Consider the following 58,467-nt stretch of genomic DNA (forward strand, 5'->3'; position numbering starts at 1 on the left):
GAGACACAGACAGAATATGGCAAATACATAGGCGAATGCCAGCAGCAAACCACTGAACTACGAATGGGACACCCATTGAAGGAATCAGAGAAATGACTGAAAGAGCTTGAAGGGGCTTGAGACCCCATATGAACAACAATGCCAACCAACCAGAGCTTCCAGGAACTAAGCTGCTACCCAAAGACTATACATGGACTGACCCTGGGCTCCAACTGCATAGGTAGCAATGAATAGCCTAGTAAGAGCACCAGTGGAAGGGGAAGCCCTGGGTCCTGCCAAGACTGAACCCCCAGTGAACAGGATTTGGGGGAAGGGTGGTAAGGGGAGAAGGATAGGGAGGGGAACACCCATATAGAAGGGGGTGGGGAGGGGTTAGGGTGATGTTTACTTGGAAACCGGGAAAGGTAATAACAATTGAAATGTAAATATGAAATAACCAATTTAATAAAGATGGAGAAAAGGAAAAAAAAGGAACACACACACACACACACACACACACACACACACACACACACGACACACAAAAGCACTATCACCATAAACAAAAAGATGAAAATTATAGAAATTTAAAATCTGTGGTCACTGTTGAAATTGAAAGGTAGCACTGATACCTTTCAATTACAATGCAATGGCCTCAATTCTACTATTCGATGACACAGATTATTGGGTTGCATGTCAAATAAGGAACCATCCTCTTTTGCCTACAACACACACAGTTCAATATCAAGAAGAAAAATTACCTCAGAGCAAAGGGTTCAAAAATACATTCCATGCAAATGGTGTATGCATCTAATGTTATCTAAAAAAATAGACTTACAAAAAAATTAGTCAAAATACGTGGGCCAGGACACTTCACATTTATGAGATGAAAAATTCACCACACCAAAAAAGCTGAAATTTCAGGTTTTACCATCTTCCCAATTAAATACAGGAACATCCACTTTTGTAATAGAAACACTACTTCAGCTAAAATATCATAGAGAAATTCACACAATGATAGTGGGATACTTCCATACCCCACTCTACTAATGAATAGCTCATGCAGACAAATTAAGCTGAGAAATGCTGTTGCTGATTAACATAAAAAAAACAAATGATCCCAACAGATATTTATAGAATATTACATTCAAACACAAAAGTGTGATCACTGTGTTAGGGGTTGAAAAAACATTTGACAAAATTCAATATCCCTTTATGTTAAAAGTATTGGAGAGATCAAAAATTCAAGTTCCATACCTAAACATAATTAAAGCAATATACAAAGTCATTAGATGAAATGTCCCACATTGTGTAGAGGGAATTTTAGTGTCTAACATCAACTAAGAGTACACATGGAGGGAACCATGGTTCCAGCCACATATGTAGCAAAGGATGGCCTTCTCAGGCATCAATGGGAGGAGAGGCCCTTGGCCCTGTGAAGGCTCACTGTCCCCAATGTAGGGGAAAACCAAGGTGGAGAGATGGGAGTAAGTGAGTGAGTGAGTGGGTGGGGGAACCCTTTAATAGAGGCAGGGGGATGGAGGAAGGGATAGGGACACTGCAGAGGGGAAATCAGGAAAGGGGATAACATTTGAAATGTTAAGTAAAAATTATCCAATAAAAAATAAAATAAAACATCAAGAATGACAAAAAGACATTGAATCCAATGTAGAATTAGGGTTGCTATCCTACAGTCAAAAACTCTTAACCAGAATTGTTTCTCTCTAAAAGAAATGCAGGGACACATATGGAGAAGAGCCTGTGGAAAAGGTGATTCAGTGACCAACTCAAATTTGCATCTATTTCAAGAGGTGGCTCCAAGGCCTGACAATATTATTGATGCTATGGTGTGTTTATAGACAGGAGCCTAGAATGGCTGTCCTATGAGAGGCCCAACTAATAAGATAGCAACAAAAGATGGTTGGGAGATTTTGGAGGAAGAATGTGGTAATGAAAAATGATGCTATTGTATAATGATCTCAAAAATAAAAGAAGCAAAAAAATCATTAGTAATGTACAAGAAAGAAGTGATAACATGAAAAATACCACCAAAATTATAGAAATGTTGAAAATGTGACTTTCAGTATTCTAATTCAATATGTGAATATTCATAGTGCCTATTATCTTCCAGTTTATTAATTACTGTAAGATACTACCCAAGATTCACAATGTAGTATTCATTGAGAAATGTCATGATAGTCTTTCATATATCTATTATAGAAAACCAATTTTCATTATATTTTATTAATAGACATGCCAAATGTTCCACTTTCCATTTACCCTTCCCAGAGATCTTTACCTCAACCCAATTTCTTTCACCTCAAAGAGGGTGCTCCCCAACTCCATGCATCTCTCTCTCTGGGGCATAAAGGCTCTACAGGAATTGGCACATTTTCTTCCACTAAATCCAGATAAATATCCATCTCCTATATATGTATTTGGGTCCTTGGACCAGCCAACGTATGCTCTTTGCTTCATGGTTTAGATTCAGGGAACTTCCTAGGGATTAGATTAGTTGACATTGTTGGTCTTCCTATGGGGTTGCCATAGCCTTCATATCCTTCAAACATTCCCCTTACTCTTTCATGTGGGGCCTGACCTCAGTCCTGTTGTAGATGGGATGTAAATATCTGCATGAGTTTCAGTCGACAGTAGTAGAACCTCTCAGAGGACAGCCATGCTAAGCTCCTGTCTGCATGCACAACATAGTATCAGTAGTAGTGTCAGCGACTGGTGCCTACTGATGGGATGGATCTCATGTTGGGACAGTTACTACTGGCCCTTTCATTCAGTATATACTCCACTTTTTTCATGTATTATATTTAAATAGGAACATTTCAGGGCCACAAAATTTTAAAGTTAGATTGTTGTCCCCATTTCTTCAGTGGGGACCTTGTCTAACTACTGGGGCAATCTTTTCTGTTTCTATCAACTCACATTGGATAGGTTCATCTGCAAGGAATCCTGGGATCCTCTTTCATCCCAGGTCTCTGAGGCTTTCTACAGTCTGCCTCACAAACACCTGCAGCCAAATGTTTCCATTCATTCTCTTGGTCATCTGGCTTCTCTTATGTCTCCTCCATACCTGATCCTGTTCCTTTTCCCCTTCCTCTCCCGTCTTCTAACCATATTGTTCCCCTTTTCTGTCCCCTGTGATTATGCTGTTCCCACTTCTAAGTCAGATTAAATCATCTTCACTTGGGACTTCCTTCTTGTATAACACTTTAGGGTGTGTGGGGTTTATTATGGGTATTCTGTATTCTGTTGTATAAGCAAAACACATTTTCTGTATTCATTCTTCAGATGAGAAGCATTTGTGTTGTTTCCAGCTTCCGGTTATTAGAAATAAGGCTGCTATGAACAAAGTAGAGCATGTGTTCTTGTGATATGGTACATGTCCAATATTTTTTGGGTTTATGTCCAGAAATGTTATAGCTGAGTCTTCAGGTAGATCTATTTCCAATTTTCAGAGGAAACTTCAAATTGATTTCTACAATGGTTGTACCAGTTAGCAATCCCACATGGAATGCAGGATGATTCAACTTTTTCTACATTCTCTGTAGCATTGGCTGTTGCCTATGTTTCTGGTATTAGCCATTATGATTTGTGCAAGGTGGAATCTCAGTGTCACTTGAGTTTGAATTTCTCTGATGATTAAGCATGTTGTATATTTATTTAAGTTCATCATATGTCTTACCAAAAGCAGTCTACTGACAGATTCATTGCAATCCTAATCACAACTTCAACTCGATTCTTTACAGAGATGGGAAGAGCAATCTTAACTTTTTATGGAACAAGAAGGAGGTGAAGGAGGAGGAGGAAGAGGAGGAGGACAAGGAGGATGAGGAGAACAAGTAGGACGAGGAGGAAGAGGAGGACAAGGAGGATGAGGAGGACGAGGAGGATGAGGAGGAGAAGAAAAACAGTAACAATAACAACAACAACAACAACAACAAAATGGAATATTAAATACAATTCTCAAATAAAAGAACTTCTGGAGAAATCACTGTCTATGACCACAAGCTGTATTAATGAACAATAGTGATGTGGAGAAAGAGGAACACTCCTCCACTGTTGGTGGGATTGAAAACTGATACATCATCTCTGGAAATCAATCTGGAGGTTCCTCAGAAAATTGGATATTCCACTCACTGAGGACCCAGCTATACCTCTCCTTGGCATATAACCAAAAGATGCTCCAACATACAACAAAGACATATGCTCTATTATGTTCATAGTTGCCTTCTTTATAATAGCCAGATATTGGAAGAATCCAGATGTCCTTCAATAGAGGAATGGATTCAGAAAATGGGGTACATCTACACAGTGGAGTATTACTCACATATCAAAAACAATGACTTCATGAAATTCACAGGTAAATGGAATGAACTAGAAAATACCATCCTGAGTGAGGTAACCCAATTAAAGAAAAAATACACATGGTATGCACTCACTGAGAAGTGGAATTTGCCCGAAAGCTTGAATTACACACGATGCAATCCAAAGACCAAATGAAGCTCAAGAACAAATATGATCAAAATGTGGATGGTTTACTCCTTCTTAAAATGGAGAAAAATAATATCTATAGAAGGGGATATGGAGGCAAAGGTTAGAACAGAGACTGAAGGAACAGCCATCAGAGCCTGCCCCATATGTGGCCCACATATATACAACCACGAAAAACTAGATAAGATTGATGAAGCTAATATGTGCATGCTGGCAGGAACCAGATATAGATCTATCCTGAGAGACACAGTCAGAGCATGTCTAATACAGAGGCTAATGCTAGCAGAAAACGACTAAACTGAGAATAGTACCCCTATTAAAAAATTAGAGAAAAGTTGAAAGAGCTGAAGGGGTTTGCAACCCCAGAAGATCAACAATCCCAACCAATCAGAGCTTCCAGGGATTAAACCACTACCCAAAGACTACACATGGAGTGATCCATGGCTCTAACTGCAAATGTAGAAGAGGATGGTCTTGTCGGGCACCAGTGGAAGGAAAGTCCCTTGGTTCTGCCAAGATTGGACGCCCAGTACAAGGGAATGTTGGGGGGGGGTGGTTATCGATACACCCTTATAGAAGAAGGAGAGGCAGAGGAGAGTGGGATTATGGACATGAGACTGGAAAAGGGAATAACATTTAAAACGTAAATAAAGAAATATGTTCAATTTAATAAAAAGAAAAAGAAGAAATAAAATCCAAACTTAAAAAAAAAACAAAAACAAAAACAAACAAACAAAAACCTGCTAGGTATTGATTAGTACAGAGAGAGAAAAATCAATCAATGGAATTGATTTAAATTCCAAGAAATAAGCTCACACACCTTTAGACCCTTGATCTTTGACAAAGAACCAAAAGTCATACAATGGAAAAAAGAAACTATCTTCAGTAAATTCTTGGTTTAGCTGATTGTCTGCATGCAATAGAATGCAATTTGATCTGTAATTATCACCTTGTTCGAAGCGCATGTTCACCTTGATCAAGGACCTCTACATAAAACCAGATACATAGTTTCTGGGGAATATTTCTTGAACATATCACCAATGGCTCAGGCTGTAAGATTAACAATTGACAAATGGAAATGAAAAACTTCTGGAAGTTAAAGAACACTCTCAATATGATAAAATGGCAATGCATGCATTGGGAAAATAATGTCAGTAACTCTACATCTGATACAATGCTAATATTCAAAATATACAAACTGCTCAAGAAATTAGCCTCCAGAAAATCAAATTACCCAATTAAAAAATGGGTTATAGACAGAAACAGAGAATTCTCATCTGAGGCTTCTCAAATTCCCAAAAAACACTTAAATCAATGTGTGAAACATTCTATAGATATGTTTTAGTTCCATTTGACTCAATATTTGTTAGTTTTTTTATTACTCTATTTTTCTGGATTACTTTTCATTGGTTAGTGTGGGGTATTAAAGTCTCCCACTATCAATGCCAGCTTTTCAGTGTGCAATTTAAACTTTAGCATGTTTCTTTTACAAATGTGGGAGCCACTGCATTTTAGCGAAAGACATTCAGAATGAATGCCCTACAGTGGGGGGAGGAAACTTGTAGCATCCACCTCCAGTAGAAACACAGGGCATCAAGAGGAGGGATGTGGTTGCTATCCCACAGTCAAAAACACTGACTCAGAATTGTTCCTGTCTGAAAGAACTACAGAGACAATAATGGAGAAAAGCCTTAGAAATAGGAGGTCAAGAAAAAGGCCCAAATTGGGATCCAGTTCAAGGGGAAGCTCCAAGGCCTGGCACTATTATGTATACTATGGTGTGCTCATACAAAGGGGCCTGTCATGACTGCTTTTGAAAGACCCAACAAGTAAGGGAAAGACCAGATGCATATATTTACTCACAAACAATCTCGAGAAGCTGGTGACTCTTGTGATTGAATTAGGGAAGAGCTGAAACAAGTAAAGGAGGAGAGTAATCCTATTAGAAGTCCAGCAATGCCAACTAAACTGGACTCTCCAAGATCTCTCAGACATGGAGTCACCAACCTGGCTGTGTATACCCACTGATATGATGTCTCCAACACATATAAAGCAGAGGGCTGCTGGGTGTGGGCTCAGTCAGAGAAGAGACTTGAGTCTCCAGGGAGTAGAGAGGTCTGGTGGGGTGGAGCTTTGAGGGATTGGGTCATCGTTATAGAGATTAGGGAGTTTCTATGGGATATGAAACAGTCAGAGGGTAGACTGGGAGGATGATTAAGTTAGAAGTGTAAAAAATTACAAAATAGAAAAAAAAAGACTTTGATATGTTAAAGGTATTATAGAGAAAGAAGCCTGATATAGCTGTCTTCTGAGGAACTGTGCCTGAGAATGACAAATACAGAGGCAAATGCTCGCAGCTAACCATTGAACTGAGAACAGAGTCCTCATTAGAGGGCTTAGAGAAAGAATTGAAGAAGCTAAACGGGTTTGCAACACCATAAGAACAACAATACCACTCAACCAGAGCTCCTAGGGACTAAACCTCCATTGAAAGTATATATATGGACAGACACATGACTCCAGCTGCATATGTACCATAGGATGGCCTTGTTATGCACCAATAGGAGAAGCCTTTGGTCCCACCAAGGCTGGACTCCCACAGTGTAGGAGAATGTCAGGGCAGGGCGGTGGGAAGTGGTGGGTGGTTGGATGTGGGAATACCTCATAGGAGAAGAGGGGAGTGACATAGGGTTTATGGATGAGAAGCCGGAACAGGGAATAAAATCTGAAATATAAAGAAAGCATCCAATAAAAAAAGTATTAGAGAGAACAGTGAAATAATCTACATGTCTAAGCATAATAAGTGCAACACACTAGCCAATATCCAGTATCAAATTATGTCGCTTCTGTCTCCGACACACAGAAAGGTGTGATACCACAGCGTTCTTCTCAAAGCAGTTTATTCAGGAATCTTACAGCATGCAAGCAGGACTCTTTCTTTTCTTTTCTCCTCTCTCCCTTTCATCCCCCGAGCACACTCCCTTATATCCTCCCTCAACTCTGCCTCCTCAGTCCAGACTGCATAATCTCAGTTCATAGGTCCATGTCACAAGGCCTGATCTTGCATCATGGTGTGCCTGAGCAGCTCTCACAATGGACGTGGCTAGTTTCAGGTGTGTGAGGAAGTCAGGTGCTAGTCATGAGACTTAGCTGCAGTCCCGGGTACCATCTTGGGACTGCTGCCATACCCGCTGCCCACATCTCCCCCTTCTTTATGTTTTTGGCAGAGAGAATGCCTGTCTTAGGTTGCCCCCTGCAGCAGTGCTCCTTACCCGTCATCTGGAGACAAACAGCTTAGGTTTGATCCCTGTCTTAGGTTGGTGACATGCCCAGGGAATCTTACCTGCCATTGACTACTTCTCTAGCAAGCCAAGCCACACTTGAGGAGACTGTCCCATCTCCACCGCTGCAAAAGCCTGTATCATTAAGGCTTGAGTTCTGTGCTGATGAAACTGTATACAGCACATGCACCAAAAGGCCAGGATGCTAGTAAGAATCAGGCATAGGGCAAGTCCAGCAAGTCCAGCCCATTCTTTCAGCCATGAGGCAACGGTGGCAATCTAATCAGCCAGTCCTCTAGCTAAGGACATGCTCTGTGTCAGCTTGAATCATCCTTTGTGGTGTGTTGCTATGTTTCTGGTCCACTGTCTTGTCGCCTGTGAATCTGGAAGCTTTAGCTGTTAGAAACCAGAGGCTGGTTAGCTTTGAGGCTACGGAGGGCTCTTCATGCTGTAGTAGACTTTGTGGTCCGGTAGCTCTGGCCGACACCTTTAAACTTCCCCTTTCCTACCACTTCTATGGTGACTGTCCACTCGAGTGGAGTTGATATGGATGATGGATTGTCTCAATTCCTGAACTAGTCTCAATTCATGAACTAGTCCATCAAAGTGTTGAGACCAAATTCCTGTAAGATACTGAGATATATTACGGGATATCTGAGCAGCACTAATGACATTCACAAATGGTATGGAGGTGACACACAGTCCTGAATATTTCCACTCACAACCCAATTGCATTGACCGCAATCTGTACTACGGAGGTAAGGGATATGGCCGCAGCAATGGCTGCGGTGACAGAAACTGCTATAACGGTAACAATGGCTGCAGCAATGCAAAAAACTCTCCAGATTCCCAGGTGTAAGCTAAGTCCCTCTGCCCCACTCGGAGCGTACGGAGGCTGATGAGGCAGCCCCAGAGCCAACGGTTTTACCTTTAGTTTCACTTTCTCTAAGCTGTCAGCAATGTTTTCCAGATCATCTTCTCACATTTTCCCCCTCGCTAGAATTTCCTTCGGTCTCTAATTTTTGAGAACGTTCCTCCCTAACCTGATTTAGCTCATCATTTCCCTTTGGAGCTCCGTGCCACACCTTTCCTCATCCCCTATGTAATTTTTCTCTAATTTCCACACTGGCAGCACTCCTTTTGGTAAAACCCCCTGCTCCTTGGCAAATCTCAAATCCTTCCCTAATTTTTTCCAACTGGGCATCATAAGATGTCCTGTCACCAGAAACCATGGAGCTACCTGGTCCACTGCTTTTAAAAAATTCTCTACTATTTCTTTCTTTAGCCCAATTCCTTTCACTTTTAACAAATTCTTGAGGGCTTGGCGAACTGTCTGAGCTGATGTTGAGTTCCCCATTGTGCTTGGTGTGACTTGTTCCAAAACCGGGAAACTTATAGTCTCAATTCGAGAGGTTTTTGACTTGTCCCAAAACCGGGAACCTTATAGTCTAAATCCAAGAGCTTTTCTCATCCCACTTGCCTGGGAACTTACCAGCTAGCTGCCCTGACCGCGATGAATTCTGAACAAAGGAGAAGGTTCCTCGTACAGGCCACCACTTGTCGCTTCTGTCTCCGACCCACAGAAAGGAGCGACACCACAGTGTTCTTCTCAAAGCTGTTTATTCAGGAACCTTACAGCATGCAAGCAGGAATCTTTTTTTTCTTTTCTTCTCTCTCCCTCTCAGCCCCTTATATCCTTCCTCAACTCTGCCTCCTCAGTCCAGATTGCGTAATCTCAGTTCATAGGTCCACATCACATAGCCTGATCTTGCGTCATGGTGTGCCTGAGCAGCTCTCACAATGGACGTGGCTAGTTTCAGGTGTGTGAGGAAATGAGATGCTAGTCATGAGACTTAGCTGCAGTTCCGGGCACCATCTTGGGACTGCCACCACACCTGCTCCCCACAAAATTAAATGGAGAGAAATTTATAGCAATTTTACTAAAATGAGAGACAATATATAGCCGACCACTGTCTTCCTATCTATGCAATACAGTGCATAACTTTCTAAGCAGTGAAAAAGGACAACTAAAAGAGATTAAGTACATACAAAATGGAAAGGAAGAAGTGAAAGAATCTCCATTTGTGGGTGCTATGATATTATACATTAATTACCTCAAAGGTTCTACCGTAGAACTCTTATAACTGATGAACATCTTCATCAAAGTGGCTAGATATAAAATTAACAAAAAATATGGCCCTCCATTAAACAAATGATAAATGGGCTCAGAAAGAAATTACAGAAAGAATGCCCTTAACAATAGCCACAAATAATCTAAAATATCTTGCTGTAACTCTAAAAAAGCAAGAGAAAACTATGTGTGACAAGAAATTAAAGTTGCCACAGAAACTTAAGAAGATATGAGAAGATGGAAAGATTGCCCATGCTCATAGATAGGTAAGATTACCATAGTGAAGAATGGCCATCATACCGAAAGCATTCTACATACATAGTGCACTCACTCCACATCAAAATTTGAACAATTTTTAAATTGACATTGAAAGAAGATTTCTCATATGGCACAACAGAAGACCCCTGAATAGTTAAAACGGTCCTGAACAATAAATGATTTCAGAGAGGAATCACCATCCCTGACCTCAAGCAGTCATACAGAGCAGTAGTGTTAAAAACTGCACATTATTGGCAGAAACAGATATATTGATAAATGCAATTGAATGGAACCCCCCAAATAACACATAAACTATGTACACTTGATTTTTGATAAATAAGACACATAATGGAAAAAGAAAGCATTGTCAATAAATGTTGCTGATTTAACTGGGTGTCTACATGTAGAAGAATGAAAATAGATCTATTACTTATCAAGTTGCATAAAACTCAAGTCTAAGTAGATCAAGGACCTCAACATAAAACTGGACACACTAAATGTCATACAAAAGACACTGGGAAATAGCCTGGAATTGTACAGGAGGCAATTGCCTGAATATTACACAAATGGCTCAGTCTCCAAAATCAACTGATAAATGTGACCTCATGAAACTCAAAAGTTTCTGTAGGCCATTTGACATTACCAGTAGAACAAAGTGGCAGCCTGTAGATTTGGAAAGGATCTTCAAAAACCTTATACCTGACAAGAAGCTACTATTGAAAGTGTATAAAGAAATCACAATATAAATAAATAAATAAATAAATAAATAAGCCAAAGAGATAAACAGAAGAATAAAAAGAGAAGTGTCCAATGGCCAAGAATCACTTAAAGAAATGTTCTAATTCCTTTTTTTTTTCTTTTTCTTTTTTTTTTTTTTGGGCTTATAACCAAAATATGCACCACCATCTCACAAATACACTTGCTCAAATATTTTCATTTTAGATTCATTCATAATACCAGAAACCTGGAAACAACCTAGATGGTCCTCAACTGAAGAATGTGAAAAGAAATATTGTATATCTATAAAATATAATAATATTCAGTCATTAAATCAAGACATGATGAATTTTGGATGGATGGCAGATGGATGGAACTTGAGAATCATCCTGAGTAAGGCAGCTCAGTAATAAAAGGACATGCTTGGTATGTACTAACATATATGTGGATATTAGTCATAAAACACAGGATGACCTTGCTGCAGCTCGAGAAACCCAAAGAGGACAAGTAAAATGAAGTCACAAATTAGGATGCTTCAATATAACCTAGAAGAAAAAAATAAATAGTCGTAACAGGAAATTGAATAGAAGAAACTGGGTGGGAGAAGTGATATGAAGGTTATTTGAAGGAGCTCATGATCAGGTGTGGGGAGAAAATGAAGACATGGCCAGGTGGCCATGAGAATGAATGGTACTATGAAACTGACAGGGGTGAGGAAGTAAAAGAAATCTTCAGGATGTCACAGACCTTGGATAAGAGAGGTCCCCAAGAATCAATGGGTATGATTATGATTCACAGCTTCCTGAATATGCCATTTACAAGCCACCTTCAGTAGATGGCCAGGAGCTTCAGTGGAACCAAAGAGTAAACAAATTACCCATAAATCATTCAACCCAAAATATATCCTGTTGGAAAAAATGCAGGAATATAGGGATGTTCTGAGGAAATGGGCAACCAAATACTGGCCCAACTTGCGATCCATACCATGAGCAAGCACCAATCTCTGGCACTGTTCAAAATACACTGCTATTATAACAGACAGGAGTCTAGCATGGCTGCTCTTCTGTAGGCTGCACACAAGCTGCTGACATATCGCCCTGTACAAAGTTTAAGTCCAAGTGGGTCAAGGACCTCCACCTCAAACTAGATACATTTAAACTAATAGAAGAAAAAGTGGGGAAAAATCTCAAACACATAGACACTGGGGAAAATTTCCTCAACAAAACACCAATGACTTATGCTCTAAGATCAAGAATTGACAAATGGGACCTCATAAAAACTTTAAAGCATCTGTAAGGCAAAAGACACTGTCATTGGGACAAAATGGCAACCAACAGATTGGGAAAAGATCTTTACCAATCCTACATTGGATAGAGGGCTAATATCCAAAATATACAAAGTATGCAAGAAGGTAGACTCCAGAGAGCCAAATAAACTTATTTAAAATAGGGTACAGAGATAAACAAAACATTCTCAGCTGGGGAATGATGAATGGCCATAAAGCACTTAAAGAAATGTTCAACATCTTTAGTCATCAGGGAAATGCAAATCCAAACAACTATGATATTCCACCTTACAAAAATCAGAATGGCTAAGATAAAAAACTCAGGTGGCAGCAGTTGGTGGTGAGGATGTGGAGAATGAGGAGCACTCCTCCATTGTTGGTGGGACTGCAAACTGGTACAACAACTCTGGAAATCACTCTGGAGGTTCCTCAGAAAGTTAGACATTACATTACCTGAGGATTCAGCTATACATCTCCTGGGCATATACCCAAATGATGCTCCAACATACAACAAAGCCACATGCTCTACCATGTTCTTAGCAGCCCTACTTATTATAATGAAAAGCTGGAGTAAACACAGATGTCCTTCAACAGAGGAATGGATTAAAAAATGTGGTATATCTACACAATGGATTACAGCTCAGCTATCATTGTCAATGACTTCATGAAATTCATAGGCCAATGGAATGAAGTAAAAAATATCATCCTTAGTGAGGTAACCCAATCACAGAAAAACACACTTGGTATGCACTCATCGATATGTGGATATTAGCCCCAAAGCTCATAATACCTAAGATGCAATCCACAGACCACAGAAAGCTCAAGAAGAAGGATGACCAAAATGTGGATGCTCCCACTCCTGCTTAAAAGGTAAAAAATCCATAGGAGAGGATGTGTAAGCAAAGTTTAGGGCAGTGACTGAGGGAATGGCCATTTAGAACCTATTCCACATGTGGCCCATATGTATATAGCCACCAAAATTAGATAAGATTGATGTAGCTAAAAAATGCATGCTGAATGGCACCAGATATAGATCTCTCCTGAGATACACCTCTAGAGCATGTCCAATATAGAGGTCAATGCTAGCAGCTAACCACTGAACTGAGAACAAGAACCCTTGAAGGGAATTAGAGGAAGAATCGAAAGAGTTTAAGGAGCTTGCAACCCCATAAGAACAACAATACCAACCAACCAGAGCTTCCAGGGACTAAACCACTACCAAAAGAGTGTACGTGGACTGACCCAGGGTGCCAACTGCATATGTACCAGAGAATCATCTTGTTGGGACACCAGTGGAAGAGGAAGTCCTTGGTCTTGCCAAGGTTGGATTCCCAGGGAAGGGACCAGTGGGGGGCATTAAAGGGGACTGGAGGGGGCTTGTGGACAGGAAACTGGGAAAGGGAATAATATTTAAAATGTAAATACAGCAATATATGTAATAAAAAAGAATTCCCCAAGAATTAATGGTGAGATTTTGATTCACAGCTTTCTGAATATGGACCATTTCCAAGCAACCTTCAGTAGCCGGCCAGGAAATTCAGTGGAACCAAATGGTCATCAAATCACCCAGAAATCATTCAACCCAAAATTGATCCTGTCTGAAAAATTTCAGGGATTGAGGATGGTCTGAGAGGATGGGCAACCAAAAACTGGCCCAACTTGAGATCCATAACATGGTCATACACCACTCTCTGGCACTATTCATGATACACTGTTATTCTGGCAGACAGGAGTCTAGACTGGCTGCCTTTCTATAGGCTTTACACAAGCAGTTGACATAGATAGATGCAGAAACCCACAGCCAAACAGTGAATGGAGCTTGTTGACTCTTAATGAAGAATAGGAGGAATGACTGCAGGTCCTGTATGGAATAGGGGAAAATTATTTATTGTACAAATGACATGTTGCTAAAAACAGAGTGATATAAGTTTGTGAAAACATTGCAAAGCCAAACAAATATAATCATATTTCCAAATATCTTGTGACTCTATGGGTACTTAGATAATAAGAAATAATAAAGGAGATAAATAAATCCACAAATTAGGCTATGTGGTGAAAAAGGACAATTTGTGAGGCCATATAACTTTATAGAATAAACCTGTTAGTGCTAGGAGTTTCTTGTCTTCCTTTAACCTCTTTACAAGGGGAGACCCTGAAACAGTAAAAGCTATTACTCCTTTTCCTTTTATGCCAGAACTAGGTGTTAAAACCATTGTCAGGAGCCATTATAGGACAAGCTAATAACAAACAGATGATGTTCCTGAAATGGTCTGCCTCAGTGTTTAATAATGCAAGACAGACTTGCTCTCTTTGGCAAGGCCCAGACAAAAATCAATTTAAGAAATACTCCTGCCATTAATATCTTTATTCTTATTATTGTTAAGCATGTATGACAATCGCTAGGTATTCTCTCACCCTTTATTTCAGCTTTCTTCAAATCTATGAAGATATATTTTCTTGCATTACTGCTATATAGACAAATAGATGTCATGGCATTTCTTTATGATGATACGTTAAGATTTCCTAAAAATACCTCTTTGATTATTAAGTTCCTTTATAGTAGGACTGCTATTAGTTTCCCTTCTGATAATCAGTCTTATTTTTAACATGGGATGGAACAGATCTTTTCCTAATAACAAGGCAGAGTTAGTTTTATAAAAAGGAGCAAAGCTTTCTTATTAAAAATCTGTGTTTAATTCATTTAGCATTAAATATGTAGAAGATTTTTCTTTCTCTACGGAATTAAGTTTGGAGTTCATTTTTATTTCAGAAACAGTGAGTTCTTTCTTCAATCTTGCTTGATCATTTGCTCCAAATGCACGTATATGTATGGGTGTTAGTGTATTTATGTAATTGTAACAATGTATGAAGAGTGACCCAACTACTGTGACCAGAAATGTACAAATATGCCTGCATGAATGTTATATGAATTTATGTGAATTTATGCATATTGGCTTATGTAAAAGGTTTTCCTCCGGCCTGGGCTATTCTGTTATCTGGGTTCAACAAAAGTTTATTGCTTCAAACTTTCTCCTAGTCTGAGTGAGATTTATGCATCCTCCTTTGAACGTATCTAGTTATTCTTATCATACCAAGTCGTGAGATACCACCCCACATAGAATATTATTTAATTATGTTTTATAGATTTCTTTGCAGTACTAGGTCAAGCCATAGGTTTTGTTATGAAATGCTATCTATATATAGAATCCACATGGTAATATTTTTTCATGAAATTTAAAAATAATACCCAATTTTTAATTGGAAAATAGGAATCAAATGAAATAATTTGCATAGCAAAGTAAAATTTTTCAAATATCAGAAGATTTAATGTTGAAAGCTTTATTACAAAGTTTGATCCAGTATATTAATGTCCAGTTCATATATTAGATCTTTATGGTACAGCTTGTTTTATACCTATTTTAGAAACTCAAAGGTAGAAACTCAAAAGGTGATATAGTACATAGAAAGCAGTATGGTATTCATGTGTCTATATTTTGTGTACTAAAGAGTTACATTCACTTGGTATTTGTAGCTTTAGCACACATTTTCCTAAAATTATGAAAAGAATTTATTTGTGGTTTCAACAGAATAATGTAGCACTTTGGGACAAATATGCAAAGAAGCAACCCTGCACTGGAGGTCAAAATACAGAAGACTTCCACTGCAACCATAGCCTTGCCTTTGGTACTGTGATAGACAGGGAGGAAGGTGATCCAGACACTGCAGAATACCAACATGCTGAATGTCAGGAGCTTGGCTTCATTGAATGTGTCAGGCAGATTCCTGGCTAAGAAAGCTACAGTGAAACTTGATAAAGCAAGTGAGCCCATGTATCCCAGGACACAGTAGAAGGCAATCACTGAACCTTTGTTGCAAACAATGATTATGTGTCCATGTACCATGTGTACATCAGCATCAACAAATGGAGGAGATGTTCCCAGCCAGATTCCACAGAGAATCATTTGGATCATGGTGCACAAAGGAATGATGTAATTAGGTGCCCCTGAAAGCAGCAGCCACCTAAGTCTCCTTCCTGGAAGAGTGATTCTAAATGCCAGAACTACAGTAATTGTCTTGGCCAAGACAGTAGAAGCAGCCACAGTGAAAACGATGGCAAATGTGGTCTGCTGCAGGATGCAACTGGCCATACTGGGATGACCAATGTAGAGCAAGGAACAGATAAAACAAAATATGAGGGAGATGAGTAGGACATAGCTGAGAGTTTCATTATTGGCCTTGACTATGGGATTGTCTCTGTGTTTCAAGAAGACACCGAGTACAATAGCTGTAAGAGCAGAGAACCATAGAGCCAAACCAGCCAGAGTCATTCCCAAGGGGTCTTCATAATCCAAAAAGGTCACAACTTTTTTGAGACAGTGAGTTTTATCTGTGTTGGCATACTCATCCTCTGGACACTTCACACATTCATCCATGTCTAGTATAGTAAGGGTAGTATCAGATTTAATTTTTCTATAATAATCACCAGATCCACTTAACTTATACTTTAGAAAATCATAACTCAATTAGCATTACATGTCGTGTTAGGTGCAAACATAAGTATGGAAACTTTATAAAATAGGACCCTAATTATCAATTTAATCTCAAACTATTTTCTAAATATTTGTTCTTAACAATACAAACATAATCTTTAACATTTATTATGACTACCTATATTTGAAAGTAACATTGTTAGAGAAAATCATAGTCAATAAAAATTTAAAGTTCTGGGGTTCAGTCCAATGGATATATCCACAAAGTTAATCCCTCATTTAAGGCTAAAAATTGCAAAAGAAATGGTTTGAAAAGTGTACAAGCTCGTGAGCCAGAGAGTTTTATATGAGTGTGTAATTTTTAGAAAGATCATAAATAGTACCCAAAAACCTTTCACCTTAGTGGTTTCTAAGCCTGATCTGCTAGAAAACAAAACCGAAAACATGACACGTTGGGAAAGGGAAGGCACATCATGTAATGTTCTATCTTAGAAAACTACAGAAAATGAGAGAATATGAAGAGTGCGTAAAATTGTATTCCCCTGAGAAAAAAATATCAATTATTGTGTGTGTTTGTGCATGTGTGTATGTCTGTTTGTGTATGTATGTGTAAGAGCACTTAATAAAAATGCCATAAATTTGAAAAAGATTTATGAGGAGTCTTTTGGATTTTTTTAGGAAAGACAGGGATAGAAACAATATAATCATACTATAGTCTTCAATATAAGCATATCATAACAAAGGACTGTTAATGTCAAGGGAAGAAGAGACAACATGAAAAATCATCACCTAAATTCTCTGTTTCTCAGAATATTACATTCTGTTTTATTTTTCAATGTGTAAATTGTAGTAGGGTACAGTATCTGCCAATTTTACTTACTTATGTAAGATTTTTCTATGCAGTACTCCTATTTCTATAGTATTAACTAAGAAATTCCATGCAGTAAATAATGGTAAATGCCTCAAAAATAAACTTGTCAGAATGTGGTAGGTGGAGGTTTTTGAGATTCCATCAACTTTTATACATATAGATTACACAATAGTTTATCCAGTTTTTAAAATCAAATTAAGCTAATAGATCAAAATGAATAGTGTTGCACTTTCAAAGTACTGAGTCTCTGCATTGAAAGATGTACATTTGTGTTCAATATGTGTTTCTGTTTTGATTTTTCTAAGCAGTAGTATCTGAATTATATAGTTACATATACTTGACCCACAAAATTTCATCAGAGAACTCTTACAGTTGATGAACAACTTCAGCAAAGAGGCAGGATAAAAAATTATCACAAACAAATCAGAAGCCTTCTTTATACAAACATCAGCCTGAGAAAGAAATTATGAAACCTTATCATTTATGATAAGCAAAAATAATACAAAATATCTTGGTATAACTCTTTCCCAGCAAGTAAAACATCGCTACAATGAAAACTTCTGAACTCTGAGAAAAACAAAGGAAGACCTCTGAAGATGAAAAGATCACCTATACTCATGCAATAGTAGGATTAACATAGAAAAAAATGGTCATCTTATCAAAAGCAATCTATAGATTAAAAGCAATCGCCATCAAAACTCCAACACAATTTTTCACAGGCATGGAAAGAGAAAATTTCAACTTCACATGGAAAAACAAAAACCCAGGGCAGCCAAAATGATTCTTAGCAATCAATGAGCATCTAGTGGAAATCAACTTTCTTGACCTCAGACTGTACTACAGAGCAAATGGTGGCAAAAACTACATGGGATTGAAACAGAAACAGGCAGGTTGATCAATGGAATGCATTCAAAGTATCAGAAGTAAACCCATACACCTACAGATATTTGATATTTAACCAAGGAGCAAAAAAGAGAGTGGAAATAATAAAGCATCTATAATAAATGATGCTGGTCTAACTGGTGGTCTCTACAAAGAAGAATGAAAATAGAAACTTATCACTTTGCAGATAGCTCAAGTCTAAGTGGATCAAGGACCTCAGCCTAACACCAGATATACTAAATTTAATAGAAAAATTTGCAAAATATCCTTGAACTCATTGGCACAGGGGGAAATCTTGATGAGTACAGCAATGATTCAGGTTCAAAGATCAAGAATTTACAAATAGGACCTCATGAAACTGAAAAGCTTTTGTAACACAAAAGATACTGTCAATAGGAGGAATTGACAACCTACTGATTGTAAAAAAAAAAAAAGAGAGAGAAAAGAAACAACAACAACATAAAAACCAACTTCACTTACCCTATTGCTAATTGAGGGCTAATATACAAAAGACACAGAGAACTCATAAAGCTAACCTCCAAAGAATTAATATCCCAATTTTAAAAAAATGGGGTAGAGAGCTGAATAAAAGATTTTACAACAGAGGAATCTTGAATGCCCTAGAAGCACTTAAAGAAATGCTCAAAGTTCTTAGTCATCAGGGAAATGCAAATCAAAATGACCCTGAGACTCTACCACACACCAATCAGAATGAGTAAGATCAAAAACTCAAATGATCTTAGAGCATAAGCCATTGGTGTTATGTTCAGGAAATTTTCTCCAGTGCCCATGTGTTCGAGATGCTTCCCTAGTTTTTCTTCGATTACTTTGAGTGTATCTGGTGTTATGCTGAGGTCCTTGATCCACCTGGACTTAAGCTTTGTACAGGGTGATAAGCATGGATTGATCTGCATTCTTCTACATGTTGACCTCCAATTGAACCAGCACCATTTGCTGAAAATGCTATCTTTTTTCCATTGGATGGTTTTGGCTCCTTTGTCAAAAATCAAGTGACCATAGGTGTGTGGGTTCATTTCTGTGTCTTCAATACTATTCCACTTGTCTATCTGTCTGTCTCTGTACCAATACCATGCTGTTTTTATCACTATTGCTCTGTAATACTGCTTGAGTTCAGGGATAGTGATTCCCCCTGATGTCCTTTTATTGTTGAGGATAGTTTTAGCTATCCTGGGTTTTTTTGTTATTCCACATGAATTTGCAAATTGTTCTGTCTAACTAACTGAAGAATTGGATTGGTATTTTGATGGGGATTGCATTGAATCTGTAGATCACTTTTGGCAAAATGGCCATTTATTAATCCTGCCAATCCATGAGCATGGGAGATCTTCCCATCTTCTGAGGTCTTCTTCAATTTCTTTCTTCAGAGGTTTGAAGTTCTTACCATACAGATCTTTTATTTGCTTGGTTAAAGTCACACTGAGGTATTTTATATTATTTAGGACTATTATGAAGGGTGTTATTTTCCTAATTTCTTTCTCGGCTTGTTTCTCTTTTATGCAGAGGAAGGCTACTGATTTATTTGAGTTTATTTTATACCCAGCCACTTCCTGAACAAAACACCAATGGCTTATGCTCTAAGAAAAAGAATCAACAAATGGGATCTCATAAAACTGCAAAGCTTCTGTAAGGCATAGGACATTGTGGTTAGGACAAAACGACAACCAACAGATTGGGAAAAGATCTTTACCTATCCTACAACAGATAGAGGGTTTATATCCAAAATATACGAAGAAGTCAAGAACTTAGAGTGCAGGGAGGCAAATAACCCTATTAAAAATGGGGTTCAGAGCTAAACAAAGAATTCACAGAGGAGGAATCCTGAATGGCTGAGAAAAACCTGAAGAAATGTTCAACATCTTTAGTCATAAGGGAAATGCAAATCAAAACAACCCTGAGATTTCACCTCACACCATTGAGAATGGCTAAGATCAAAAACTCAAGTGACAGCAAATGCTGGCGAGGACGTTGAGAAAGAGGGACACTTCTCCATTGTTGGTGGGATTGCAGACTGGTACAACCATTCTGGAAATCAGTCTGGAGTTTCCTCAGAAAATTGGACATTGAACTACCTGAGGACCCAGCTATACCTCTCTTGGGCACATACCCAAAGATGCCCCAACATAAAACAAAGAGAGTTACTCCACTATGTTCATAACAGCCTTATTTATAATAGCCAGAAGCTGGAAAGAATTCAGATGCCCTTCAACAGAGGAATGGATATAGAAAATGTGGTACATCTACAAAATTGAATATTACTCAGCTATCAAAAACAATGACTTTATGAAATTCATAGGCAAATGGGTGGAACTGGAAAATGTCATCCTGAGTGAGGTAACTAAATCACAGAAAAACACACATGGTATGTACTCATTGATAAGTGGATATTAGTCTAAATGCTTGAATTACCCTAGATGCACAGAACACATGAAACTCAAGAAGGATGACCAAAATGTGAATGCTTCACTCCTTCTTTAAAAGGGGAACAAGAATACCCTTGACAGGGAATAGGGAGGCAAAGTTTAGAACAGAGGCAGAAGGAATACTTATTCAGAGCCTGCCCCACATGTGGCCCATACTTATACAGCCACCCAACTTGATAAGATGGATGAAGCAAAGAAGTGCAGGCTGACAGGAACCAGATGTAGATTTCTCTGAGAGACACAGCCAGAATACCGCAAATACATAGGCGAATGCCAGCAGCAAACCACTGAACTGAGAACGGGACCCCCATTGAAGGAATCAGAGAAAGGACTGAAAGAGCTTGAAGGGGCTCAATACCCCATATGAACAACAATGCCAACCAACCAGAGCTTCCAGGGACTAAGCCACTACCCAAAGACTATACATGGACTGACCCTGGGCTACAACCTCATAGGTAGCAATGAATAGCATTGTAAGAGCACCAGTTGAAGGGGAAGCCCTTGGTCCTGCCAAGACTGAATACCTAGTGAACGTGATTGTTGGTGGGAGGGTGGTAATGGGCGTAGGATGGGAGGGGAAGCCTATATAGAAAGGGAGGGGGAGGGGTTAGGGTGATGTTGGTCCAGAAACCAGGAAGGGGATCGAAATGCAAATAAGAAATACTCAAATTAATAAAGATAAAAAAAACTTAAATTATGTGGAGAAAAAGTAACACTCTTCTATTTCCGATGGGATTGCAAACTCCATACCCCTTCTGGAAATCAGTCTGGTGGTTCCTCAGAAAATTGGAAAAAATTCTACCTGAAAACCCAACTAAATCACTCTTGGGCATAGACCCAAAATATGCCAAACCCATACTATAGAGACATGTGCTCCATGATATTCATAGCAGACTCATTTCTAAAAGGCAGTAGGAGCAAATAACCTAGATTTTCCTCAATCTTGATTACATATAGAATGGATATAGAAAATGTGGCTCATTGGCACAACAGAATACTAATTAACAATTAATAATGAGGACATCATGAATGTTGCAGGCAAATGGATGGAATTACAAAATATCATCATAAGTGAGGTAACTCAGACCCAAAAGGACATCCATGCTACTTATACACTGTTAAGTAGATATTAGCCAAAGTGTGCAGACTACTTAGGAAACAATCACCAAACCTTAAGAAGTACAACAAGGAGAAAGGACCAAGTGAGGATATTTCAATTACATTTATAAGGAGGAAGGAAATAATCACAGGAGCCAGAGAGATGGTCGCAGGTTGGAAGAGGAAGAGGAATGAGAAGAGGAAAAGAATCAGATATGGAGAGCAGGACATTAGCCCTCAGGGCCAATAGAATGAGCAGAAATAAACATTTTGGGATGGGTGGGAAGTGGAAAACCTCCCTGAAAGTAAAAGAGATCCCAAAGGGTAGGTACTCACAGGACAAATTTGTGGTCACCTTAGAAAAAAGGCCAACATTTGGGAGAGGGAACTCCATTTCTAGTAGGCAGACAAAGCCTCAAGTGGAGAGATAGGGTTACTAACACACAGTCCAAATTTCTGGCTTACACATTTGTTTCTGTCTAAAAGAACTGCAAGGACAAAAATGGAGAAGATCCTTAAGGAAAAACAGTTTAATGACTGGCCCAACTTGGTATCCATCTCTTGGGCCAGGGGGGCACCAAGGCCTGACACTATTACTGATGCTATGGTGTTCTTTATTGGACTGCCTTCTATGACTCCTGTGTTTGTATTAGGGGATGGATAGAACTGAAAGGGAAAGTGATTCCATAGGAAGAGCAGCAAGCTAAACTAATCCAGATTCCAGGGAGTTGCCAGAGACTGAGTTACCAGGCAGCAGTGTATACAGTCTCGTCTGATGCCCTGGTTGGTGGAGTATCATTTAGGAGGCAAGAGGGAGGAGGAATGGGATGGGGGATTGTGGCAGAGGGACTAGGGGTGGACAACAATAAGAAGAAGGTAAAGAAATATTATAAAAATGTTATATTTTCATATTCAAGAGTGATAACTCTTGGTCTCCCACAGGCCCACCTGCCCGATGTCCAGGTATGGGCTTTGAAGACAATCAATTACCCCTACACATTACTGAGGGTTTCCCCCAGTTTTACAACAAAATTACAAGGCAGCTTCTGCTGTAAAAAGTATTTATATCCCAGCCAAGTGTTTCTACCTCACCTTTTATTATTGAGTTCCCAGATAAAAAACACACACTGCATATATATATATATATCTTAATCAAAACAAGACCTGGGCAGCTGTCTACTCTCCATGGTGTTAGATTCTATTTTCCTATCTAAAACACTGAATTATTACCTATCACTAACTTTTTTTTCATCCAGGCTGCTCAATAGACATTGAAGGATTTCAAAGAATCATTACATCTTACATCAAAAGCTTGTACTAGACAACATTGGAAAACCCATATGAAATTGATTATTTTCTATATAGATGCCTGTTCCTAAAGTTAAATGAAGATCAGTAAACTATTTAAATAGTCCTATAATCTTTAAAGATATACAAGGGGACATTAAATGTTTCCCACCAAGTAAAGCACAGGTACAGATGATTTTAGCACAGAATTCCACCATTCTTTCAGTTTAAAATAAATATCAATACCCATCAATGTCTTTCACAAAAACTGAACCAAAAGAAACAGTACCAATTTATTTTTATGTGGTCATAAAAATCTGGATAACTAAATGACATGAAAACTCAACAAAGAGAATTTCAGTCCAATTTCCTTTAAGATCTTTGATGCCAAAATTCTCAATTAACAAATTCTTGTGAGTTTTGATTTATAGGAGTCCAAATAACACATTGAAAGATCATACACCATGATCAAGTGGGCTTCTTCTCAGAGATTGAAAAATACATCAACATAATCAACCATATAAAAATGAAAAAAATACAGGATTACCTCATTAGATACTGAAAAATTTTTGAGCAAAATTCAAGATCTTTTCATGTTACAATTTTTGGAGAGAAGAAGAACAAGGTGTGCACACAAACATATTAAAACCAAGATTCAGCAATCCAAAGACATCACCATATTAAGGGGATAGAAATGTAAAGTGATTCCACTAATGTCCCTTGTGTTGACACAAGGGATCTCAATCTCTACCTGTCACTTTAACTTAGTACTTTAATTAATAGCTTGAGCAATATGACAACCAGAGGAGATAAAGATGATATGAATTGGAATTGAATAATTTAAAGTATGGCTGTTAACAAATGATATGATAGTATACATAAGTGACTCCAAAAGTTCTACCAGAGAAGTGCTGCAGCTGATGAACACCTTTCACATAGTGGCTGGATACATAATTATCACAAAAAGATGGTAGTCTTAATTTACATAAACCATAAATATGGTGAGAAACCAATTATGGAAATAATACCTTTTATTATACACATACAAAATATAAATTAAAACACTAACCAAGCAAGAGAAAGACTTGTATGAGAAGAATTTAAAGTTTCCGTAGAAAAGGATGAAAATGGGAGAAAGAACTGAATACCCAGCAGTGTGGGAAAACCTGAGACTGCAGGGCAGGAAAGACTGCTATGTCTTCCCACCTATGCTAACATCCCTGGCTCAAGAGGAAACTGCATAGTGTCTCTGGACACAGGAATAGAGGAGCAGTCAGCTGCAGGAGCCCCATGGTCCAGACCCAGCTATACCACTCCTGGGTATATTCCCAAAAGATGCTCCAACATACAACAAAGACACATGCTCCACTATGTTCATAACATCCTTATTTATAATAGCCTGAAGCTGGAAGGAACCCAGTTGCCCTTAAACAGAGGAATACTGAAAATTTGGTACATCTACACGATAGATTACCACTCAGCTATCAAAAACAATGACTTCATGAAATTCATAGTTAAATGAAATGAACTAGAAAATATCATCCTGAGTGAGGTAACCCAATCACAGATAAACACACTTGGTACGCACTCATTGATAAGTGGATATTAGCCCAAATGCTCGAATTACTCAAGATGCAATGCATAGACCACATGAAGAAGGGTGACCAAAATGCGGATGCTTCACTCCTTCATTAAAAGGGTAACTAAAATATCCACAGGAGGGGATAGAGAGTCAAAGTTTAGAGCAGAGACTGAAGGAACGGCCATTTAGAGTCTGCCCTACATGTGGCCCATATACATACAGCTACCAAATCTAGATAAGATGAATGAAGCTAAGAAGTGCATGCTGGCAGGAACCTGACATAGATCTCTCCTGAGAGACACAGAACATGTCAAATACAGAGGTGAAAACAGGTCTGAACTGAGAACAGGAACCCCACTGGAGGAATTAGAGAATGACTGAAACAGCTAAACAGGCTTGCAACCCCATAAGAATGACAAAGCCAACCAAAGAGCTTCCAGGGACTAAACCACTACCCAAAGACTATACATGGATTGATCCTGGGTTCCAACTGCATAGGTAGCAGTGAGAAGTCTTTTGGGGGCACCAGTGGAAGGGGAAGCCCTGGGCTCTGCCAAGGTTTGACCCCAAAAGTAGGAGACTGTTGCAGGCATACATGAGAAGAGGAACACCCTTATAGAAGGAAGGCAGGAAGGATTAGGGGGCTGGTGTACAGGAAACCAGGGAAAGGGAATAACATTTGAAATGTAAATAAGAAAAATCCAATTTAGTAAAAATGGAAAAAAAGAAAAAAATGAATAATTGATGTTGAAATTTCTTTTTTTTTTTTCAGAGCTGGGGACCGAACCCAGGGCCTTGCGCTTGCTAGGCAAGCGCTCTACCACTGAGCCAAATCCCCTACCCCTTGAAAGTTCAGTATATCATTTTCAAGAAATAGTTCAAAGTATACTGTAAATCTTATTGTATTATAAATATTTGTTCTTTTCTAAAAGTAATGTAGTAATCAGAAATCAAAACATAAAAATAGAAAATTATTGGTGCTATCAAATTAATTCCTCTCAATTTGGTGATACACTTCAATTTTCATGCCAATTTTATATGTAAGGTATCAGGTCATAAAAGTATTCTCAAAGTTGAAAAAAATGGATGAAAATCTCCAAGGATGTGAAGATCTCTCAAGCTCATTGATTGGTAGGATTAATGGTAAAATAGTCCATGTTGAGAAAAGCGACCTATAGAGTCAATGCAATTATGATATTCCCATGAAAATTCTAACAGAATTCTTTATAGAGACCTTAGGAAACAATTCTAATCTTCACACAGAAAAGAAGTGGAAAAGGAGGAATAGGAGGAGGAAATAAACAAACAGGATAGTTTAAACAAAATCCTGAACATGAAAGAAATTCTGGATGAATCAGCATCCCTCAAGCTGTTTTACAGAGTAATAGTTTCAAAAGTGCATGCTATTGGATTAAAAGAATGACAGTTTATTCAAAGGGAAGAATCAAAGTCCAAGAAGTAAATCTAAAGCTCTATGTACATTTGAGTTTTGACAAAGAATCCAAAACCATACAATGGAAAGATGAAAGCATCTTTAAGAAGTGGGATTGGTATAATTAGATCCATATTTGTCACCCTGAACAAAACTCTAGTTCAAAAGGATGAAAGAGTTCAACATAAAACTGTATACACTAAGTATAATGGAAGAGAAGGTGGGGAACAGAATTGAACTTTTTGGAACAGGAAAAAAGTTTTTCTGAATAGAATATTTGTGACCCAGGTTGAAAGATCAACAATTGGTAAATAGGAAGTCCTGAAACTGAAAGACTTTTGTAAGGCAGAGGACACAGTCATAAGACAACCTGCAGATTGTAAAAGTGTCTTCCCCAACCCTACATATGGCAGAGGGTTAATATCTACAGTATACAAAGAACTCAGGAAGTTAAGCATCAACAAACCAAAGAATCCATTTAGAAAATGGGGTACAGAGCTAAGCAGAGGATTTAGAAACTGAGCCATCAACCAAAGAGCATACATCAAGTATGTAGTAGACATGCAGCTCAATCTTGATAAATTGCCTTTTCTGGTCTTAGTGGGCAAGGAGGAGCCTAGCCCTGCAGAAAGCTGTTGTGTCAGGATAGAGTGATAACCCCAGGGACCCTACCTCTCAATAATAAAGCAGATGGAGGTAGTGTAGGGTTTTATTTACACGTTGAATGGGAAGGGTACAGCATTAAAATTAATTAATTAACTCATTAATTAATTAAAATAAGGATCAAGTCAAATCCACTATTTCCCTATGTATTAATTACAGTACATTACATTTTGACTAGAGCAATAGGACTCTGAATTTTATCAAGCAATACAATATAGAGAAAATGAAGTCAAAGCATCACTTAGAGATGATATGATTTAAAGACATATAACCCTAAATATTCCACTAGAGGACCCCTGCAGCTTACAAAATTTATCAGAACATGGCTGGGTATAAGATTAACACAAACACACAGATACAATGACAAACACACACATTAATACACACACACACACACACACACACACACACAATCAGTAGGTTCCATATATACAATGACAAATTGACTGAATAAGAAAGTAAAGAAACAAGACCCTTCCTAATAAACTCAAAAAATGCAGAATATCTTATGGAAACTATGACTAAACAGATGAAAGTTGTGTAAGAAAAACATAAACCTCAAATCTTTGAAGAAAGTAACTTAAGTAGTACCATAATATAAAAAGACCTCCCATTGTCTTGGATCAGTTGAATAACAGTAAAATAACCATCCTTCCAACTTAAACATATAGATTCAATCAATCCCATCAAAATGCCAACATCCATTTTCACAGATCTTGAAAGAATATTTCCTAATTTCATGTGATACCTAAGATATCTTGAAAAATAAGAAAACTGCTGGATGAATCACCATTTCTGATTTAGCCATTATGGAAATGCAATTCAAATCTATTTTGAGATTCCATTCTAACTTGTAAAAATGGCTAAGTTCAATAACACAGGTGATAGCTCATGTAAGTAAGCATGTGGGGCAAGGGGAACCTGTCTACATTGCTTATAGGAATACAAACTTACAAAATAACTGTGAAATAACTATGGAAGTTTCTTAGAAAACTGAGAATTGATTTATTACCAAACCTGGCTACACCATTCTTGTATATATTCTTTAACACTCTCAGAAGCACAATTGACCAACTGTGTTTTTATGTCTATAGTCAAAATAGCAAAAACTACAAGCAAATAGATGTACTATTACTGAAGACTGCATAATGAAAATAGGATGCATTTGTACGATATAGTAATACCCATCTGTTAAAAACAAAAGGACAACATGAAATGTATATAACTAGCAAAAGTTATCCTGAGTCAGAAACCCACACCTGGAAAACATACATAGTCTTATTCATTTAAATATTGCTGTTTAGTAAATGATGAATACAATGCACAGAACATGAGAGACAAGATAATGAAGCGGCCGAAGGACAGAGGAGTATGAAACTTATTGGCATGAGAAATTAGATTGGGTTTTGTTGTTGTTGTTGTTGTTGTTGTTGTTGTTGTTGTTGTTGCTGTTGTTGTTGTTGTTGTTGAGAGCAGAATAAGACAAGAGAGAAAGTGTTCTGTTGTGGGTTATGAACATAGAGAGAAAAGTGAACAGCTGGAATAAAGATGGTTCAACATGTGTAAATATAGTATAGTAGAAACATTTTGGAATACATGAGGATGGCCCTGATGAAGACTTCTATTAATACAGAGCACAAAGGCTAAACTTCTGATCTTTGGCAACTAGCAAAGTGGTGTGTTTGGGTAACCTTTGTTGAGTTGTTGATTGAGTAGGTGACAAGAAAAGCTGTGAACCACCCATGTTGTTGCTAGGACAGAAGGTAACCATCAGAAACCTGATATCATGACTACATTGGTGAGGACAACTTCAACTCTGTTTATTGAACATGGAAAGGGTCTGTTGGTATGGGCTAGAAGCCTTATTCTATGGGCTATGCAAAGATAAAAACAGATATTAAAATATTCACTAAACCTTTCACGTTGAGTCTCTCCAGGTTGTAAGATATGCTGAGACAATTGTAACACATAACTTGTGGAAATGACCACAAATGACCTATTTAACTTGATACTCATTACACAAGAAGAAATCCATGTCCATCCAAACTTAGATTGTCATAACCTGTACAATGGAATAGTGGATACAGCAGGGAACTAGCCAATTTCAAATAGTACTATTCTTTTAAAAAAGTAAGGTATGATTCCTAATTAATATTATGCTACATTAGTGATAAAGACGAAGATATATAAATATATGGATAGGTGTGTGTGTGTGTGTGTGTGTGTGTGTGTGTGTGTGTGTGTGTGTGTGTGTACACTATTACATTTTATATCAGTGCCCTATTCTGGCATGAGTGAGAAGCTTTCTTATGCAGTGAATAGGAGCAGGTATATAGATCCAGAGCCAGGCATGCAGAGAAAGACTAAATTAGACATCTTCATCATGTCCCTCCTTAAGAATAGTGTAGGAAAAAGTCAGAAATACAGAGGGAATGCAGAACACCCCCACAATTTCATATTCTACCATTTCATCTAGGCAGGACTCTCACAGGAAAGACACAAAATTAAAGCATCTAGGAGGAAGCCTGAGTAGGTCTGCACCAGGTTCTCTCTATATATGGTCTATCTGTTTGCTTGAGTTTCTGTCGGACTCTTAACAGTGGGAGCAGGTATATCTCTGAGTGTTTACTGGCCCTTAAAACTCATTGTCTCCTATTCGATTTCCTTGTCCATCATTGATGATGACCCTTGTCTTGTTTTATCTTATCTTCTTTTATACTGTTTGACTATCTCCTTTTGGAGGCCCACACTTTCCTGAACATTAAAATAGAAGGGGAATGGTTCTGAGACAGAGGGATGTATGGGAAGCCAAGAAATGTAGAGGGATTGGAAACATGTCTGGAGTACTGGATGAGAGAAGACTCTCTGTACAATAAAAAAGATAAAAACATATAGGACATGGCAAATTTTATAAAATTTATTTAATGTCCTGTGTTCAACCAATATAAAATTCAATAAATTTGACTCTTTGTTTGATTTTAATACATGTGCTATAATATCATTTGAATCAATACATTTTTATTAATTTCTCTTCTGTATCTTACCCTATGTCTTTTCACTTCTTACTGTAGTCTCTGGGTTTTTTAGTTAATTTTTTTAAAATGTCACTGTAAATTTTCAAATAAATACTTTATCTTCATAATTGTCAAATGAAAATCATATGGAACTATTTACATATTGGCCTGACTCTTTAAAATTTAATTATTTGCTTGGCTATTTCTATCCCCTGCAACAGCAGTTAATTCACCTTCCTAATACACTACTATTTTGAAAAATCATTTTCATCATTGATGCCAATACCTATTTAATTGTGATATCTCTGTTCATACTAGATATGAAATTTTTTAAAACAATCATTCATAGTGCCATATGTTGGACTCCAAATTTGTCTGTGTACCAGATAACAATTGAAAATAAAAACTGTCAATGATACTACTGATCTACCATAACACAATTCAAAAACTTATACCTAAAGCATGATATAATATCAATTCACATGTAGTGATTGGTTTAAACCTCAGTAGATACTGAAAAAACAAAACATAAAAAGTATCTCTATCTTTAATAAATTGAAAGAATACAACTAACAGAAAAGCATAAAATTTAGTACTCTAAAGAAATATTGTTTCATTGCTTCCAGAATTATGAAGCAAAAATATAGTCCTAGAGAGAGTGTATATTATTTTTCATCACAGTGTTACTGTTAAAAACTGTATTTATCTTCTCCTTTCCACAATGGATTTATGAAAACTATGTGCATATGAGAGATAGAAGCAATTTTATTACTTTGAGAAAACATACCTGTCATGTTGGAAATTTCATTTTCTGGGCAGGGGTAACAATCAAAGCAGCAGACAGCCTTTCCCTCCTGAAAGTATTTTCTGAGTCCTGGTCTGCAAGGCACACTACATATGGAAGCTAGAGTCTGAAGAAAATTGAATACATTATAGAAATAAACAGTTTAACATATGTGTCAAATGCTGTAGCAATTCACAAGAGAAAGCCTGCTAAAAATACCTCCTTTTACACACAAGTATCATGTTATTAAGTAAAATTACATTGTTTTGTTTTTTACTGATAAAACTTTTATGAGCATATGATGATTTTTATATTATGAAACACTTGCGTAAGAGCATGACCAAATTACCTGCTTGATATCTGTTGCCCACTCTATCATGTCATCAGACATAAACAGTTGTTGACCATTAGGAAAATGACCAGAAAATCTTCCTATTTTCATTTTAAGTCCTTCTTGTTTACGAAAATCTGTGATATAGAAAATGTCATACTCTGTTTCCAGTTTTTTATTCTGGTTCATGTTCACAAGGTCTCCAGCAGGATTTACAAACTGTATAGTCTTCAGAAAAGAGAATATCTGAAACATATTTGTCAATATAGATTCAAATATGCATACAGAATTATAAGGTTTTTAATTTCATTCATATCCATTATCCACACCCCAAATCAACCTTTATCAGAAGAATTTAGTACTAAAGAAGTAAAATATCTTCCATATTCATTAAAAGTTTCACTATGCTTTAAAAATACCATTTTTAATTGTATATGATGGTCACATGCACACATAAATTTTATGTTTGGAGAGAAGTAATAAATTGTCCATTTCTATTCTGGCAATAATATTATTTGATCATAAGATAGGAAAACTAAATACACAAAGGTTCGAAATATAAAAATGTATTTGAAATTATTTGAGATATATTTATTACATTAATTAGAATATATTTTATCAAATAAACGTCAAGTAATTATCTTAAATTCATTTACTAATTTCACGAGAAAGAAATTTCAAATGATAAGTTATGAAACATAATGATTGAAATGTCAGATGAAATTTTTATGACTAAGATTGTAAAATGCAGACTTGGGTGCCATTGTTGGCTATCACATAAATTATGAGACTAAAATGATATGCCTATTACGTAGTGGATGAGTCCAGAAATATGTGTAATTAGGATAAAGGTTATTTACATACTTTGATTTTACTTTATAATTCTATTAATGAATGCTATCTCTATGATACATATGCCATGCAGTTTAAGAATTTTTACCTTCCAGGAGTTAAATTCCACTACCTTTCCATTATTGTTTGAGTATGTTTCTACATGTTGAAGAAGCATATCATGAAGTGAGTGGGCCACAGCATACACAGCATTGTATAAGTTGTAACATGTATCACTCATGGACATTCCAAGTGGTGGCACAAAAATCCATTTAGATAGAATTTTGCTTGGACAATTCTTCAGTGTTGTACAATTAAGTGGTGGCAAAGAACATTTAAAGAAAGTCCACCACAGTTTAGCAAAAGAAATATCATTACTATAGTTAGAAGGGTTCACTGTCTGAATAAATTTTTTAAAACCAGACATCTCAGAGTGCTGATGTGAAAAAATAATACTCCCATGCAAGGAGTGAAGCATGAAGTCTCCTATCGTTGTGATCGTATCAAATTGTGACACACTGACCCAGAGTCTCTGAACGTTTTTAGATTTCCATAGCATGAAATTATATTGTATAAGCGATTCTTTATCCCCATAGACGATCACAACTTTTGCTGATGACATTATGATTTGGTGATAATATTTATGAATCATTTTAACATATGAAAACCAATCATATGTTATAATAGTGACAAATGCTACACAGACAGTGCTTTTTTCCACTCTTGTTCTCAATTCAGAAAGGAATTGAATTCCTTGGTCATCATCTGTAACGATCACTCCTACCCAGTTCCATCTGAAATGAACTGCAAGGGACACCATGGCTAGTGGTAGAGATGTGTCCTTGGGTGACATCTGGTAGCGATGAGCAAACTGTTCCTGGTCAGCTTGGAAATGAAAATAGCCACAATAAAGCTGAAAGAAATTGACCATAAGTATTACTATGAAGAAAATGGAATGCATAGAGCTCAATCTAAGACCTTAATGTGTTAGGGTACATGCTAGAAGTGTGAGAAAGTGTGAATTCTTCCTCTTTTTATTAAAATCATATCCAACTTCTTGTGTAATACCTATTCAAATACAGGTAAACTGAGTCTTCTGGTAAAAACATTTCACATTATGTTGTATCTGCTGCTCACTTGTCATAAAATTGCTGTGTTTGCCAAATAAAGTGTCTAACCTTTATGCTTAATGGATCAGAATAGATAGAAAAATTCCCTGCCCTTTTCTTCAGCCTCTGTACTCAGAATCTCAGAATATAGTAAGATAATACCTCATTAAAAGTAACACTATGGGACTTACCTCTGGAGTTCTGGAGAAGAACAGGAATGGTCCAAGTATATAAGATGTTATCGATGGAGGTCCCGTAAGTACAATTAAATATCTTCTCTGATGTTCACAGTAGTAATTAGGAATAATTTCCTTTTTTTTCAAGGACCAAACTCTTTTCACATTATCCACAATTAGGTTACATTCAATCTTAACTAGTAGGGAAATGTTGGGTAAAATATGAATGTTCCTATTGATTTCTTCAATGGTAAAATAAACTGAGGAAATCAAATGGATGGTCTTACGTGTCACCCTAAAAACAGAGCACACCAATCATAGGGGATATGGGTTCTAATTATGATAATCATAAATTAAAGTAAATGTGGGTTAAGCATAGATTTTTGTATTTTTATGACCCATTTTTATATTGCTGCAGATTTTTATTGTAATGTACTAGGATGTGAGACCTGAAAAATAATTTAATAATCTCAGTTTTTTTTTAATTTTATGATTTGAACCTCATTACTTCAGTTTTGAATTCTTTTGTCCAATATATGAAAATATATTAAGCATTTACAGAGTTTTCTGTTTTCTTCTTCTTTTAACCTCTTCTTCAACTCTGTTCTGAAATGACAGTTTTTTTATCTTTTCATTTTTTAATAAAGTTTTTAAAATATGAATTTTATATTTACAGAATTCATTAATTTTTGAAATTGTCTAAAGTTCCATTTTATTTTCTTGTATTCTTTGAATACCTATGTGTGATGGTTAAGAATAGGTGTTATCCATTTACGGCCTGTAAGTACAATTAAATATATTTTCTGTTTCTTACTGTAGTAATTAGAAATAATTTCTTTTCCTTTTTTTCCAAGAACCAAACTCTTTCTACATTATTCTCATTTAGGGTACCTTCAATCTTAACTAGTAGGGAAGTGTTGAGTAACATATGAATGTCCCTATTGATTTCTTCAATGGCAAAACAAACTGAGGAAATCAAGTGGATGGTCCTACATTTCACTCTGAAAACAGAGCAGAAAATCATGTAGGGTGTGTTTTAATTATGGTAATCCTAGATAAAATTCAATGTGGGTTAAGGAAAGATTTCATAGATTTATTTGTGACACATTAATATGTTGTCACAGTTCCTTATTGTGAGACCTGCAAAATAGTTTAACAATCTTAAAGTTTTTTTTAATTTGATGAATTTAACTTTATTACATCTGTTTTGAGTCTTCCATCTAAAATATACAAGCAGTCCTTCTGCACCGAGAGCTAATGTTGTCCCACCAATCATTGGACTGAAAATTTGCCCACAGAGAGATGGTCCCCAGGAGTGCTCTCACTCCTTAGCCCACAGGTTGGACCCTATTTTCTCTCCACTGACTATCCAAAGAGACACACACCAGTAGCACATGGGGCATGGGAACGTCAGGACTGCCTGGGATAGGACCCATTTAGTCTCCTCTGCGCCCAGAGATAAAGCTGTCTCACAGCTCTTAAAACCCATAACCAACACGCAGAGTTGGTCTGCCAGGAGTGCTCTCACTCTTAGTATATTGGAGTCCACTATCTCGCCACTGTACCCAAAGAGAAACCCTACTGAAAAATGATGGGCACAGGAACCACAGAGCAGCATGGGATAGGAGATTTCCATCTCTGCCTAGAGTCCAAGGTATTTCACAGCCCTAGAAACCCAAAACATTCCTTCAGAGAGCTTTTGTCCCAGGAAATTCACACTCCTTAGACACAGGCTCACAGGCACATAGGCCAACAGGAGGAGCAAGCTCAAGTTAGACAAACCAAGAGGTAACATAAGTGATAATCAGATGACAAGAGGCAAGCTCAGGGACCTAACCAACAGAAACCGAGATGACTTGGCATCATCAGTACCCAGTTCTCCCAACACTGAAAATACTGGATATTACAACACACTTGAACAGCAGGATTTGCATTTAAAATCACATTTCACAATGATGAAAGAGGGTATTAAGAAGTACATAAATAAATCCCTTAAAGAAATATAGGAGAACACAGTTAAACAAGTAGAAGCCCTTAAAGAGGAAAAAAAAAAAACCCTTAAAGAGTTACAGGAAAACACAAACAAAATGGAGACAGAACTAAACAAAACCATACCTGATGTAAAAGGAGAAACAGAAACAATAAAGAAATCACAAAGGGAGACAACCTTGGAATAAGAAAAACATGGAAAGAGATCAAGCATCATAGATGCAAACATCACAAACAGAATACAAGAGATTAAAGAGAGACTTTTGGGGTAGAAGATACCATTAAGACAATAGTAAAGAAAATGCAAAAAGCAAAAATGCTCCTTACCCAAAAGTTCCAGGAAATCCAGGACACAATGAGAACCAAACAAAACAGTATGTGTAGAAGAGAATGAAGATTCTCAACTTAAAGGGGCAGTGAATATCTTGACCCATCTTATTGAAGAAAACTACCCTATCCTAAAGGGATGCTCATGAGCATAGAAGAAGGCTACAGAACACTAATAGATTGGACCAGAAAAAATTTCCTCCTCTCACATAAGAGTCAAACACCAAATGCATAAAACAAAGAAAGAATGTTAAAAGCAATAAGGGAAAAAGATCAGGTAACATTTAAAAGCAGACTATCAGAATCACATCAGTATTCTCTGGGCAGATGTCGTACAGACCCTAAGAAAATAGAAATGCCAGCCCAGGCTACTATACCCAGCAAAACTGTTAATTACCATAGATAGACAAACGAATATATTTTATAACAAAACCAAATTTATACAATATCGTTACACAAATCCAGCGCTAGAAAGACAAAAGATGGAAAATTCCAACACAAGGAAAGAAAATACACCTTAAAAATGCAAGAAAGTAATCTTTTTGGAATGACACCAAAAGAAGAAGAGAGACACACAAACATAATTCCACCACTAACAACAGAAATAATCAGAAGCAGCAATTACTATTCCTTAATATATCTTAATATCAATGGACTCAATTCCTAAATAAAGTGACATGGACCAGGAGACTGGATATGTAAAGAAGACACAGCATTTTGCTGCATATAGGAAACACACTTCAGTGGCAAAGACAGAAACTACTTAAGAGTAAAAAGCTGGAAAAAAATTTCCAAAAAATAAAAAAAAAAAATATTTCAAAGAAACAAGCTGGAGGAGCCAATTAATGTCAAGCAAAATTGACTTTCAAGCAAAAGCTATAAAAAAAGATAAGGAAGGACAGTTCAAACATATCAAAAGAAAAATCTACCAAGATGAACTATAAATTCTGAACATCTATGCTTCAAATACAAGAGAACACACATTTATACATGAAACTTTATTAAAGTTCAAAGCAACATTTCTCCTCACACAATAATAGTGGGAGACTTTAACACCGCACTCTCAGATGGACAAATCATTAAAACAGAAAATAAACAGAGACACAGAGAAACTAAAAGAAGTCATTAACCAAGTTGGTTTAACTATATTATCTATAGAACACTTTATCCAAATACAAAAGAATATACCTTCTTCTCAACACCTCAAAACTGACCATACATTTGGTCAAAAAAGAGGCCTCAACAGATATGAGAAGATTTTTAAAAAAACCTGTGCAACCTATCAGCTCACCATGGACTAAGGTTGGCCCAAACAAACAAACAAACAAACAAACAAACAAACAAAAATACAGAAAGCCGACTTACAAATGGAAGCTGAAAAATGATCTCCTCAATGACAACTTTGTCAAGGTCAAAATACAGAAAGAAATTATCAACTTTTTAGAATTTAATGAGAATTAAAGTACAGAATAATTAAACTTATGGGATAGTATGAAAGCAGTACTAAGAAGAAAACTCATAGCTCTGAATGACTCCAAAAAAAGCTAGAGACAGCATACACTAACAGCTTGACATCCCACCTGAATGCTCGAGGAAAAAGAAACAAAAACAGCCAAGAGGAGGAGAAGGCAGGAGATAATCAAAATCAGGGATAAAATCAACCAAATAGGAACAAAGAAACAAAAAATTGTACAGAGAATCATCAAAACTAGGAGCTTGTTCTTTGAGAAAATCAACAAGATAGATAAAACCTTAACCAGCCTAACCAGAGAGCACAGAGATAGTATCCAAATTACCAAAATCAGAAATGAAAACAGAGAGATAACAGCAATCTGAGGAAATTCAAAAAATCATCAGATCCTACTACAAAACCCTATATTCAACAAAACTGGTAAATCTGGTGGAAATCGACAATTTTCTAAACAGAAACCAGGTACCAAAATTAAATCAGGATCAGATGCAACCAAGTAAACAGTCCCATAAATTTTAAAGAAATGGCAGCAGTTATTAAAAATCTCTCAACCAATAGGAGCCCAGGACCAGATGGGATTACTGCAGAATTATAACAGACTTCATGAAGACCTAATATCTATACTCTTCAAACAATTCCACAAAATAGAAACAGAATGAACCCTACCCAATTTCTGCTTCAAAACCACAATTCCATTTATATCTAAACCACCAAAAGACCCAATGAAGAAAGAACTTCAGACTAATTTCTCTTATGAATATCAATGCAAAAATACTCAATAAAATACTTGCAAACTGAATCTAAGAACACATCAAAATGATCATTGACCATGATCAAGTAGGCTTCATCCCAGCAATGCAAGGATTGTTCAACATATGTAAAAGCAACAATGGAATCCCCTATATAAACAAAGTCAAAGACAAAAAGGACATGATCTTTTAAGTAGAGGATTAGAAAGGATCTGACAAAATACAACACACTTTCATGTGAAAAGTCTTGGAAACATCAGGAATTCATCAAGTCCATACCTAAATACAGTTAAAGCAATAACCAGCAAATCAGAAGCCAAAATAAAACTAAATAGAGAGAAACTTGAAGCAATCTCACTAAAATTAGGGACTGGACATGGCTACCCACTCTCTCCCTACATATTCTATTAAAGCCCTAGTATTTGAAGTCCTAGTCAGTGCAATTGGATAACAAAAATACGTCAAAGTGGTAAAAATTGTAAAGGAAGAATCAAAACTATCACTTTTTGCAGATGATATGATAGTAACTTAAATGACTTTAAAAGTTCCACCAGAAAATCAGGGAAATGCAAATAAAAACAATCTTAATATACTACCTGGTACTAGTCAGAATGGCTAAGAAAGAACTCAGGTGACAAAAGATACTGGTGAGGATTTGGGGAAAGAAGAACATTCTTCCAATGATGGTATGATTTCAAGCTGGTACAACCATTTTTGAAATCAGTCTGGAGGTGCCTTGGAGAATTGCACATAGTACTATCTGAGGACCCAGCTATATCACTAATGGTTATATACTCACAAGATGCTCTAACATATAACAAGGACACATGCTCCGCTATGTTCATAGCATCCTTATTTATAATCACCAGAAGCATGAAAGAATCCAGTTGTCCTTAAACGATGAAAGGGATACAGAAAATATGGTACATTTACACAATAGTAATTCATGCATTAAAAAGAATGACTACTTGAATATTTTTGCAAATGGATAGAACTTGAAAATATCTTCCTGAGTGAGGTAATCCAGTCACAAAAGAACACATATGGTATGTGCTAAGTGAATATTAGCCCAAAAGCATGGAATACCCCAGAAATATTTCACAAATCATATGAAAGCTATGGAAGAAGGAAGAACAAAATGTGGATGATTCAGTCCTTCTTACAAGGGAGAACAAAATTCTTATCAAAGGAAGTATGGGGACAAAGAGTGGATCATGCACTGAAGAAAAGGTCATCCAGAGACTCCTCCACCTGGGCATCCATCCCATATGCAGTCACCAACATAGTCACTATTGCTGATGTCAAAAAGTGGTTGTTGACAGGTGCGTGATTGGGATGTCTCTTAAGAGTCTCTGCCAGAGCCTTACTGATACAAATGACAATGTTTGCAGCTAAGCATTGGACTGAGCACTGGGACCCCTATGGAGGAATTAGTAAAAGGACTTAAGTAGCAGAAGGGTTTAGCAATCCAATAGAAGGAACATCAATATCAACCAACCTGACCCATCAGAGCTTTCAGGGACTAATCCACCAACCTGTGACAGGACCGATAGCTCCAGACACATATCTAGCAAAGGACAGCATCAATAGGAGGAGAAGGCCTTGGACCTGTGAAGGCTCATTTCCCCAGGGTAGGAAAATATCAGTGTTTTGATTTGGTTATAGGTGGGTGGGAGTGACAGCATTCTCCTAGGAGCTGGGCGATGGGTAGAGGGGTATGGGAGCAGGTGGAAAGGAGGAACCATTTGAAATACATAAAATACCCATGAAAAATAAATTAAAAACAAAGAAAAATATACTAGCATTGAAAGAGTTTTATGTTATCTTCTTCTTTTGAATTCATCTTTAACGATATTCTAAAATTAGACCATATTTTTATTTTGAATATTTAATAAAGTTTTTGAAAATATGAATTTTGTATTTACAGAATTCCCTCATTTTTGAAATTTTCAACAGTTCCATCTTGTTCTTCTTGAACATGGTAAAATATTTATATTTCATCCATGAATAAGAAAAGATCTCTTAGCCAACATTGAATATGCCCATGCCTTCATCTTGTCATTCTAGTACCAAATGTGTGGAAAAGAAATGAGAATTATCTGCTATGTAGAGTGTAATAGTTCTTTACTGAAGCACTAAGTTATTTCATGACCCTTCATAAGGGAATGAAGTATAGGTTGCCAAATTTGTCTGTGTCAATGATTGCAAAATCTAAAGAATTCGTAGTTGATGCAAATACCACAATAATTTGTATACCCTTTTCTTTATTCCACACAGTTCATGTCTTTTCATTTTCTATTTGAGGCTGTACAAAAATGAGTCATATAAGGTTGGTTATAACTACAACTTTTCCTTTGAGGATTGAGGTCCTCTGACTTCAGATGTACCCACCAGTTTTAATAATTCATTTTTTCTCTACAGTCACTGGCAATCACAATAACAGGCTTTGGGATCTATTTGGTTTAATTTGTTCAGATACATTCTATTTCTAATGTGTTCACATAACATCTGTCCTTTATTAAATATATTTTAACTTGATATATCTGCTTTGGTATATTTTAAACAGTTTGATAATCTTTTTTAAAAATTATATGTCATTTAGCATGTTTTACATGAGTTTTTTGAATTTTCTGTAATGCTTTGTGACTACAGTAAATACTTAATGTAATTGCATATAACTCGCAGCTCTGAAGCTTGTATTGAACTGACTTAACAGATTTATGTTCTCTATTATTTCTTATTTTTAATACTATTTTGAAAATTTTTCTAGTTTTGTTTTTCTAGTTTAATTCCCTTATTTCTTGAGTTTTTTCTTTCATTCAGAAACACCTGTAATTGGGTCATACTTTTTAAGGTAATTGCCATTTCTGACTAAAAAGAGTTATGAACTTTGAAAATTGAGTGTTCCAGTTAATCTATTTCAATTGCTGATGTATGGAGGTTTAATGAATCAAGTAATATTGATGTTTGCTTACAAACTACAGTTTAGAATTTTTTTTAAAAAATGAGTAGCTAACATAATCCAAAATAATGAAATAACTGATAGAACTCTTTCTAATCTCACTTGGTACTTCACACCTCTATTAATAACATTAGACAGATGTGGTTGGGGTTGATCAGTAGAATTTAACTGAAAACCTAGAGATGAACACATCCCTTTGGACACAAATATTTTTGATAATAAATTCAAGAAAACTGCACTAGAATAAAGAAACCATCTTGACTAATGGTACTGGCCCAACTTAGGTCTTCATGGAGAAGACTAGAAATACATCCATGTCCATAATAGTGTAGAAATCTCACTCAAAATTTTGTATCCCCACTGGTGATACAAAACTCACTGGTGAAACAGTTTCAAGGGAATACTGACTATCAAGTATAAGAAAAACACAAGTAAACTCAGTGACATTTTGGAAATTCTTTCTAATTATATTTTTCAGGAGGTTAACTTTTAAAGTGTACAGATTTTACATTTATGTTACAGCTTCAGCATTTTTATTTTTATGGGATTCTAGTTTGTAAAGATGCATATTGCTATTTGTGTATAAGTGTTTCTCATACATTTTTTATTGTTTTTGCAGGAGCACCTTTTCTGTTTGTTGAAATGATTATATAATCTGAAATTTTTGTTTTACCCTATTTTAATTACTATTCTTTATATAACAAGCTTTTAATGGGTGAAGGCAATGATGTGGGTCAATATGGAAGGTAATTTGTAAATAATCGCTCAGGAGTTTAGAAGGTAATTTACACTTTCAGTATATTTTACTAAAATGTAATTTATATAAACAAAGGAGGTAACATAAATTTGATATATGCTGTAAATTTAGATTGATTTGGAAAATAGTATGCTTAGTAAAAATGATTAATAGGGAACAAAACATATAAGTTTGATTATATTAAAAATTAAATTTGAATTATGGAATAGATATAGATTTTGGGAATAGGGTAGGTATGAGGTAATAAAAAAAGATAAGAGTTGAGGATACAACCTTCAGGATTCTCAATGAAATCTTCTCAGTACTTTAAGCTTGACTGTGATATTAGACACACACACACACACACACACACACACACACACACACACAGCATTAACACTTTGAATACATGGATCATAAATTATATATCTGCAAAACCTAAATTGAATAAATAACTATCTAAATTAAATTAGCTATAATGCAATATATATTTAAGTTTTTTCATATCATATACTTTAATGATGTTATATTTTCTAATATGCTGGTTGAGTGTCTACATATTAGTTGTGGGATTTTTATGCAATCTGTGGAAAGTCTAGAGAATAAATGATGAGTGTTTCCTGTCTTTTACTCCTAGGTTTGAAAGTGAAGTGACATTTTAAATTTTCAAACTTGAAGGCTCTGTTTACAAATTAGTATCTTATTCCATATAAATGCATTATAAACACATATGAGAAATAACATACTTCACTTCTATTATTCATAGAATATGATTAATACATCGAATAATATAGGCAATGAATAGATGCTGAGTGAGAAAAATGCTGATTTGGAAAGAATGAGTAAACTTTAAACTGTATTCCCTTGGTAGTTAAACGTCATGTAACGAGAGGCCATAAATATTAGAGTATATCTGCAGTGGAAATTAGACTAGACATTTTTTTTAGGATTGCACATAGTAGCATGGTGGAATGCATAAATCTGAAAGAATTATTTAAAGGGATTGAAAGATGATCATGAATACATGCTATCTTCAAATAGGTAATACACTTAAAAAAAGGTAACACAAGTTCGAGTACCTGTGGGTGAATAGGAAAATATTAATGCATTGTTCAAAGACAGCCAATTGAATTATTTTCTGAGTTTCTGAGTTGCAGTGTAATTACTCTGTAGCTCTTCATGAAAGGAAAAAGTAACTGTCATTTGATGCAAATCTAACACTTACTAGAACTATAGGAGAGTTAATTTAAAAAGCATCCCAGGGATGTAAGTAATGTTCAGTATATGAAAATCCATTAGCATAGTCCACCATAAGAACAAATTCAAAAATTCATAGATCATCTCAGATGCTGAAAAGGCATTTGACAAAACACAATACCTCCTCATGTTAAAAATATTGAAGAGATCATGTATCCAAGGCCCTTACCTAAACACAATAAAAGCAATATACAGGGTCCTTAGAAGAAATGTCCAACAGTGGGAAGAAAGAATTTGTTGAGTCTACCTACAGTATAAAGACAGGGCATAAGATGGACAGATGGGGTTGCGATGCCACAGTCAAAAACCCCAACCCAGAAATTTTATTAAAAGAATTGCAGTGACAAAAATCGAGAAAAGATTGAGGATAAGGAGGTGAGGTGACCTTCCCAAATTGGGATCCATCTCAAGGGAGGCTACAAAGCCTGACACTATTACTAATGCTATGATGTACTTACAGACAGGAGCCTAGTATGTCTGTCCTCTGAGAGGCTGAACAAAGAGCTGACTGAGACAAATGCAGAAACTTACATCCAACCATTTTATTGAATTCTAGGGTCCCAGTGGTTTAATTAGGGAAAGGCTGAAAGAAACTGAGCAGGGAGACAACCCCATAGAAGACAATCAGTCTCAACTAACCTAACCCCTAGACGTCTCAGACACTTAGCCACAAAGAAGGCACTATACAATAGCATCACATGAAACCTTAAAATAGAAATTGTCATAATCAGAATCTCTAAGAGCAAGGATGATGATGTGATTCATTCATTCATCATCTAACTGTATTGTGACTTACACATGATAATAAACAAGCAACAGCATAAAACCACCATAATTAGGAAAATGACCGACCATGTAACATGACAAAATTTTTAGTTTTGTCCTAGAGGAGGAGAGCCAGAGGATCTTATCACATAGGTTCTTATCTATCACTCAGTGTTCCTGGATTGCTTTGTGTGCATTTATGCATAAATGAAAAATGCACTTACTGCTTGTCTAGATTCCCACTGAAATAATCATTCTTCACATAACCATGCTCGGTATAAATGGAAAAGAAACAATCAATATCTTTATCTCCTTGATAATTTTCTTCATCTTTTATTCTCCAAAAGCACCTGGGGTCACTCAAATGGCAAAAAAGAAAGGAAAGCTTCAGAAGCAAGAAGACAACAATCAAAAAGAATATCTTTGCCATGTCCTCAAGATATGTGCTTGAGCAAAATGCAGCATGAACCATTAGGTGGGCAGAATCTCCCATTTCGATTTGTCAGGCAGACATAAAGTTGTCACCTTTTATTACTGTAGTTTCTAATAAAGAACACAGGTACTTTTCTCACCATTTTACTTTGAAGTCAACTGTCTGCCCCAGGAGGACTCTGAAGCACTCTCTGGCCTGGGGCTCTGCATCTGAGATCCTGTGGCCGGGTGATAAATAGAGGTAATAATTTTGGTCATAATTATCATTCTATGTATCCATTGTGATTACATGCATGTAAGTAGACCTAAAGTTTCCAGACACAATTCCTTTTGGGAATATTTTCACACAAGCCTAGTTCATCAAACCAGTTTTCTGAAGTCATTTGCAATAATTCACTTTCATTACATAGGTTACTTCACTGAGATTTACAAGGAATTATTTTAATGAATTCAACTGAACACATTTTACCTCAGTAATAAAAAGATTAAGGAAAGTAAGCAATATCTTTAATATCTTTATTCATCTTCAACACTTGTAGAATTAATGTCATACGATTACTTTCTGTCTCATTATTGCTTCTTGCATTTATTTTGAATTGAATTATATTAGAAGAGAGTCATGGAAAATACATAATTTGGAATTAATGTTATTCATATTTTTTTTCTTTTTTTACTTCCATTTTTATTAAGTTGGATAATTCTTATTTACATTTTATATGTTATTCCCATTCTTGGTTTCCTGACCATCAGCCCCCTAACTTCTCCACCTCCCCTTCTATATGGATGTTCCCCTCCCCATCCAACCTCCATTACCGCCCCCCTAACATATCCCTACACTGGGGGTCCAACCTTGGCAGAACAAAGGCATGCCATTCCACTGGTCCCCAACAAGACTATTCATGGCTACTTATGCAGTTGGAGTCCAGGGTTAGTGCATGTATAGACTGTGGATAGTGGTTTAGTCCCTGGAAGCTCTAATTGGTTGGCATTGTTGTTCTTATGGGGGTCAGGCACTTTCAGCTCATTCAGTCCTTTCTCTAAGTACTCCAATAGGGTTCCCATTCTAAGTTCAGTGGTATGCTGCTGGCATTCCTCTCTGTATTTGAAAAGTTCTGGCTGTGTCTCTGAAGAAAGAACTATATATGGTTCCTGTCAACATGTACTTCTTATCTAGTGTTGGTAGCTGTATATATATATATATATATATATATATATATATATATATATATATATATATATATATATGGGCCACATGTGGAGCAGGCTCTGATTGGCTGTTCCTTCAGTCTCTGCTCCAAATTTTTCCTCCCTATTTCCTCCTATGGATATTTTTGTTCCTCTTTTAAAGAAGGAGTGAAGCATCTGCATTTTGGTCATTTTTTATTGTGTTTCATGTTGTCTATGCATATTGCATGATGTGAGCATTTGGGCTAATATCCACTTATCAATGAGTGCATACCATGTGTGCTTTTCTGTGATTAGGTTACTTCATTCACGATGATATTTTGTAGTTCATTATATTTGCCTATGAATTTCATGAAGTCATTGATTTTGATAGCTGAGTAGTACCCCTTTGTGAAGATGTACCAAATTTTCTGTATCTATTCCTCTGTTGAAGGGCATCTCGGTACTTTCTAGCTTCTGTCTATTATGTAAATAAGGCTGCTATGAACATAGTGGAGCTTGTGTCTTTTTTGTATGTTGCAGCATATTTTGGGTATATGCCCAGGAGGGGTTTAGCTGGATCCTTAGGTAATGCAATATACAGTTTTCTGAGGAACATTCAGACTGATTTCCAGAGAGGTTGTTCCAGTTTTCAATCCCATCAGCAATGGAGGAGTGTTCCTCTTTCTCCAGATCCTTGCCAGCATCTGTGGTCAACTGTGTTTTTTATCTTGGCCATTCTGACTGGTGACATGTAATCTCAGTGATACTTTGATTTGCATTTCCCAGATGACTAAGCATTTTGAATAATTCTTTAGATTCATCTCTTCCATTTGATATTCCTCAACTGTGAAATCTTTGTTTATCTTTGTACCCCATTTTAATAGGGTTATTTGTATCTCTGGAGACTTACTTTGTGAGTTCTTTTTATATAAGCCCTCTATCAGTTGAAAGACAGGTAAAGATCTTTTCTCAATTTGTTGGTTACTCTTTTGTCCTAATGACCGTGTCCTTTGCCTTACAGAAGTTTTGTAGCTTTATAAGATCACACTTGTCGATTCTTGATTTTAAAGCATAAGCCATTGGTGTTCTGATCAGGAAATTTTCTCCAGTGCCCATGTGATCATGACTCTTCCCCAGTTTTTATTAGTTGAATGCATCTGGTTTGATGTGGAGGTCCTTGATCCACTTGGACTTAAGCTTTGTACAGGGTGATAAGAATGGTTTGATTTCCATTCCTCTACATGCTGACTCTAGTTGAGCCAGTACCATTTGTTGAAAATGCTATCTCTTTTCCATTTAATGGTTTTGGCTCCTTTGTGAAAAATGAAGTGAGCATAGGTGTGCGGGTTCATTTCTGGGTCTTCAACTCTTTTCCACTGGTCAACCTGAATGTCTCTGTACCAATACCATGCAGTTTTTATCCCTATTGCTCTGTAATACTGCTTGAGGTCAGGAATGGTGATTTCCCCCAGAAGTCTTTTTATTGTTGAGAATTATTTCAGCTCTCCTGGGTTTCTTGTTATTCCAGATGATTTGCAAATTTTTCTTTTTTACTCTGTGAAGAATTGGATTGGAATTTTGATGGGGATTGCATTGATTCTGTAGATAGCTTTTGGTATAATGACCATTTTTACTATACTAATCCTACCAATCCATGAGCATGGGAGATCTTTCCATCTTCTAAGATCTTATTCAATTTCTTTTTTTTTTTTTTTTTTGATGACTTGAAGTCCTATCATACAGAACTTTTACTTGCTCGTTTAAAGTTACACCAAAGTATTTTATATTATTTGGGACTATTATGAAGGGTGTTGTTTCCATAGTTTCTTTCACAGTCTGTTTAACTTTTGTGTAGAGGAAGGCTCCTGATTTGTTTGAGTTAATTTTATACCCAGCCACTTTGCTGACATTATTTATCAGGCTTAGTAGGTCTGTTTTGGAACTTTTGGGTCACTTAAATATACTATCATATCATCTGCAAATAGTGATATTTTGACCTCTTCCTTTCCAATTTGTATCCCTTTGACCTACTTTTTTGTCTGATTGCTCTGGCTAGGACTTTGAGAACTATATAAGTATGAATACAGTGGGGAGACATGTCTAGTCCCTGATTTAGGTTGGATTGCTTCGAGTTATTCTGCATTAGTTTAATGTTAACTACTGGTTTAATGTATATGGCTTTTTCTATGTTTAGGTGTGGGCCTTGAATTCCTGTTCATTCCAGGACTTTTATCCTGAAGGTTCATTGAATTTTGTCAAGTGCTTCCTCTGCATCTAATAAAAATCATCGAGTGTTTTTTTTCCTTGAGTTTGGTTATATAGTGGATTATGTTGATGGTTTTCCATATATTGAAACCTCTTCTCATACCTGGGATGAAGCCTACTTGATCATGATGGATGATCATTTTGATTTGTTCTTGGATTCAATTCACAAGAATTTTATTGAGTATTTTTGCGTCAACATTCATAAGGGAAATTGGTCTGAAGTTTTCTTTATTTTTTGGTTCTTTGTGTGGTTTAGGTATAAGAGTATTTGTGGCTTCATAGAAGGAATTTGGTCGTGCTCTGTCTGTTTCTATTTCATGGAATAATTTCAAAAGTATTGGAATGAGGTCTTCTATGAAGTTCTGATAGATTCTTTACTAAACTCATCTGGTCCTTACCTCTTTTTGGTTGGGAGACTTTTAATGACTGCTTCTATTTCTTTAGGCTTTACCAACCTATTAAAATGTTTTTTTCTGTTCCAGATTTAACTTCGATTGTTGTCTAGAAAATTGTTCATTTCCTCCAGACAATCATGTTTTGTTGAATATAGGCTTTTGCAGTCGGATCTGATGATTTTTTAACTTCTTCAGATTCTGTTGTTATGTCTCCCTTTTCATTTCTGATTTTGTTAATTTGGATACTCTCTCTCTCTGCTCTCTAGTTAGCCTGGTTAAGGTTTTATCTATCTTGTTGATTTTCTCAAAAAACAAGCTCCTGAATCTCTGTATAATTTTTTGTATGTTTGTTCCTACATGTTTGATTTCATCCCTGAATTTGATTATTTCCTGCCTTCTGCTCCTCTTGGGTGTATTTGCTTCTTTTTTGTAGAGCATTCATGTGTGCTGTCAAGCTGCTCATGCGTGCTCTCTCTTGTTTCTTTCTGCAGGCACTCAGAGCTATGAGTTGTCTTATTAGAACAACTTTCTTTGTGTCCCATAAGTTTGGGTATGATGTACTTTAATTTTCATTAAATTCTAAGAAGTCTTTAATTAATTTCTTTATTTCTTCCTTTTCCAAGTTATCATTGAACAGTGCATTGTTCAACTTCCATATATGTGTGGATGTTCTTTCCATATTGTTGTTATTGAAAACCAGCCTTAGTCCTTGGTGATCTGGTAAAATGCAGTGGATTTTTTCTATCTTTCTGTATCTGTTGAGGCCTATTTTGTGCCTGATTATATGGTCAATTTTGGAGTAGGTACCAAGAGGTGGTGAGAAGAAGGTATATCTTTTTTGTTGTTTGTTTTTAGTATGAAATGGTCTATAAATATCTGTTAAGTCCATTTGGTTCATAACTTCTGTTAGTCTCTTTATGTCTCTGTTTAATTTCTATTTCCATGATTTGTCCAATGATGAGATGGGGTGTTAAAATCTCCTACTATTATTTTCTGAGGTGCAATGTGTGCTTTGATCTTTAATATAGTTTCTTTTATCAATGTAGGTGCCCTTTTATTTGGAACAGAGATATGTATGATTGGGAGTTCTTCTTGGTGGATTTTTCCTTTGATGAATATGAAGGTTACATCCCTAACTTTTTTGATAACTCTTGTTTGAAAGTCGATTTTATTCGATATTAGAATGGCTACTCCAGCTTGCTTCTTGGGTTCCTTTGATTGGAAAGTGGTTTTCCAGTCTTTTACTCTGAGGTAGTATCTGTTTTTGTCTCTGAGGTGTGTTTCCTGTAGGAAGCAAAATGCTGTTTCCTCTTTTTGTAATCAGTCTGTTAATCTGTGTCTTTTTATTGGGGGAATTGAGCCCATTGATGTTGAGAGATATAAAGTTATAGTGAATGTTGCTTCCTGTTTTTTCCATATTTAGAGGAGGCATTATGTTTGTGTGCTGCTCTCCTTTTGGTTTTGATGCAAAAATTTACTTTCTTCCTTTTTCTAGGGTATAGTTTCTCTCCTTGTATTGGGCTTTTCCGTTTATTATTCTTTGTAGGGCTGGGTTTGTAGAAAGATATTGTGTAAATTTGGTTTTGTCATGGAATATCTTGGTTTCTCCCTCAAAGTTAATTGATAGTTTTGCTGGGCTGGCATTTGTGTTGTCTTAGTGTCTATATGACATCTGTCCAGGACCTTCTGGCTTTCATAATCTCTGGGTAGAAGTCTGGTGTAATTCTGACATGTCTGCCTTTATATGTTACTTGACCCTATCCCTTACTTCATTTAGTATTCTTTCTTTATTTTGTGCGTTTGGTGTTTTGACTATTATCTGATGGGAAGAATTTCTTTTGTTGTCCAATCTGTTTGGAGTTCTGTAAGCTTCTTTCATATTTATGGGCATCACTCTCTTTAGGTTAGGACAGTTTTCTTCTATAACTTTTTAAAAGATACTTACTGGCTCTTTAAGTTGGGAGTCTTCACTCTCTTCTATACCTATTACGTTAGGTTTGAAGTTCTCACTGTGTACTGGATTTCCTGTATTTTAAGCTAGGAGCTTTTTCCGTTTTACATTATCTTTGACAGTTGTCTTGATAATTTCTGTGGTATCTTCTGCTCCTGAGATTCTCTCTTCTATCTCTTGTACCCTGTTTGTGATGCTTGCATCTGTCACTCCTGTTGTCTTTCCTAGGTTTTCTATCCCCAAGGTTGTCTCCTTTTGTGCTTTCTTTCTTTTTTTTTTTTCCAGAGCTGGGGACTGAACCCAGGGCTTTGCTCGTGCTAGGCAAGCGCTCTACCGCTGAGCTAAATCCCCAACCCCCTTTTTTGCTTTCTTTATTGATTCTATTTCCATTTTTAAGTCCTGGACAGTTTTGTTTATTTCCTTCTCCTGTCTAATTGTGTTTTCAGTGTTTTCATGTAGTTCTTTAAGGGATTTTTTTGTTTCCTCTTTCACGGTTTCTAACTGTTTCCTTGTGTTGCCTGTATTTCCTTAACGGAGTTATTTCTGATGTTCTTAAAGTCCTCCATCATCATCATAAAATGTGATTTTAAATCTAGATCTTGTTTTCACAGTGTGTTTGGATATCCAGTGTTTGCTTTGATGGGAGAACTAAGCTCTGATGATGTTAAGTAGTCTTGGTTCCAGTTGCTTGGGTTTCTGTGCTTGCCTCTCAACATCAGGTTTTCTCTGGTGTTGCTGTTTCTGATGTTTGCTTGAACCTTCTGTGGGCCTTTGTGTCAGCACTCCTGTAGACCTGTTTTCCTGTTTTCTTTAAGCAAGTTATGGGACAAGTGCATTCTGCATTCAGGCGAGTAGTCACACCTTGTGGCTGGCTTTCATCTCTCTGTGAGTGCAGCAGCTGGAATGGTCCTGCCCCTACTTCTCCTAGGTCCCTGTGTGCACGGGGCTAAGAAGGCGCAAAGTGTTTTCCTTCTGAGTTAGGAATGTGGGCAGAGATGATTCTCCTTTGGTTTCTCAGGAGTACTGAATTTCTGAGGGTCTAGGTCTCCCCACAGCCCCTATGGTATATGGGTACAAGGAACTGTTTGACTGGTTCAGTTAAGATCTGGGTGCAGATCCGGACTTCTTGGCTTCTGCAGCTTGACTGCTCCTATATTCCTTTTTCCAGAGGCACTATGCAGTTTCCTCTTGGGCCAGGGATGTGGTCAATGGTGGGCAGAAGAGGCAATCTGTCCTGCCCTGCAGTCTCGGGATTGCCCGCACTTCTGTGTGTTCACCTCTCTGTCTCTTTCACAGTATTTGGGAGCAGGGAGCTGTGGGCAGGGATCAGAAAAGTTCCAGTCACAGTCAGAAACTGGAAGTGCCCAGTCCCATGGGAATCTGTATTTGTGTGTTTTGAGTACACCAGGCAGGACACTAGGAAGAGGAAAGTTGACTTTACCTCTGCTTTCAGGCATGTAGTTGCTCTTGGCGCCTGGCTTTCAGCTCTCTGTATTCATAAGGTTTTAACAATAGCTGATTATTTTTGAAGTCCAAGGCAAGCAAATTATTTATTACATTGTTCATCATAAGTTAGGTTAACTATCAAGCTGAATGCATAGAGTATAATATGCATGGTTTTAAGTGACTTCTAGGTGTATTAATCTTAGTTGTGATATTCAGTCTCCCAAGAGGCTCTTCCAGAACAAGAAAAAAAGTAGAGGTGGATGCTCACAGCCAACCATATAAATAAGAACAGGGTCCCCATTGGAGGAGTTGGAGGAAGGATTGAAGGAGTTGAAGGAGTTTCCAACCTCATAAGAACATTACCTACCAACCAGAGATCTGAAGGAGCAAACCACCATCCAAATTAAAGAAATTTTCATATATCAAATCATTTAAAGCACTTTCTAGCAACAAAAATATTAGTTCGGTACTATGTATTCTATATACTCCTATAGGAAAATGATGATCATTGTTATGTTGACAATGGTGATGATTTGCAAGTCTTTATGTCTTAACTTATTAAGATTTAATCACTTAAAGTTGTTGCAGTGTGTTGATTTTTTAGGAAGGTGTCTAAATGTGAGAAATTTCCAACTGTACGATAAGATTTGATTGTGTTTTATATGGAGCTAAGGCCAATGCACTCTTGCATTTGTCAGGAGCATTGCAAAGCAAAACTACCCTCCAAATAAAAATGATATAAGTTGGCTATGTTTTTCTTCACAATGCAAACACTTGGGAAACAGCTCAAAAAAATATACACATTAACAGACCTATGGTGATTTTCTGTGAATGGGTTACCTCACTCAGGATGATATTTCCCAATTCCATTCATTTGCTTATGAATTTCATAAAGTCATTGTTTTGATAGCTGATTAGTATTCCATTGAGTAGATGTACCACATTTTCTGTACCCATTTCTCTGTTGAAGTTCATCTGGGTTCTTTCCAGCTTCTGGCTATTATAAATAAAACTGCTATGAACATAGTGGAGGATGTGTCTTTGTTTATGCTGGGGCATCTTTTGGGTATATGCCCAAGAGAGGTATAGCTGGGTCCTCAGGTAGTTCAATGTCCAATTTTCTGAGGAAACTCCAGACTGATTTCCAGAATGGTTGTGCCTGTCTGCAATCCCACCAACAATGGAGGAGTGTTCCTCTTTCTCCACATCCGCATGTGTTGTCACCTGAGTTTTTTATCTTAGCCATTCTGACTGGTGTGAGGAGAAGCACTTGTACCTGCTAAGGCTCAACCCACCAGTGGAGGGGAATGTCAGGATTGGGAGGCTGGAAGGGGTGAGTAAATAGGTGGAGGAATAAATACCCTCATAGAAGAAGGGTGGTGGGGAAAGGGATAGGGTTGTTTATGGATGGGAAATCAGGAAAGGAATAACATCTGAATTGTGAATAAATAAAAATTCATTATATTAACATAGAAGAGTGATTTCCATAGTATTGTGTCATTACAATGTACAGGTGTCTTGGATTATTTTCAGTTTGACTTACAACGTAAAGTCAGTTCCATTCTTTGATAGTCAACTTCTCTAGTGATTTCCTTTATGGATATTTTTTTCTGATGGATATACATAGATATTACATAGCATAAATTATCTCTGTAAAGGAAAATATTCAAAGTTTATCATACAAGACAGAAAATAACCTCATTGTATGTAGCTGAGCATATAGTTCAGTTATCATGTTTATTATTAATATGATTTGTAAGAATGTGTTTTCAAAATATATATGTTTATTGCCCTTCAGTTGATTTAGTTTATGTTGCCATTTTGAATTAAACTGTATGGGCTAGAATGTCATGTGCTAAAAACACTTGCATATTCTACTTTTTATTTCTTTTATAGTCTTCAATTTAACAGTCATTTTGATGAGAATCACATCATTCTATAATTCTATTATTCCTACATTCACTATCCATCCAACTGTGTGCCCTTTGTCTTTTAAACCCTTCAAGAGTTTTTTGCTGCTAAATTGTTATGGAATGATCTTCTAAAGAATTATGGTAAACTTTTCATGGTATGGGCTTACATATTTTTTTAAAAAAATATTTATTGTAGAAGCTAAATTTCCATTAACCAATACCGAGGGAAATTGTGTGTCCATCTCTCATCTGCATATTTTTATGGAATATCTCTTTGGCTTACAAGGTGTGTTTACTGCCTCAGTCCCTTGAAATCTGTACCTGCTCTGCTCTCTTCAGAACTTGATGTTTCCTTCTAGTCACCTACCTCTTCTCTCACTTATATTCTTTCTGTTCAAATTATGGCAATCAATCCTTGTGCCCTGAGAAAGATGTATTAAATATGATCCCTTCATTCTCAAATACTCTGTAGTTTCTTATTCTCTACCCTTTAGGCCATGCATTTCTCTCTCTTAATAATCATATTAGAAGTCAGACAATAATATATAAAAGCTTGCTAGATATGTGTTGGAGCTCCTTGGGTGATGCACATTATTTCAGAAATTTTGAGTATTTTTAAGTGTATGCTGATTTGGTAACATAATAGCTATTTGGTTTTCTTGTATTTCCAAGGTCCTTATTGTCTGAAATTTACCTGAGTGAAGAAATAAACTCAGATATTCTTTGCACATATATATGCTCAATAAGGTTCCATGTTACTGGATTCATCTTCATTTTGTCCAAAAAATTTTTCCACCTATATCCATTTGGTGTGTTCACGTACATTTTCATGAGCATGCTGAAATTAGTCATTTATGTGAGGTTTACTGAAATTGTTTTACTATATATTTAATGAATCTGCATTCCATACATGAAGTACCCAAATTTGACTTTTGATCATTCAATGACTGAACTATGATATGAGGCCTTAATAGTTTCCATTTCAAAAAAAATATAGGAGGGAAATATAGCCGAGAAAGAGCAAGAAAGTCATCTAATTATAACTGACCAAAAAGAATATAGCCACACAAACATAATTCCACCTCTAACAACAAAAATAACAGGAAACAATAGTCATTGGTCCCTAATATCTCTCAACATCAATGGACTCAATCACTCACAAAAGAAATAGAGTAACAGACTGGATACAGTAAGAGGACCGTGGATTTTTCTGCATACCAAAAACACATGTCAGTCACAAAGACAGAATTCAGAATAAAAGCCTGCAAAAAATTTTGCAAAAATATGGTCCCAAGAATCAGGCCAGAGCAACCATTCTAATATCGAAGAAATTCAACTTTCAACCAAAAGTTATCCAAAACATTAAGGAAGGACACTTCATATTCATTGTAGGAAAAATACACCAAGATGAAACCTCAATACTTAGTGAATGTGCTCTAAATGAAAGGTCACCCACATTCATAAAAGAAACCTTACTTAAAGCTCAAAGAACATACTGCAACTCACACAATAATAGTAGGAGAGTTCACCACCTAACTCTCATCAACGGACAGATGATGGAAACAGAAATTAACAGAGACACATAGAAACTAACAGAGGTTATAAACCAAATGGATTTAACAGATGTCTATACAACATTTCATCCTAAAACAAAAAAAAAGTATACCATCTTCTCAGCACCACATGCTACCTTCTCAAAAATTAACCATATAATCAATTGCAAATAGGCCTTAAAAGATAGAAGATTGAAATAATCCCATGCATCATATCAGATCACCATGGATTAATATTGGTATTCAATAATGACAAGAACTACTGAAAGTCCTCATACACATGGAAGCTGAACATGCTCTACTCAATAATAACTTGGTTAAGGAAGAAATAAATAAAGAAATGAAAGAAGTTTTAGAATTTAATGAAAATGAAGGCACAAGATAATAAAAATTATGAGACAGACAGTTTCATGTGGAAAACTCACAGCTCTGAGTGCCTCCAAAAAGAAACAGGAAAGAGCATACATTAGACACTTGACAGCACAACTGAAAGCACTAGAATATAGGGAAGCAAAACTACCCAAGAGGCATAGACAGCAGGAAATAATCAAACTAAGGGCTGAAATCAGTGAAGTAGAAACAGTAAGAACTACATAAAGAATCAACAAAAGCTAGAAGCTGGTTCTTTCAGAAAATTGACAAGATAGATAAACCCTTAGTAGAGTAGCCAGAGGTCACAGAGACGTTATCCAAATTAACAAAACCAGAAATGAATAGGGAAACATAACAACAGCATCTGAGGAAATTCAAAAAATCATCAGGGTCAACTACCAAAGCCTATACTCAACAAAACTGTAAAATTTGTATGAAATGGACAATTTTCTAGACAAATATAAAGTACAAAAGTTAAATCAGGATCAGTTAAACCATCTAAACCATCCCATAACTCCTACAGAAATAGAAGCAATTTAAAAGTCTCCCAACCAAAGCAAACAAACAAACAAACAAAAAAGCCTAGGCTCAAATGAATTAAGTACAAAATTCTATCAGAACTTGATAGTACATCTAATTCCAATATTGACCAAACTGTCCCACAAAATAGAAACAGAAGAAACACTACTTAATTCCTTTTATGAAGCAACAATTATGCTTATACCTAAACCACCAAATGACCTAATAAAGGAAGAGATGTTCAGACAAATTTCTCTTATGAATATCCATGTAAAATACTTAATAAAATTCTCACAAATGGAATCCAAGAACACATCAAAATAATGCATCATGATCAAGTAGGGATGTGGGAATTGTTCAATGTATGGAAATTCATCAACGTAATACTCTATTTAAAAACTCAAAATAAAAAACACATGATCATCTCATTAGATGTTGAGAAAGCATTCCATAAAATTCAACACCCCTTTATATTAAAAGTCTTGGAAAGATCAGGAATTCATCAGGCCCATATCTAAACATTAGTAAAAGCAATATATGGCAAACCAGTAGCCATCATCAAACTAAATTGAGAGAAACTTGAAGCAATTTCACTACAATCAGGAATGAGACAAGAGTGCCCACTTTCTCCCTACTTTTTGAATATAGTACTTGAAGTCCTAGCTAGAACAATCACGCAACAAAAGGACTTCAAAGGGATACAAATTGGAAACGAACAAGTCAAAATATCACCATTTGCTGGTGGTGTGTGAGTATACTTAAGGGACACAAAAATTTCACCAGAGAATTCCGGAACCTGATAAACCACTTCAACAATATGTCAGGATATAAAATTAACTCAAACAAATCAGGAGCCTTCATCTACTCCAAGGATAGACAGGCTCAGAAAGAAATGAATTAATGACATCCTTCACAATAGCCACAAATAATTTAAAATACCTCGCTGTGAATTTAACTAAGCAAGTGAAAGATCTCTATGACAAGAACTTCAAGTATCTGAAGAAAGAAAATGAATATCTCAGGAGATGGAAAGATTTCCCATGTTCATGGGTTGGCAGCATTAATGTTGTAAAAATGATCATCTTGCCAGAAGCAATCCACAGATTCAATTAATTCCACATCAAAATTCCAACTCTTGTATTCATATAGTTTGAAAGAGCAATTTGCAAATTCATTCTGGAATTTAAAAAACCCCGTGTCTTCTAACAACCCGTGTCACTCTGCATGGAATAGTTCATCTTAGTCTACCTCTAAATTAAGGTGAAGATAATTGATTTTCTTTTTTTTATGAAAAATTAATACTCACTACTTGATGAACTAGACTATATCAGTTATGAAAACTCTCTTGATAAGGGCACTATACTTTCTATATTTGCAATAGACAATGTTGAAACTACTGGTCCCTCCTATATATATAATTATATAATTACATAGCCTAAAGTACTAGAGGTCTAGAATAATGTTTTAGTTTCTCTTCAGTAATTATAAACCTAAAGGACAGGAAAATACAAATAATTTATATTTAGATACTTAAGTTTTTTATGCAAATGTAAACAAACATAAAAAATTCTTTTTTTTTTCCGGAGCTGGGGACTGAACCCAGGGCCTTGTGCTTGCTAGGCAAGCGCTCTACCACTGAGCTAAATCCCCAACCCCTAAAAAATTCTTATATAGGTATGTAATACATATTAAAATATATATATAATTTATTATATATATTAAAATTTTCTTATAATAAATGTCATAGTTATACAAATGTCATCTAGTTTGATGCTAAAAAAGCATTTGATAAAATATAAAATGCAATTTTTGTTCATGTTAAAAGTATTGGAGAGATTGGGAATTCAAGGCACATCCTGAAACATAACATAAACAATATATAGGTCCTTAGATGAAATGTCTATCATTGGGTAGAAAAAGCTTGTAAGGCCTAGATCCAATAGAAAAACAGGTAATCAAGCTGAGGGATGAGGGTGACAAAACTTTTAGAGCAATACCTGGGTAGATTCTCTTATTCTCCTAAGCTAATCTGACTAAATCTCATCCAAAATCTCAAGATACATGTATTTTATTATTGGTCTTCTGGCTCTCTGGAATTCAGATATATTCCATATCTCCTTCTGTACCCCTTGGGAATGGCTCCAAACTTTAACTCACCTCTCCTTCTCTGTTTTCCCCTTCTAGTCAATGTTCCATCCTATTATATTTTCTTCCCAGCAGTTGTGTGTAAGCTTTTATTACAAGTTAAAGAATAAATAAATGGTAAGCCTTTTTATACATTCCTAAGGCAAGGGATTTTTAATTTAAGACTACGATGCCATGTGAGGGCAGAGAAATCAGAAATTTAATAATACAAGGATAACTTTTATACAGTGCATAAAAATATTATGCCTAAACTTTTCTCTTTTGGTCCCAATAAAGTTTCTTTTTCTTATAATATTAATCTACATATAATAACTACAATTATGAATACTATAACTGAGATTTACAGTATGATGTCTACAGAAAAAATATATGATAAATCTATTGTCAATTTTACCTTGGGGAGTGTGGAACTTTGTATCTAAATAATTTTTTATCCTTATGTATATTGCTATCATTAAAAAAACTTAGACTTAAATCAATTCTCTCAAACTATAAAAAACCTTCTTTAATCATAAATGACTTAAAGATTAATTTTGCAAATCTATCAAGTTTGGAAAACCATGAGAAACCTAACAAGAGCAATTCTTTGAATATACATAAAGGGTAGGCAAGCAGGTTTGAAATAACAGAAATGAACGACATAGTTGGTGGTCTGAACAGTCCAAGTAAAATATCTCTGTAATTTTAGAACATCTATCTTCAACTTTCTGGCACACTATATCTCACAGACATATTTGTGAAGCAGGAATTATTAAGGATTTCCTTAACTGGTCTTGGCAGAGTTTGGCAACATTGACTTTGCCTACATACAAGTTTTGTCTGTTTTGGACAGTGTTACATCTACAGATGAAGTTAGGCTATTTTTATTTGCACAATGGCAAGCTTGCCATAACTAAAGATATTTA

General features: G+C 36.3%; 1 protein-coding gene across 1 annotated transcript; it reads right to left on the reverse strand.

Moving 5' to 3' along the window:
* Positions 1 to 8,484: 8,484 nt before the first annotated feature.
* On the reverse strand, positions 8,485 to 43,834 carry LOC116893214 (vomeronasal type-2 receptor 116-like). The gene is made up of 8 exons (XM_032895099.1): positions 43,629 to 43,834; positions 33,164 to 33,443; positions 31,973 to 32,776; positions 31,051 to 31,278; positions 30,705 to 30,828; positions 15,677 to 16,592; positions 9,259 to 9,381; positions 8,485 to 8,716 (listed from the first exon to the last, which is right to left on the reverse strand). The coding sequence occupies exons 1-8, from the start codon at positions 43,832 to 43,834 to the stop codon at positions 8,485 to 8,487; spliced, it is 2,913 nt and encodes a 970-aa protein (XP_032750990.1).
* Positions 43,835 to 58,467: the final 14,633 nt, after the last annotated feature.

Source organism: Rattus rattus, chromosome 2 (genome assembly GCF_011064425.1).
Source record: "Rattus rattus isolate New Zealand chromosome 2, Rrattus_CSIRO_v1, whole genome shotgun sequence".
In the NCBI taxonomy this organism is placed as follows: domain Eukaryota; kingdom Metazoa; phylum Chordata; class Mammalia; order Rodentia; family Muridae; genus Rattus; species Rattus rattus.

Excerpts from the sequence above, each read along its gene's own strand:
- LOC116893214 (XM_032895099.1), bottom strand. The coding sequence starts at position 43,834 with ATGGCAAAGATATTCTTTTTGATTGTTGTCTTCTTGCTTCTGAAGCTT. Across the intron at positions 30,829-31,050 it reads GGGCAACAGATATCAAGCAG|ACTCTAGCTTCCATATGTAG; the intron begins GTAATTTGGTCA and ends AATTTTCTTCAG. Across the intron at positions 16,593-30,704 it reads TGAAATTTCCAACATGACAG|ACATGGATGAATGTGTGAAG; the intron begins GTATGTTTTCTC and ends TTACTATACTAG.